Source organism: Hibiscus syriacus, unplaced genomic scaffold (assembly GCF_006381635.1).
Source record: "Hibiscus syriacus cultivar Baekdansim isolate YM2019G1 unplaced genomic scaffold, ASM638163v2 tig00112285_pilon, whole genome shotgun sequence".
NCBI classification, from domain to species: Eukaryota; Viridiplantae; Streptophyta; class Magnoliopsida; order Malvales; family Malvaceae; genus Hibiscus; species Hibiscus syriacus.
In genome coordinates this window covers 2,499,472-2,571,560 of record NW_024063293.1, presented here as the reverse complement: position 1 = coordinate 2,571,560, position 72,089 = coordinate 2,499,472, and the positions used below count along the sequence as shown (strand labels likewise).

At 34.3% G+C, this 72,089-nt stretch overlaps 3 protein-coding genes and 1 pseudogene across 5 annotated transcripts; 2 read left to right on the top strand and 2 right to left on the bottom strand.

Moving 5' to 3' along the window:
* The first annotated feature begins 4,567 nt into the window (after positions 1–4,567).
* Positions 4,568–7,011, top strand: LOC120177177 (rho GDP-dissociation inhibitor 1-like). The gene is made up of 5 exons (XM_039183399.1): positions 4,568–4,879; positions 5,598–5,661; positions 5,763–5,981; positions 6,328–6,452; positions 6,825–7,011. The coding sequence occupies exons 1-5, from the start codon at positions 4,646–4,648 to the stop codon at positions 6,891–6,893; spliced, it is 711 nt and encodes a 236-aa protein (XP_039039330.1). The 5' UTR covers positions 4,568–4,645; the 3' UTR covers positions 6,894–7,011.
* Positions 7,012–41,034: 34,023 nt separating this feature from the next.
* Positions 41,035–45,305, top strand: LOC120177304 (exocyst complex component EXO84B-like). Its single transcript, XM_039183497.1, has 6 exons — positions 41,035–41,356; positions 41,436–41,533; positions 41,670–42,712; positions 43,105–43,598; positions 44,086–44,265; positions 45,177–45,305. The coding sequence occupies exons 1-6, from the start codon at positions 41,198–41,200 to the stop codon at positions 45,303–45,305; spliced, it is 2,103 nt and encodes a 700-aa protein (XP_039039428.1). The 5' UTR covers positions 41,035–41,197.
* Positions 45,306–46,186: 881 nt separating this feature from the next.
* On the bottom strand, positions 46,187–50,721 carry LOC120177302 (annotated as a pseudogene).
* Positions 50,722–56,032: 5,311 nt separating this feature from the next.
* On the bottom strand, positions 56,033–62,015 carry LOC120177348 (protein PHOSPHATE STARVATION RESPONSE 1-like). 3 transcript variants are annotated; one of them, XM_039183528.1, is made up of 8 exons: positions 61,813–62,015; positions 59,378–60,096; positions 59,083–59,275; positions 58,917–58,993; positions 58,773–58,812; positions 58,061–58,118; positions 57,302–57,371; positions 56,033–56,723 (listed from the first exon to the last, which is right to left on the bottom strand). In XM_039183528.1, exons 2-8 carry the CDS (start codon positions 60,020–60,022, stop codon positions 56,385–56,387), a joined length of 1,422 nt encoding a protein of 473 aa, XP_039039459.1. In that variant the 5' UTR covers positions 60,023–60,096; positions 61,813–62,015; the 3' UTR covers positions 56,033–56,384. The 3 variants fall into 3 exon arrangements, with proteins under 3 accessions (XP_039039459.1, XP_039039457.1, XP_039039458.1); XM_039183526.1 differs by having other exon boundaries at positions 59,378–60,029; positions 61,813–62,014; XM_039183527.1 differs by having other exon boundaries at positions 59,378–60,024; positions 61,813–62,014.
* Between the last annotated feature and the right edge of the window lie 10,074 nt (positions 62,016–72,089).

Genomic DNA, 72,089 nt, shown 5'->3' with positions numbered 1-72,089 from the left:
CCGTGTGCCGCCGTGATTATCACCGCCGGCCACCGCATCCGGTGGCCGGAAAAAAATATTTTTATACTAATAGATAGATCGGACCGTCTTAAGGACGGTTCCGGTATTATTTCCTCCTAAAAAGCTCCCAATCGGAGCGAATCTACAAAAGTACCTTCGGTGTTTCGAAGGTTCCGGTGAGATCCGGTGACGGTTGGGGTTCTCTGATGACAGGGTAAGCTTATTTCCTCTCTTCTCTCTTTTTTCCTTGCTGCGTTGATGTTGACTGAGATCGTTGGTATATTTTAGTATATTTTTTCTCTGTTTTTTTTTTCCTCTTTATGTTCTCTCTTTTTTTCTGTTTCCGTCTCTGCCTCTGTCTCTTTTCTTTTTTTTTTCAGGTTGGGGTGGGGGCTTTTATAGCCACCACCGTTGTAGTCGTCGGACCGGTTCGAAGAATGCTCTTTGGTGAGTCACCGGATTCCCAGTGGTGACTCACCGTTTGGGGAAGACGTGTGCGGCTACGGAGGCGGCGAGAAAGTGTCGGCAGTGAAGGCTTCTGGAAGCAGCAGCGGCGGCGCTGGGACGTGTCCTTAGGGTATAGATACCCTAGGGTTTCCTCTGGCAAACTGTGGACCGTTGGATCAAACCAGATCCAACGGCTGGGATTGAAGATGGCGGCTGGTTTAGATTAAGGTTAGGAAACCCTAACTGGAAACCCAAATGTTTAGGGTTTCTGGTTTGATTTGGACCGGTTCTGGTTTGTTTGTAACTGGGTCGGTCCAGTTGTAATTGGTCTGTAATTATTTATTTATATATTTATTTAATATATATTAATAATAATAATAATGATAATAATAATAATAATAATAATAATAATAATAAAAATATGGATAAAAAATTAGTATCTTCAACTCTAATCAAGGCGGTTGAACTGCTTCCAGAATTATGGAAATTTGGTGATTCCCTACATGAAGCAATCTTGTCCTACCGGCGGGCGCTCCTCCATCAGTGGAATCTTGATGCGGAAATTACTGCAAGGATTCAGAAACAGTTTGCTATTTTTCTTCTGTATTGTGGAAGTGAAGCAAGCCCCACAAACCTCTTCAGCCAAATGGACAGGTCGTTTGTCCCTAGGAATAACATAGAGGAAGCTTACTCCTTTTAATGATACTATTAAGAAAGTTTCTTTGAAAAGAATCGGATGGGATCCATCAATTTTGGATCATCTGTCGTTTGCTCTCTCCATGTGTGGGGATTTGAAAGCTTTGGCTTACCAAATAGAAGAATTGCTTCCAGGGGTTATTAATCGCAAAGAAAGATACAAATATCTAGATCTCTGTTATTACGGAGCAGGAGAGGATTTGGATCCTTTGAATATATAGCGGAAATTGTTGCATGGCAGTGAGGATCCACGCTGTGTTCCAGCATTGTTAATGGAATCAAGAATTTGTGGGGGAAAGCCTAATATTGCAGAAGAAGGGATTAATTTTGCTCGTAGGGCCCTTGTAAGCCTGGATGACGAATGCATTGAGTTGGAAGGTACTTGTATCCTTTTATTGGGTGTGGCTCAATCGACACATTCAAAATCAGCTTCATCCGAATCTGAGAGGATTTCCAGAGAGTCTGAGGCCCTTCAGTCCTCGGAAAGTGCATGGAAAATTACGGGAATGAAAGACCAAAATATTCTTTATCATCTCAGCCTGTAAAATGCAGAGCGGAGAAAGTTGGAAGTTGCACTTTATCATGCAGAGCTTTTGCTAAAACTAGAAGGTGCTTCTAACATCAAGGGGTGGTGGTTGTTGGCTCGCATATTGTCAGCTCAAAAACGTTTTGTGGATGGTGAAACCGTTCTCAATGTTGCCTTTGATCAAATTGGAAAATTGGATCAGGGAGAATTATTGCGCACCAAAGCTAAGCTTCAAATTGCACAGGGACAATTCAAGAGCGCTATTGAGACATATAGTCAGCTTCTTGCAGTTGTTCAAGTGCAGAGTAAAAGTTTTGGTTTTGGCAAAAGGCTTCATAAGGTCCGTTGTTTAGTTCTTCCTATCGACCTATAATTTTATGATTTCAATCATTTTGGAGGAATTTGAAAAGGTACTCCTTCTAAGTTGGCTTCAGATGCATCGGTTGTTTAAATTAGATGGGTAGATAATTTAGAAGGTAGGTTTTCATAAATGATTGTCGGCGGTCGTTATTCTTAATGGTTCGTGTTTGTCTGTGTGACTTGCCAACACTTGGATCTGTGCATGATAAAAGATTGAGGCTTATTAAAGTTCGAATTTAGGGTGTTAGCCTTTTATAGCATGGATGAAGGAAACTATGGTTTGCCAGTTTTGAAAGTTATTACATCCTTTTAAACTGAACAGAAGCTCTCTGTCCTTAGAATATTGAAAAGCGTCTATAATGTTCTTTCTTCATGTCAAAAGTGGCTTATATTTTTCAATAATTGTTTACAGGATCGTTCGTCGAAAATTTTGAACTGGAGATATGGCATGATCTAGCTTATCTCTACATAAGCTTGTCACAATATCGAGATGCTGAGATTTGCCTTTCGAAATCGAAGACCATCAATTCCTACTCTGCTGTTAGAAATCATGCCACCGGTAAGTTCATTCTTGCCTTGGTCAGTGTTATTGTCACTATGCAGTCCTTGAATAAATGCCTCTAGCGGGTGATGTCATAGATGTATCAAAACTATTCTCATTTCACAAGACAATCCTTTTCTTGTATTTTCCAATTTTCAATCGAGGTAAAAAGCTTCTTCCGGGAAGAGTCAATGGTCGATTACCTAGTTGAATAAAACATCTTATTTTGCAGGTTTACTTTACGAGCTAAAGGCTTACTAAAAGAAGCCTTGAAGGCTTATAAGAATGCTTTGGACATGGACCCGAATCATGCTCCGAGCTTGATATCTGCAGCGGTTGTGATGAGACAAGTTGGCAGCCAATCCAGTGCAGTTGTGAAAAGTTTGCTGATCAATGCTCTCCGAGTTGATAGAATGAACCCGTCGGCATGGTATAATCTCGCTCTGCTTTACAATGAATACACTCCATCGTCACTATATGAAGCGACTGAATGCTTCAAGGCTGCTGGTGTTCTTGAAGACTCGGCGCCTGTTGAGCCATTCAGATAACATAGTACACCTCTGCCTGCCAATTTTCTGTAGATCATTCTGCACACTTGTCTTGACAATTGCATTGTTCCATGTTCACACACACACACACACACACACACATATATATATATATATATATATATATATATATATATATATATATATATATATATATATTACACAAACAGCAATATGATATAATTTTTTTCTTCACTCCCTGATTTGATCGAGTTATAGTTCCATTGCAGCACTTATTCTACTGAAGATATTGTAATTATCTTATTCACTGATCGCTCACTGTTATAATAATTATAATTATATTTGTCTTGTATGCATATTGTTTATGATCATTATAAATATATTTGTCTTGTATGCAAGATGTTGTTGGCGCTATTTTACTTTGCTAATGAATATATTATAGTTTTATTTTTTATTTTTTTTTTAAAATACTATTAAGAGATATGATTTCCCTTTAAAATAACTATTCCCTCAAAAGTTTATTTTCCTAAATAGATTCACGTGGATGTGGTGTGTAGGTTCACCTAAATTGATGGTTAAACCATCCAATAATGGTTTTGATCTTAAGGAGAAACTCATTCACAAGGTAGTTAGTATTTAATACATTTTAAACATGGTAAGTCATTAAATAAAAGTTACTAAATATAGTGTATTTACCCATTTTAAACTATTTTTTTGAAATAAGAATCTTATATTTTTTTTAGTCGTTTCTAGCATTAGTTAGGACAACATTAAATGTCGTATTGGAACAATATTAGGTATCATATTATAACAATCATATGTAAAATATAACGAGAAAATCCTAGAAGAAGCTCATTGTGCTAATGAGCAACAACATTGACAACGCAATGAATACATTGGATACATATGTGGGCATAAAGGGACAACAAACAATGTGTTTCATGCAAGTGAAAGTTTACCACAAACAAATCAAAATCAGGGTGTTGTAATCGACAAATCACAATGAACACATCGCCTTTTAATAATTGAAATATGTGTGTTCAATTCTACTATTAATTGGATATTAATTGTAATCATTTGTGTCTCAATCATATTCACATCATTTAACAATGTACGTCTGTCAACATTAAACTATATCCTTGTAATTTTTAATTAATTATTTTCATAATATAATAAAAATTAAATGATATGATGGATTAAATTTAATTAAATTGATGTTGTTTTTATTGTATAATTTTTTATTTTATACAATTGAGTCAATTAAGACAGGATGGGGAAAATTATAAACAAACAAAACTCAAAAGCTTGTAAGAAAGAAATTTAAGAATGTCTTAACGGATAGCGACGTATGTGCCCATGTACCAGATACGTTATCATCCGTTGCCCATTTTCTCTCTTTCTCACTTTGCTTTTTGAAAATCTAAAATCTTCTGATTTGAAAATATTTATTACCTTTTTTTTTTTTAAGAAAACATAAATTTCCCTTGTGAACCTAGAAAGGGTATTGTTTTTTTTTTTTTTGTATCAATTTTGATTCGAGTCCCTTCACTGTAGCTAGATAGAGAGATGGAGAGTGGGAAAAGAGCAGAAGCCGGGCCGTCAGCATGTGTTAGTGAGAAGCAAGAAAGAGAACAAAGGGAAGTGAACGAAAAACCATTGGCCGTTGAAGTTTGTGATGACCATGAAGAAGAAGAAGAAGAGGAAGATGATGATGACGATAAGGAAGTTGGTGCTACAACTTTGACTGGTTTTGTTCCTGGTCCTCTCCTTTCTCTCAAGGAACAGATTGAGAAAGACAAGGTCCTTTTTTGTTTCAAAAGATAGTCTGCTTCTTTTTCATTTCAATTTTTTTTGAGTTAAAACTCTTTCTTTGCCTTGAATTACTTGATGGGTACTTTCAAACTCTTGGAAAAAAGTTTGATTTTTTGTTTCTTCTCCCACCCCATTTTGGTGCTGTTTGGTTGAAAGGAAAATGAGGGAAAATGTATACTTTATCCATGCTAATAACATAATGCTTTCTGAACTTGATGTAGTTATAGGTTTTTCTATGTATACTTGCTCTAAGATACGACTTAGCCTCTTTTGATCTGGGATTGTTACATCTTGTAATCCAGCAAAGTTCATTTACTGAATTTTTCTTTCTATTGCTGTTTTCTTAGTTTCTGGGTTTTATATTTAGCAGTTGAAATGCTGATTTTCTCTGAGTTGAATTGGGAAAATTTAAGCTATGTAGTATTTCCGCAATCCTTGTCTTTGTTTGTCTTTTCATGTACTGGTGTTAATTTAATCTTCATTCAACAATGCTATATCGAAGTTTCATCACTGAATACACTTGTTCCTATACATATTGGGTATGATTATTATCTTCCGAGTACATGAAAAAACTGAAAAAAATTGAGAGAACTCTTGTCAGGCGAACCCATACTCGAACATCCATCCATAGTCGTATCTTGAAGGTTCATTTGTGCACTTTGTTGGTAATGAAACATATGGTTTCTTCTTGATTATACTCTTGCAGGATGATGACAGCTTAAGAAGATGGAAGGAGAAGCTTCTTGGCTGTGTTGAAGGAGACCTAAATGGTATCCGTTCTCTTCTTTTATGCAATCTTTCTCGATTTTTCTTGTTATGTTTATCAAGTTATTTTTATGTTAAATGTTCTTTATTTTTCTTGATTTGATAGGCATGGAACCTGAAGTAAAATTCCACTCCATGGGAATTATTTCTAACGACCTTGAGGAAGTTTCTCATCCATTGCCATTGGATTCAAATCGTGAAGGCCTTGTCCTGTTTACTCTCAAGGAAGGATCTCAGTATCAGCTTAAGTTAACATTCAGCGTTCTGCACAACATTGTTTCTGGCTTAACCTACTCCAACACCGTGTGGAAGGCGGGACTTAAAGGTAAAAGAACTCTTCTCTTTCTTTTCTTTTTCCATTGAAGCTGCATTAATTATGTTCCTAACATGGTAATCGCGGCCAACGTTGTATTATATGTCTGTACGACCTAAATTTTGACACCGGCCTTGGCAATTTGGCATCAGTGGGTGGTTCTCTATAGTCTGCTTTGATTGCTGTCTCATGGCGAGTCATACTCGTGTTGTACTCTGAAATTGTTTTCCTTTAGCAGAAGCATTAGAAAATGCTGAAGCTCTTGATAAGCTTTACTAGCAGGCATAAACTCTTCTGATTGTGCTTTTCATTGTGGGTGAGGGCCTATATTTTAATTTACGGCTTTTTTTTTTGTCAGTTGATCAAAACAAAGGAATGCTGGGTACTTTTGCTCCTCAACGAGAACCATATGTGCACATTTTGGATGAAGAGACTACACCGTCTGGGGTTCTGGCAAGGGGAATTTATTCCGCAAATCTTAAGGTATGTATGTATGTATGAATGGAAGGATGCATGCATGCCTGCACCCCGAAATTAATGACTAACTGCACGTATAAAGCAAGATCATGTTATTATGTTTAGCAACAGATTCTTTCTTAACACATTTCCTTCATATTGATCGTCAGTTACCTTAGTTGAATTTCGTGCGACATCGATAAATATATCTGGCTAAGGTTTTAATATTCAGAACTTGCAATATCCTTGTCTTTGAAAACCTTACTCGCAGGAACCGTTTCTCTCTGTCAAGTATGAAATAGTTGGCATTTGATTAAAGCTTCTGAAAGTGTAGCACTAGTATTGCATTTTGTTGTTTTGCATTAATGATTGTAAATAATTTTATATGCTTCGATGCAGTTTGAAGACGATGACCGAAGATGTCACATGGAACTCAAATACGCCTTTGAGATAAAGAAGAGCAGCTAGCTGAGTTTTTGTAGTGTTCTGTTTCTTGTTCTCTCCCTATAGTTTGTTTTTCTGGTTTATGAACTACATACATTGCTTGTGGGAGTTGTCAATTGGATAGCTATGTTGATTTTTGTGTCCCAACAATTCTACTAAAGTACTCAAAAAGTAGTCCCTGCAATTTTCCTTGCATTGCTCTTCTCGCTATCAAACCAAAAACTGCTGGGGGCACTTGTTGATCATTTGCTATTCAAACATAACATCTGTTGGTAATAAGTACTGCTGTAAAATAAACACTGATCGAAAAATAAATAAATAAATCACAAAAAATAAATAGATTATTATATCGTGGTAAAAATATTATTTTAGAAGTAATTTTGTCATGACTGACATGTTACCTGCATCAACTCTTATTCTTATTCTTCTTCTTCAACAAAATATTAATCAAATACAAAAATCCAAGCAATATATACATAAAATAGTGAGTAAAAAATTGTAGTTCATAAACCCATCGCCTTCTTCATATCGTCCAGACCCGATTCTTTCAGTTTTAGGTACTCTCTGCACTTCAATGGAAGATGAACCCTGTAACCCCAATTTCATTTATTGATTACATTGCAAGGAGGCTTGGTTCAAGGGGTCATTGTTGCTGGGAATTTCTTCGGAGATGTGACCAAATTTTGCTTTCTGTCATTTAAAGTTGGCACCAAAAACAAACCCCATTTTTTTCTTTTAGGAAATGATGAATTTTATCTTAAATTTTGTTGAATTCATTGGCAGATTTCAGGTTTTTGTGCTTCCTCCCTTCTGTAATGGCCACTGTTATAGTGCTGCATGTAATGGATATTGAACTAGAATTCTAAAACCAACTTTTAGACAACCTGGGAATTGATAAGGTACTTAATTTTCTTTGCGACTTTTAAATGGAGCAAATTTTATACCAGGATTTATAATCTCAATGTTTCAAACGGGACAAAGTGGATGATCCTGTAAGTTGATAATGGAATTAGCAAGAACAAGAGTTGAAGATAACCGATCAAACAAGGGCAGGTTCAACTCGATTCTGGGGAGCCCAAATGGTGTGATGGATTTGTTCTTTAATTCCGATAAATCGAACGATTGGTGGGCAGTTTCATCATCGACCCTGTCTTCTCCATCTGAGCTTGTCTCCAAGAAGATCAAGACTCATCAAGAGCAGTTCCTGGAAAGGCTAGGCCATGCTCCATCATATTTTCTCAGTAATTACCACTAATTTACATCTTCCATTTCTAATTTTATAATAATATTTTTGTTCTTTTGTTTATTTGTTTTTCATTGAGATGCAAATTAAATTGCTTCCCATCTCTGCTTTTTTTTTCCCCAACCAAAACATGTGTAGACACTAATATTTTCCTTTTTCTTTTATTATTATTATTAATAATATGTATTATTATTATTATTATTATTATTTATAAATTATTACAAAGCAGGCCGAAATCCGAATGCCCAAAGAGATACAAGCTCAACTCGGATCCAGCTAACCAAACCCTAAAACCAGATTAGGGTTTTTATCATTTCCAGCTTCAGCCGCCTCAGCTCACAGCCGTTGGATCTGACCTTGATCCAACGGCCCAGATGGTCCCAGCAAGAAACCCTAGGGTATTCCCTCCAGAGTACGATGGTCGACGGCTGCCAGAATTCCCTCCGACGAGGGAAGCTAGAGAGACGCGAGAGAGAATTCTCATCTCTCTCACTTAGAGAGAGAATGAGAAGAGGAAAATAAGAGGTTTGGCCCTTAAGGGGCCGGTTAAAAGGGTTTATATACCCTCTCCCAAACGACGCCGTTTTGGGGGAGGGGTGTTTGTGCAATTTAGGAAAAGGGTAAACCCTTTTGCAACCCTTAAAGTTTGTAAAATGTCATTTTAGTCACTGAAATCATTTTATGTGCTTTTTAATTTCGACTTTCAATTTTACTTTATTATATTTTAGTCACTGCACCGTAGTTATATATATTTAGGGTAAATATTATGATTAGTCCCTTATAATTTTATTAAATTTATTTTAATCCCGTGTTAATTATTATGGTTAAATTACACTGTTAATTATTATATTTCATAATATTTTGAATTAGAGCTTTTAATTTTAATATGTTACATTTTAATCACTAATTTTCATTTTTGACCATGAATTTTTAATATTTTGCAATTTAATATTATTTTTTTAATTTTTTTTTTATTTTGATCATTATTATTATTTTATTTAATATTATATTAATAATAAATTATCATATAGCATTAATTTTATTTTTAATATCCTATAATTTAAATATAGTATTTTATTTATTTATTTATTTATTTATTTTTATTCACTAATATTTACATGAAATACAATATTATAATATTATAATTTGATTAAATAATAATATTTATTTATTTTTAAATACTCAGAAAGAGCAGTCTTAATATAACTAGATGTCCTATTATGATATTTTAAAAATAAATAAATATCCTGCTTATAAATATATATATATATATATATATATATATATATATACTTAGTTTTATAATTTTTTAGGAAAAATTATTATATTTTTATTATTATTTATTTATTTACTAATATTAAAGAAAAGACAGTCTTAAAGCAACTAGATGTCATTTTCTGATATTTTTAAATAAATAAATGTCCTATTTACAAAACCCTAAATATATATATATTAATATTTTTTTCCTTAGAAATATCAGATTAAATTTGAAATAACACGATTGTAAATTAAATTCATATTCATATTCGAATTCTTAATTCTATTATTAGAGACAATTTATAATCGACAGGGACCAGTTTTTGGGCATTGTGGGGGGTGCTAATCCTTTCTCAAACGTAATCGACCACGAATCCCTTTTTATATTAAAAAGAACAAATTTTGGTTAAAACGCAAACCAGTTTATCTTTTAACTGATGTTTCTTAAAAACTCTTTAAAAGATGATTTTTAGGTATTCGACCTACCTGACCCAAAAGGTCGATGGAGACTCCCAAAACATTTCATAAAAAACCATTTATTCACATCACTTTTCCCACCAAGTAAAAATTCGTGCCTGGGCGAAAACCGGTTATGATAGCTTGGTGGCTCCGCTAGGGACCCTGGTCAACCTAAGTCGATTATATGTTGTCTCTATTGTTAGAAATTGAGAATTCAATTCTATTTAATTTATGATTTTTATTTCTTTCAATACTCTTGTATATTTAATTTATTTTTAGATATTAATTTCTTTGTGAAAATTTCTCCTCACACACAACACTTGCATTTGCATAACATAAGCTTTATAATCAAGCTTGTCCCTTTTAAGTGGGAGTGAAAGCGACATCTTCATGAGAATTTATTCTCTGTGTCAGACCTAGTAAGTAACTTTCAGGGTTTATATATCCTATGTCTTCGTGAGAATTTATTCTCCGTGTCAGGCATAGGGAAATGTGTCCCCTCGAATTGAACTCGATCTGCTTAAGTCTGTAATGGACTAGGATTGAGGGTTTGACAGCCCAAGGGGACATCAACAAGGATAATTCGAGTACATTTACTCTTAGAACCAAAAACCTTGCATATAATGAACCCTAGAAATTCTCCTGATCTAGACAATACTAAAACCCTGTCCATAGGTGTACACAAAGGAGAAATAAGATCTAGCTTTTAATTTATTTGATTTCATATTTTTTTCTAAACAAAGCATGGAACTAGAAATCATGCAGTTAGGTTAATTTTTCCAAACAAAGCATGAAACTAGAAAGCATGAGGTTAGGACTTATACCTTGATAGATAGGATCTATTCTTTCCATTAATTGGTACTAACCAATTTATTTTTCTTTTCTCATTTTTATTTTTCATACATTTTGTTTTGTTCTAACTTGTTTATATTGATTTTTTTTGCATTGCATGATCATGGCATAACCAAAAGGTGTTAACTTGAAAGACTGTTCATCAAATTGGAAAGAATTCATAAATGGACAAAAAGTTTTATGATCAAACAAAATATGACGCAACCATGGAATGGCATCCTGAGGAACTCCGAAGATAGAGGAGAGCTATGCATCCAAAGATCGTATGCCCATTGAAGAGAAATAGGAGATACGAGTAATAAGAGAGCAGATGTCCAAGATGATGGTTAGAATATCTGTTTTGGCCAAAAGAAAAGAGATTCCTACACAGAAAGAGAGAGAGCTCAATGAAGATAAATTTGCAATCTCAAATATGCAAGGGACTTCTGATCCTAACCAATTTGAGAAATTACAGACAATCATCATTCGTATTCAAAAACTATCTGGAGATACCAAAGAAATGGTGACAACTATAAAAGCTCCTATAGAGGAGAAGAAATCATGTAATATGAAATCGTCGAAGTTAGTTTCCTCCCGATGTCTAAAATTCAGGTTCAATCCCAGACAAAAGGTGATTCTCATTTTGATGTTATCCCTATCATATAAAGAGTTATGAGAAGCTACTTGAAGCACGAGAAGTGGCTCCATACTACATAAAACCGTTCCAACCTCCGTATCCGAATTGGTATGACATCAACGTTTTTTGTGAATATCATTCCGGAGCTCAAGGGCATACGATTGAGAATTGTCATGCCTTCAAACGACAAGTCCAAAGTCTTTTGGATCATGAAACCTTACAATTTATGACAAATGATTGACCTAGTTTGGTAATTGAAGGTCCTGCTAGATTAATACGTCATTTAAAGATTGAAAATGATAAATTGAGCACCAAAATGGAAACCATGCATGAAGATTTCCAGAAGGTCAGTCAAGCCTTTCAAAATATTGGCATAGGAAACACCCCAGAAGAGTGGATAACATGGGTCACCAAACTGAAAAAGAATTGCAACATACATGAAGGTCGAGCCAAGAAGGTTTATCATGATTCACGAGTTACAGAAGAAAGACACAATACATCTGTCTTTGAATTAGGAAAATGTCAAGCCAAAAATCAAATGTTGAATAGTGCTATGACCAATATAGAAGCATCATATCAGATCCATCAGCTTGAGATCGATACTGAATTAAAATCCACTATGTCCAAGAACAAGACATTGAAGAAATGTTTAGATGATTATGAAAATCTTGTACGAGAACTTCTTGAACATAATGATTCTCTCACAAGAAAAAATGAACAACATTGTCTACAATTTCGAGAATTGACACAGAAGATGAAGGAAAAAGACAATATCATGAAGGAAGCTACTGCTTAAGAACAATGTGGCTAAGCTGGTGGACTTAGCTGGCTTCACGAGAGAATTAAAGCAGATTGATAACTCCACACCTGAGCATGAGTGAAAGTTAATTTGGCTTTTAAGGAAATAGAGAAGATAGGAGTGAAAGTTATCCCCTACATGTAAAGTTTTGTTTGATGCACCGAAAGTTTTGTGTTCAATGAAATCTGTTCTAAGATGATCACTCTTGAGTAACACCTTTTCATACATGCATTTGCATTTTGCATCTTTGCATTTTTATTTTGCATTTGTATTTTTATGTTTTCTTTTGTATTGTACAATTTGCATTCTTATTGTTACATTCACATATTTACATTTGTATTTGCATTTTGCATCTTTGCATTTTTACGTTTATATTTACATTTTCATTTTGCATTTGCATATTTGTATATTTTTTGTTTCAAACTATTTTACATGCATTTAATAATGAAAACATGGGAATAATTCATGGAGAGTTCCCTGACAGAATTTTCGAAATCAAATTGGAGCTAACTTGGTCTTCCTAAAGAAGGATAATAGCCATGAATGAGATTTTAGCAAGGGTTGGTAGAATCGAGAAACTGCAAAGCAATTTATCGAGATACAACAAGATATGCATGATCAAGTAAAAAAGTTCCAGGATGATTCAAAGGAACTGACCAAACTGATGGACCTGAATATTGTGATCCATAGAGAGAAACCCTTAGAGGATCCCGTTGTAACATATTTAAATGGGTTTATGAATGTTAGTGGTATAGCCAATGCAATGGAAACAAATGACCAAGAACTTGTCAAGAAATGTGGAAATACAATAAGTCTCAAAAAATCGAGTATGATCCCAGAAAAGGCGACAAAGATCAAGTTGAAGCGAAGAATAGAAGAGGTTCAAAGGCCATTAAAGAAAGCTAGAAAAAGCAAAAAGAAAATGATACCTCTCATTCCAATTCCAATCTCATAATCAGATTGATTACCATTTCTCTTTGAAAATGACCTCATAACACCAATTCCTCCAAGGCCTAATACTTATTTGCGTCCAGATTGGTAGGGTGTCAAGAATTCACGCAAATATCATTATGGAGAGTTTAGCCACTCTACGTAAATTATAGGGTTATGAATTTAAAGATCCAAAACCTCATCGTATAAGGGTTCTATGTTTTGAAGATGGGAACCTAAGCTCCTCAAAAGCTCAAAACTGGTCAAGAAAGAGAAATTTTTGAATTACTGTCTGTCTCATGATGTTCAAGAGTCAAACATTCAAAGCAAACATTTTGGTCATTCACATGGTCTTCAAGAAAGCAAAATAAACAATTGTAAAGAGACAATGATGTCAAGGAAGAATCTACCTCGTTTTCCTTCAGTTTCATGCAGTGAGGTATATTACAAGTTGCTCCAAGACCAGATTATTACTCCATGTCGAGCTAAGCTTTTGTTGCTTCCATACCCGAGTTGGTATAATGAGAAACTCTCTTGTGACTATCATGCTGGAGCCCGAGGACACTCCATTGAGAATTGTGGTAACTTCAAACGACGGGTTCAAGACCTTTTGGTTCAGCGAATCATTGAAGTGGATGATCAGTCTGTTTTGGTCAAATAATTGGGAATCAAACCCCAAAATGGAGTTGGTAGTATTAAAACAAGTGAAGTACATGCCGCAGAGGAAGAGGAAAACAAAGTATTTGAGCCAAAGATAAAACGTTCAATTTTCATTACCTCTCTGATTATAAATGATAAAGAAGTAAAAGGAGAGGTAATTCGAGACTGGCCCCAGGTTTAAGAATGAATGAAAGATGTAACTCTGAAGAAACCTCAAACACCTGTATCAGATTTTGTGAAGACAAGTGAGGCAGTGGGCAATATAAGAGTCTGGAGAATACTACTCCAATTACAGCACAATTTGCATTCAGAATTAGGACAAAGCTGTCATCCTTAGTAAAAGTTGTTCTGGATCTAAAATGAGCTAAATCTCCAGTCAGAGGAGAAAAAGATGATAATGGAAATTGTTCAAGAAGAAGAAAAAAGTTGTGTTTCTGAAAGTTTACCCAAAGAAGTTGACACAAAAGAAATGATCAAGAAATGTGGGGCAAATAAGGATGAAAATCCTGGGCCAAGTACACACCCAACATTAGAGGAGTAAAGATGCATAAACAAGTGGAAGTGTTATCTACCAGTATAGTACCTTTCTATTTTCAGCATCCTGTCTTGTTTTTTGTTCCTTTCTCCGCCTTTTGTGCAATAAATAAATTTGTGTTGCTTTAAAGGTTATGAGCATTGAGTCAATTTTGCAATCTTGCAGTTCTTTGAATATCAATTGGATTAAAAAAAAACTTTAAATAATTAGAGTTATAATCTTTGACAAAATATCAAGATTGAAAACCAGAAAAACAAGGACCTTTGACCTTACCTCAGATGAAATATACCCAAAGACTATCCTATTACAAATATGAGATAGCCTTCTCCTATTGAAAGGAATTATAAAAAGGCTTGGTATTTATATAGGAGCGTACAACATGGGGCATCGTTGGGGTATTACATTACAAAACCGACTAGAGTTTTTCTATTGATGACGTTCGATGATGAACATAATTTTACAAATAGGTAAATATAGTTTAAGTCAGTTGCTTGGGAATTGAACTCTAACAAAGAGATTTTCTGAATTCCACCAAAACACCTAGACTATAACAAGTTCTTCTTAACAAGCTTAAGAAATTGGATTTGGATACCCTTTATATACACAATAAAGCTTGAGTTATCCCCTTAAAACAATAGGTTAATAGCCCCGACTTTATGGATAATATTCAGCTAGTCTGTTATGCTTGAATTATCCCCCTAAAGCAATTGGTTAATAGCCCTGGCTTTATGGATAATATTCAGCTAACTTATATATATATGCAATAAAACTATCCCTCTAGAGCAATTGGTTAATTGTCCCTGCTTATGGATAAGTTTCAATTAGCCTGATAAAGGTGATTATATTATTATATACAATAAAGCTGAATTCAGCTAGTCAAAATTAAATGTTTTAAGAGATAGACTAAGGATGCTAGAAACACCTGTTATAGTTAACTTCACACGAGCACTCAGAAATTTCATTTTTAGATCAATATTTTGCACTGTTTTTGTTAGACTTTACAAATTTCACAAATGGAATATTTCAGAGAATTGAAATAGAGGTATTCTAGATAATCTAGTAATTGGCAATCCTAGTTGCGTCATTTTGTACGTCCGGTTAAAATACCAAGTTCTTAAAGTGAGGAATGTGACAAAGTTCACAAAGAGCGAGAGAGGAGTGACATCTTAAATAGATGTAACCATAGAAAATAGGAAGGCCATCCTGAAACTAACCCATAAATCCTGATACTTGTCAAAGAACTATAATTCTCAAACATTAAAGAGTTGTTGATTCTTTTGATATTATTTGAATTCAAGCTTATGATTTAATTCTATTGTGAACATGTGATAAAGTAACATTTTACAAAATTCTTTCATTATTCGATAAAGAAATGAGGAAAAACATTTTCAAATAGGACAATCTCAAATGAAGAAGGTCCTTGAAGCAAGTTGTTGTTTATTCTACCTCTATTGAAGAAAAAGAATGAACGAGGCCAGAATGATAAAGCATTTCACTTTCTTGAAAGTAAGCGGTTCAAGAAGCCAGAAAGTCTGAAGAATTGAACTTGTAATGCCCTCTCTTGTGACATTATTAGCAATTCATCAAGAAAGATTATCACTTATCTCCTACCGAGGGCGATAAACATCACCAGACAAATTATTTTCCCCAGCCATCAATCCATGTTCTCTAGAAGATTACATCACAGAGATATAATTCCCATTAAGGTGTATTATGGGAATGAACAAGTCCCTTACTTGCACTCTGGTTATACTGTGATACTAGCTCAAGTCTTGATACATCATTGCTGCCTCTTCCATGCCGATCATTTTCTTTGTCAAGATTATATCCATTATGTCCTTCAGAAGATTGTTGAACTTAAATTTGGCATTGGAACAGATTTTACACTTGTATGTCTTTCATATTGGGTAACATTGGTTACAAGATTCTAAAAGTAAAGATAACCAGTTTTACCATCCACTAAACCTTTCCATGGTTCGAGAAGAGTGGGATATGGAGGTGTGTATCTTGAAGCAGCATAAGAGGCAGTCATGTAGCAGTTATTGCAAGAAAAGGCACCAACAAAAATCTTCTAGTTCATCCCGATGATGTTCATTCTTCCGATAAGGTTGTTACACTAGATGCCACAAACAAAAAGGTCAAATCCGCTAAATCTACTCATCAATTGCTCCAACTGATCACCATTCAGTTCTTGCACATATGCTTTCAAATATATGCTGAGCTGGTAAAACGGCAACCTCTGCACCACTGATCCCAGAGAAAAGAGACAAGACATTGATGTACCTGGGGAACATGTCTTAAGACTGAAAGATGATAAACCACTATGTCAACCTGGAATGGATTACCAGGTAATTTATACCACTCTGTCCGACTAGATCCCTCCAGATCTAAAACAATGGGCACCTCATTCAGAAGAGACACATATCCCAGACATTTCTGTCTGAATGATTGATTACTTCTTAAGTTTGTGACAATACGAATAGAATTCCTCAACTTACTTGATAACTGTTGTTTAGTGACACCAGAATAAGAGCATTCAAGATTAACAGATTTGTGCGTGGATAGAGCCACGAGTACCCTCAATGGGGCATTATCAAAATTGGACCTCATGGGATCATGAGATTCAAATCAAACAAACATCGAGAGTAAGCCTTAAAATTTAGAATGTTAGGGCATTTTGAAGGCCCAATTCAGACAGATCCATGTGGGATATCTCGAAGGCCCATTTTAAACAGAAATAGAATGTTGGGGCATCTGTGTAGGGTATTTTTAAGGCTCACGGCAATATGAATATTTGGGCAATCTTGGAGGCTCATCTCAGTAAGAAGAAAAATTGAGACATTTTGAATGCTTATTTCAAACAGAAATAATCCATGTTGGGCATTTTTTTTCACATCAACAAAAAGAAAATATTGAGGCATCCGAAAACCATTTCAGACAGATCCATTTGGGGCATTTTGAAGGCCTAAATTAGTATGAATATTTGGGCATATTTGAAAGCTCATTAGCAAGAAACAAATGATGGGGCATGCTGAAAGCCCATTTCAATCAGAATCAGGAATATTGACACATTTTAAATGTTTGCATCAGTAAATGATGGGGCATGCTAAAAGCCCATTTCAATCAGAAATTGAAATATTAACTCATTTTGAACGTTTGTATTAGCAAATGTTGGGTCATGCTGAAGACTATCATCTTATGGAAAAATCATTGCTCTGAGCAAATATTTCCAATGAGACAGAAATGTATGAAGAATGAAAATGGTGAAGCAGTGACAGTCAAGCTGACTATACATAATTGCTTCGTTCATCAGGCAGTTGCATTAGGGTCCTGGTGTTGAACAAATATTTACTCAACAAGTATGGTTTCAAATACCCAATCTTCTTAACTATGTGTCACACAGCGTGTTGTTTGTTAAGCTACATCACGATTGCATGGATAAAGATGGTCCCCAGGCAGACCATTCGATCCAGGGTTCAATTCCTTAAGATCTCGGCTTTGAATTTGTTTTTTTTGTTAGTGATGATTAGAAATATTTCTTTGAGATTTCTAACAGTTAGTTTCAATCATACTGTTGGGGTTACGAAGCTGTTTTTCACAACAATTTTGCCTACTTGATGACATTGAAGAGAAAGGCTCGAGATTATGTATATTACCCTTATTCCCATTGTTACTAGGGTTATCATTGCCAGTTTGGGTGAACTGAGTTTTCATCTATTTGGTTTATCATGTGCGTTTCATCTACAGCAGCAAGAATCCCAGGGACCTCTTTCCGTACATGGCTCCTATAGCGGATGTGTTTCTACTTTCTACAACACTCATTATGGAAGAAAACGTGATCAGTATCACACTTGCCCTTGCTAGAGATGATATCAAAATCAATTAGTATCTCTTATTCGATTCGGCACTAGTATATTTTGTGAATTTGACCAACGTTTTGGTCATGAAACACACCAGCATCCTATTTGTATTCCCACTGATTTTGGTTCTCAAGTGCTCTTGTGACATCATACAAAAGCTTTGAACACTATGCAAATAGCTTCATGGCAAACATCTGTGTAGAAGCCACATGAAATGATGAATGTGTTGTCAAATGTATTACGAACATCTGTACAGAAGACACAGGAAATGATGAATGTGTTGTCAAATGTTTTACAAACATCTATGCATAAACCACATGAAATGATGAATGTGTTGTCAAATGTTTTACGAACATCTGAGCAGAAGCAACAGGAAATGATGAATGTGTTGCCAGATATTTTATGAACCAGTGATTATGGTGCTGAACCAATGTTGCAATCATATGGTATTTCCATTTATGGACCCAAGATGAATTTTGACTTCTTCAATCCCAAGGTTAGAAGTGAGATATGATGAAGATTTCTTTCCACAGAAGGGAAATTGAAATTTTGTCAAATGTTTTACGAACATCTTAGCAGAAACCACGTGAAATGATGAATGTGTTGTCAAATGTTTTACAAATCAGTTATGATGTTGAACCAATGCTGCGATCATATGGTGTTTCCATTTTTGATTCAAGATGAAGCCTGTCATCTTCAACCCCAAGGTTAGAAGTGAGATATGATGAAGATTTCTTTCTACAGAAGTGAATCAAACTAAGATTGAACAATATATTGTTGTTAAACATCTCGACATGATATGGTCCAAGTTGCCTTATTCGAGATTTGATTAGATGGGGAGACATGAAAGGAATTAGGATAAATCCTCCTTGTGATGTGTTCAAGAGTCAAATCAGAATAGACTCTACTTTCTTAATTAATCCCTACTGAGTTAGGTATCTACATCTACACTCTTTAAAGATGATAGATTCACTCTCCAAAAATGATAGATTCTTTTTTCAAAGATGAAAGATTTATTGGATTTCTACACAAGTACAGATGAAGAAAGTCGGTGTTATCAAAGACAAAATGGGGCATCCAGGTCATAATTCTGATTACGACAAGAGTTCCATAAATGAAACATTTCTTCTGAGACTTAAATGAAGCAAAGAGAAAAAATATGCAGATTGATCAGATGATTCTTCAGAAATATAACATAAGTTGCTACACCATTCTAAAGGTAACCCTGGAAATAAATGAGTGAAGGAAGATCGAGTTCGCCACTTTGAATTCAAATAAAGATTGCATCAACATTCATGCATTCATAAGAACATCATTTGCACAATAGACAATTCATTACATCGATACATTTGATTGCATTCAAACATGAAAATTTACAGATCTTCGTATGAAAAAGAAGATTCATGATGAACAATACCTTACAAGAAGAAGGTAGAATTCAAAACCTCAATGCAGGAATTACGCAAACATCTGAAGAACAGATGGACGCAATCCACATAAGAAGTATTTTGGGGCATGTTACCCAATCAACAAGTTATTTTTAAAAAATAATGAGAAAACGATTTCCAAAGTTTCTCATTTAATCTTTTCTAAAAATGAAATTGTTGAATAGTAAGAAAACGATTTCCAAAGTTTCTTACTTAATAAACTATTTCCCACATCTGTAAGTCCTACAGTGCATAATGTTTTCAAAAAGCCTTCGGGAGCTTTTTGATGTTTTCAAAACCTTCGGGTCATCTGTAAGCCTTCAGTGCATGATGTTTTCAAAGCATTCGGGTCATCTGTAAGCCCTTCAGTGCATGATGTTTCAAAGCATTCGGGTCATCTGTAAGCCCTTCAGTGCATGATGTTTTCAAAGCCTTCGGGTCATATGTAAGCCCTTCAGTGCATGATGTTTTCAAAGCCTTCGGGTCATCTGTAAGCCCTTCAGTGCATGATGTTTTTAAAGCCTTCAGGTCATCTTTAAGCCCTTCAGTGCATGATGTTTTCAAAGCCTTCGGGTCATCTGTAAGCCCTTCAGTGCATGATGTTTTCAAAGCCTTCGGGTCATATGTAATCCCTTCAGTGCATGATGTTTTCAAAGCCTTCGGGTCATCTGTAAGTCCTTCAGTGCATGATGTTTTCAAAACCTTCGGGTTATTTGTAAGCCCTTCAGTGCATGATGTTTTCAAAGCCTTCGGGTCATCTATAAACCCTTCAGTGCATGATGTTTTCAAAACCTTCGGGTCATCTGTAAGCCCTTCAGTGCATGATGTTTTCAAAGCCTCCGGGTCATCTGTAAGACCTACAGTGCAAGATGATAAGACCTTTGGGCAAAATGTTTTCAACATTTCCATCGTACTCAAAAGAAGCCAAATGAAAAATAATATTGTCTTTTTCGTCTTTGCTCTATTCTTGTTAACACAAGAATGAGCAAAGAAGGAAAGCTGTAGACACTAATTTTCCCCTTTTTCTTTTATTATTATTAATAATATGTATTATTATTATTATTATAATTATTGTCGTAACCTGTTTTTGCCCGGGCACGAAATTTTTACTTGGCGGCAAAAATAAATGATTTTGTTTTAAAAAAATTTTGGGAGTCGCCATTGACTTCTTTGAGTTAGGTAGGTCAAATACCTAAAAACAATCTTTTAAAATAGTTTTCAAGATAACACAATTTAAAAGATAAATTGATATGCGTGTAACAAAAAATTCATGCTTTTTAGAAATAAAAAGGGGTTCACGGTCATTTACATTTAGGGGATGATTAGTACTCCTATAATGCCCAAAATTAGTACTCATTAATTATAAATTGTCTCTATTATTGGAAATTTAAGAATTAAACAATATATTTAATTTTAATTACTATTTCAAATTTATTAGTATAACTTTTAAGAAAATGTATTAATTTTTATTATTTTATAAATAAGATATTTATTTATTTTTAAAATACCAGAATAGTTGCTTTAAGATGTCTTTTTCTTAATATTTTAAAAATAAATAAATATTAAAACATTTTTCTAAAAAAAGATTAATATATATTTATAAAGATATGATATTTATTATTTAAAAATATTAGAACTGGACATCCAGTTGTGTTAAAACTGCCATTTCGTTATATTGAAAAATAAATAAATATTAAAACATAATTAAGATAATTTATATATATTTTTAGCATATTTATTATTCTTTAAAATACCAAATAGAACATCTAGTTGTTTTAAGACTGCACTTTTTTTAATATTTTAAAAATAAATATTATTATTTTATAAAATTAATAAATAATATATTAATAATAAAATAATATAATAATTAAAATATTAAACATATTAAAATATATTTAAACAATAACTAAAATAATTAAACTATAGTAAAAAAAGTGGTAAAACTTGTATCTAATAAATGAAAGTATTAAACTTAATGATTAATTTATAACATATATTACCTAATTAATTATTAAAATTAATTACCTAATTTATAATTAATTTAGGGACTAAATAAATATATAAAATTCAGACATCAAATTAAATTAAATTAAAACATGCTATTCGGGATTAAAATATTAATTATTAAAATTAGAGGACTAAATTTGTTATTTACCTAAAATATATATTATTTTATGTTAGTGACTAAATTATAAGAAACTAAAATTAAGAAACCGAATTGAAAGATTCAACAATAGATTTCAGTGACTAAAATATAATATTTTAAACTTCGAATGGCTGCGGAAAGGTTTTAGCCATGCGAGAAATTACAGAAACACCCTCACTAAAACGACGCGTTTTGGTGAGGGTATATATACCCTTAAACCAACCCTCTTGGGCCATCTTTCTTCATATTTCATTTCCTCTCTCTCTCTAAAAGAGAGAGATAAAGTTCTCTCTGTCATCTCTCTAAAATAAGAGAGACCTCCGGCCATCAGCCGTGCTCCGGCACCGACCACCACCACCGGCCACTACTTACGGTGGCCGGAACTCCCAAAAGCGGTGGCTAAAACTCCCAAATTACCCTAGAACGTAGGTTTTGACCTCCTAAGGCTGAATACAACCTTTGTTTTCCTTAAATCCCCTTAGATTTTCGTAGATCTAGGCAAACCGAAGCTTTTACCTCGGTTGAAACAACGACTCCAACGACGATTGGGCTCTCCTCGGTGGTAAGTCCTTCGTTCTCGCTCTATTTTCTTTCAGTTTTTGGTCTCTGTTGCTGTGTGGTTATGTTTGCTTGTTTTTGGTTCGTGCTTTGTTGGTCCTTGTTACCTCTGTACTTCGTCATTTTTTTCTCTCCGTTCTTCCCCGTTTTTTATTTCACAGATTCAATGGCCTTTGTAGGTCACTATAGTACCCACATCGGACCGGGAATAGCATCTTCGTTGAGTCATCGAACCTATGGTGGTGACTCACCTTAGGGCCATAACGTGGATGATCTCCTGTTGAAACGGCAGGGTGTAGAGAGGCAGCTGGCGTTGGCGAGATGGTTGCAGCAAGGGAGACGACGTAGCCCTAGGGTGATGATACCCTAGGGTTTTATCTGGCTCATTGGTGGCCGTTGGATCTCTCCAGATCCAACGGTGAGGAGTAACTGGCTGGGGTATAAGATGAAACCATAGTTGGGTTTAAGGTTCTACTATTAGGCTAGAACTGGGCTATGGGATTGGGTCTAAACCATATTGGGTTTTGGGTCACTGTTGTAATTGAGCTCCGATTTTGGGCCTGTAATATGTAATAATAATATTATTATTAATAATAAAATATAATAATATTATTATTATAACAATTATAATAATAATAAAAATAAAACATGCCAAAAATTTAGTGTCTACAGCTGCCCCTCTTTGTACATTCTTGTGTTAACAAGAATAGGACAAAGACGAAAAAACAATAAATTTTTGTTCAGTTGACTTCTCTTGATTAAGATGGAAATGTTGAACAAGTTCTTCTTATTGTGAACTCTTCCATTTTTCCACTGAGGATGATAATATATCTTCTTCTGTGATGTAATTTAGCAAAAAAGTTGAACAAATTTTCTTATTATGAACTTCTTCTTTTTCAGATGATTTCTCATTATGAACTTCCTCTGAAAATGTTGATCCTCAAGAGAGGTTCTTCTTTCATTTAACTCCATAGGTGATGAATTAAGCTAAGGTCAAACAAGCTCTTCTCATTATGAACTTCTTCTCCTTCTTCAGATGAGTTCTTCTCATTATGAACTCTACCTGGCAATGTTGATCCATCGAGTGATGAATTCGAGCAAAAGGTTGAACAAGTTCTTCTCATTATGAACTTCTTCTCCTTCTTCATATGAGTTCTTCTCATTATGAACTCTACCTGGCAATGCTAATCCATCTAGTGATGAATTTGAGAAAAAGGTTGAACAAGTTCTTCTTATTATGAACTTCTTCTTCCTTCTTCAGATGAGTTCTTCTCATTATGAACTCTACCAGGCAATGATGATCGATCGAGTGATGAATTCGAGCAAAAGGTTGAACAAGTTCTTCTCATTATGAACTTCTTCTTCTTCAGATGAGTTCTTCTCATTATGAAGTCTAACTGGCAATGCTAATCCATCGAGTGATGAATTTGAGCAAAAGGTTGAACAAGTTCTTCTCATTATGAACTTTTTCTTTCTTCTTCAGATGAGTTCTTCTCATTACGAACTCTACCTGGCAATGTTGATCCATCGAGTGATGGATTTAAATCTTTTCTAATCTTTGAAATTCCTGTTAAATATTCAAATTGATAAAATGAATGAAAATGCCCCTATTTTTGTAAATGCCTAAATATGAAGCATGAATGTTGAATGTATTTTTTACTTCAAAGTGACAAACTTGGTCTTCCTTCACTTGGTCAAAATGTCATTTCAAGCTGGCATTTCTGATTTGGAAGAGAAATCTTTGTGTCTTCTTTGTTTCATGAAAGTCTCAGAAAAAATATTTCATTTGTGGAACTCTTATCGTAGTCAGAACTATGACCTTGATGCCTCATTTTGTCTTTGATAAAATCGTCTTATTCATCTGAACTTGTGTAAAAATCCAATAAAACTTTCATCTTCGAAAAGAGAATCTATCATCTTTGAAGAGATAATCTATCATCTTTGAGGAATGTAGATATGCCAAACTTAGTAGATTAAGCAAGAGAGTAGTATTTGTTCTGATTTGACTCTTGAAATACATCACAAGGAAGATTTATCCTAATTCCTTTCATGTCTCCACATCTAATTAGATATCGAACAAGGCAACTTGGACTATGTCATGTCGAGATGCTTAACACAACCTGACATTTGACCTTAGTGATCCACTAGTTTCTTGTTGTTAAAATTTATGCTTCCCTTATGTGGAAAGAAATCTTCATCATCTCACTTCTGACCTTGGGGTTGAAGAAGACAACTTTATCTTGCATCAATAAATGGAAACCATATGATCACAACATTGGTTCAGCACCATAATCGTTGGTTCGTTAAACACTTGACAACACATTCATCCTTTCCTGTGGCTTCTGTTCAGATGTTCGAAACATTTGACAACACATCATTTCCTATGTTTTTTGCATAGATTTCTGGTCAGGGAAGCTTTTATAGTGTTCAGAACTTTTGTACGATGTCACAAGACCACTTGAGAACAAAACTCGGTTGGAATGCAAGTGATATGTTGGCATTACCAAAAAGTTGGTCAAATTCATGAGATATGCTAGTGATGAATTGAATAAGAGATAACAACTAATCTTGATATCATCTCTGGCAAAGGTGATATTGATAACGGCTTCTTCCATAATGAGTGTTGTAGGAAGTAAAACATATCCGCTATAAGAGCCATGTACAGAAAGAGGTTCATGGAATTCTTGCTGATGTAAATGAAACGCACATGATAAAACCAAATAGATGAAAACTCATTTCACCCTGACTGGCAATGGTAACCTTGCTGAGTAGATATTTGTTAAACAATAAGACCCTGATGCAACTGCCTGATGAACCTCATTGGAAATATTTGCTCAATTCAATCATCTTTAACACATGATGATGTAGACCCTCAGCATACCCTAGTATTTGCTGATACAAGTGTTCAAAATACATCAATATTCCTTATTCTCATTAAAATGGGCTTTCAGCATGCCCCAACATTTGCTTCTTGTTGGTGTGAGCTTTCAAAATGCCCAAATATTCATACTGATGTGGGCCTTCAGAATGCCCCACATGAATCATTTATGTCTGAAATGGGTTTTCGAGATGCCCCAACATTTTGCTTCTGATTCACTCTCAATGTCTGTTTGACTTGAATACTATGATCCCCACAAGGTCCAATTTTGACAATGCACTGTTGTGGGTACTTGTGGCTTTATCCGTGCCTCAAATCTGTTTATCTTGAATACTCTCATTCTGATATCACTAAACAACATCTGTCAAATAACTTGAGGAATTCTCTTCATGTTGTCACAAACTTAAAATGTCTGAGATATGTGCCTCTTCTGAATGAGGTGTCCATTTTTGGATCTGGAGGGATCTAGTCGGACAGAGTGATATAAATCGCTCGGTAATTCATTCCAAGCCGACACAGTGAACCTTGTTTTCAGTGAAGGCTATTTATAGAATATATTTTTTTCTGATTATGAAGCGATCTTTCAGGATGATTTCCCATATATTGATAGTTCTTCTGATATCAAGGAAATCCTGAATTCTGATTCTGATGAGGAGAATAAACTGTTATACTTGACGAAAAGGGTACTCAGAGGCTGAGGCTTCAATAGCATGGAAAGATGTGGTCTGGATTCATCAATTGCAGAGTTGACAGATTTTATATGTGATGATCAAATGGCTAAGGCTGCGGACGCGCTTCTTCTGATAGAAGATAGGAAGCCATTATGCAATGACCCTAATTACAAGCAAAGGTGAAACTCGGGCTATGATTTTTTGAAAAAGAAGAAGTAGAGGAAGCTTGAAAAGAAGCTTCTTAATGAAGACGATCATGCAGTTCATCTTCCAAATCTAATGATTGGTTTAGGGGTTTCTATCAAACCAGATCAGATAACTCAAAGAACACTTCCAGAATATGCTATTGGGTCTCCTTATTTCTACTACGAGAATGTGGCACTTGCTCCAGTTAGTGTTTGGACCAAAATGTCATGGTACTTATACGATATAGACCCAAATTTGTAGATTCGAAGTGGTTTTGTACTGCTGCACGGAAAAGGAGCTATATTCATAATCTGCCAATTGAGAACGGATTTCCTCTTATTTCGCTTCCTCCACGCACTATACATGATGCTTTTTCATTGACAAAGAAAATGGTGGCCTTCCTAGGATCCAAGAACAAAGTTGAACTGTTTACAAACATGTACAGGAAATGCCAAATTGACATAAAGGATCCGTAAGGCTCTTGAAGCTTATGACGATGAGCTACCTTCGAGTGTCCAGAAGTATGTTCTTGATGAGTGCTGAAAATGGAATCTGGTATGGGTTGGAAGGAATAAAGTTGTTCCACTTGAACCTGATGAGGTGGAAATACTTCTAGGTTTCCCTAAAAACCATATACGAGGAGGATTTGCTAGAGACATGTTCCCCGGTGGTATCAATGTCCTGTCTCTTTTCTCTGGGATCAGTGATGCAGAGATTTCATTCTACTGTTTTGGCATACCTTTGAAAATAGATGCGTAAGAACTGAATGATGATCGGTTAGAGCAATTAATGAGTAGATTTGGCGAATTCGACCTTGTTGGTGGTGGTATTCAGTGTAACAATCTAACTGGAAGAAATAAACATCATCTGGATAAACTAGAGGATTTTTGTTGGTGCATTTTCTTGCAATGACTGCTACAGTGACTGTCTCTTCTGCTGCTCCAAGATACTCACTGATATATCCCACTCTTCTCGAACCCTGGAAAGGTTTGGTTGATAGTAAAACTAATTATCTCTACTTTTGGAATCCTGTAACCAATGTTACCCAATATGAAAGGCATACAAGTGTAGAATCTGTTCCAATGTCTTATTCTGTGTCATAAGTCCTTAATTTCAAGTTCAATAATCTTCTGAATGACATAATGGATATAATCCTGACAAAGAAAATGATCGTCATGGAAGAGGCCACAATGATATATCAAGACTTGTGCCAGCATCTCGGTATAACCAGAGTGTAGATAGTGAACTTGTTCATTCCCATAATATACCTTAATGGCACTTATAACTCTGTAATGTAATATTCTAGGGGACATGGATTAGTGGCTGGGGAAAATAATTTGTCTGTTGATGTTTATCGCCTTCAGCATGAAATAAGTGATAATTTCTTCATGGATTGTTAATAATGTCACAGGAGATCTTTAGAAGTTCAATTCTCCAGACTTTCTGGCTTCTTGGACCACATGCTTTCAAGAATGCTTCATTATTCTGGCCTGGCTTATTCTTTTTCTTCAATAGAGGTAGAATAGGCAACAATTTGCTTTAAGGACCTTCCTCATTTGAGATTATCTCGTTTGAAAATGTTTTTCCTCATTTCTTTATTGAAGAATGAAAGAATTTTGTAAAATGTTGCCTATTACAGGTTCATAATAGAATCAAATCATAAGCATGAATTCAAAGAATATTAAAAGAATCAACAACTTTTTAATGTTTAAGAATTATAGCTCTTTGACAAATATCAAAATTTGGGTTGGTTGATGGCTTTCCTATTTTTCTATGGTTACATCTATTTAAGATGACACTCTTCTCTCGCTCTTTGTGAACTTTGTCACATTCCTCACTTTAAGGACTTGGTAATTTAACCGGATGCGTACAAAATGACATAATCTAGCATAACAGTTACTAGACCTTCTAGAATACTTCCATTTCAATTCTCTGAAATCCTTGATAAAACAATGTGAAAACATCGATCTAATAATGAAATTTCTGAGTGATTGTGTGAAGTTGACTATAACAGGTGTTTTATAACTCCCTTAGTCCATTCCTTAATACATTTGCCACTTTGGCTAGCTGAGTTCAGCTTTATTGTATATAATAATATAATCACCTTTATCAGGCTAGTTGAAACTTATCCATAAAGCCGATGCGATTAACCAATTGCTCTAGAGGGACAGTTTTATTTCATAATATAATAGGTTAGCTGAATATTATCCATAAAGCCGGGGCAATTAACCAATTGCTTTAAAGGGACAACTCAAGCATAACAAACTAGCTGAATATTATCCATAAAGCCAGGGCTATTAACCAATTGCTTTAGGGGGATAACTCAAGCTTTATTATATATAATAGTATAACATGGGTATCCAAATTTTAAGCTGTTAAGAAAACCTGTTATAGTCTAGGTGGTTTGGTGGAATTCAAAATCTCATTATCAAATGACTTTAGACTAGATTTTCAAAGTTCATCATCGAACATCATCAATAGAAAGTAATCTAGTCAGCTTTGCAATGTTACAAAATGCCCCACATTGTACACCTTTATATGTAAACACCAAGCCTTTTTATAATTCCTTTCAATAGGGAATGATATCTCATTTGTGGAAAGGGTAGTGTTTGGGTATATTTTCTAAGGTAAGATCAAGGGTCTTTGTTTTTCTGGTTTTCAATCTGATATTTTGTCAAAGATTATAACTCTAATCATTAAGAGCTTTTTAATCCAGTTGATATTCAAATAACTACAAAATTACAAAATTAATTCAATGCTCATAACCTTAAAAGAAACAAATTTATTTATTGCACAAAAGGCGGAGAAAGGAACAAAAAAACAAGCTTAAACAGGATGCTGAAAATATAAAGATACTACAGTGGTAGATAACAACTTCCACTTATTTATTTAGCCTACCCCATCATTCCAGTAATGTTGGGTGTGTAATTGGCCCAAGATTTTTCCTCATTTACCCCTCATTTCTTGATTTCTTTTGTGTCAACTCATTTGGGTAAGCCTTCAGATACACAACTCTTACTTCATTCTGAGCAGTCTCCATCATCATCTTTTTCTTCTCTGGCTGGAAATTGAGCTCATTTTTAGATTCAGAACAACTTTTACTAAGGATGATAGCCTTGTCCTGATTCTGAACACATATTACGGCTGTAATTAGAGTAGTATTCACCAGACTCTTTGTATCCAGACCATTTGTATTGCCCACTGCCTTACTGATCCTTAGAAAATCTGATATAGGTGTTTGAGGTTTCTTCAGAGTTACTCTTTCCCATTCATTCTTAAACCTGTAGGTCAGTCTCGAATTACCTCTCCTTTTACTTCTTTATCATTTATAATCAGAGAGGTATTGAAAATTGAACGTTTTATCTTTGGCTCAAGTACTTTGTTTTTCTCGTTCTCTGCGGCATGTACTTCACTTGTTTTGATACTATCTCTACTTTAGGGTTTGATTCCCAATTTGACCAAAATAGACTGACTAACATCCACTTCGATGATTCCCTGAACCAAAAGGTATTGAACCACTCGTTTGAAGTTACCACAATCTTAATGGAGTGCCCTCGTGCTCCAGCATGATAGTCACATAAGACTTTCTCATTATACTATCTCGGGTAAGGAGGCAATAAAGGCTTAGCCTGACATGGGGCAATAAATTGGTCTTTGAGTAACTCAGGATATAACTTGATGTATGAAATTGAAGGAAACTTGGATAGAATTTCCCTTGACATCACTGTCTCCTTATAATTATTTACTTTGCTCTCTTGAAGACCTTGTGACTGATGATCAAAATGTTTACTTTGAATGTTGATCTTGACCATTATGAGACAGACAGTAATTTGAATATTTCTCTTTTTCGACCAGTTCTGAGTTTTTTAGGAGCTTAGGTTTCCCATCTTCAAAACATAACAATCTCTTTGTTATAAGATCTTGGACTTTTAATTTCAAAGTTATACAATTTTCTGCAGAGTGACTGAAATCTCCAGAATGATAATTGCATAATTCTTTAACATTTTGCCAACTTGGATGCCAAGAAAAGCTCTAGGAGTAATGGGTGTTATGAGATCATTTTCAAAGAGAAAAGGTACCAAGTCTGAATATGAGATTGGAATTGGAATGAGAGGTATCACTTTATTTTTGCCTTTCTTAGCTTTCTTTAATGGTTTTTGAACCTCTTCTATACTTCACTTCAGCTTGATCTCTGTCGTTTTTTCTGGGAGCTTTATTGGATTTCCACATCTCTTGACAAGTTCTTGGTCATTTGTTTCTATTGCATCAGCTATATCATTCATAATCCCATTCAAATCTTTCACAACAAGATCCTCTAAGGGTTTCTCTCCATGGATTACAATATTCACCAGGTACATCAATTTGGTCAGTGGTTTCTTTGAATCATCCTGGAACTTTTTTACTTGATCAGTCATCTCTTGTTGTGTCTTGATAAATTTCTCTTGCAGTTTCTCGATTCTAGCAACCCTTGCTAAAATCTCATTCATGGCTATTATCCTTCTTTAGGAAGACCAAGTTAGTTCTATTTTGATTTCAAAAATTCTGTCATGGGATTCTCCACGAATTATTCCACGTTGTCATGATTAAATGCATGTAAAATAGTTTGAAATAAAATAATAATGCAAAAATGAAAATATAAATACAAACGTAAAAATGAAAAAAATGCAAAATGAAAATTTAAATATGTGAATATAACAATAAAAATGCAAATTGTGCAATACAAAAGCAAACATAAAAGTATAAATGAAAATGCAAAGATGCAAAATGCAAATGCATGTATGAAAAGGTGTTACTCAAGAGTGATCATCTTAGAACAGATTTCATTGAACACAAAAGTTTTCGTGCGTCAAACAAAACTTTTACATGTAGGGGACAACTTTTGGTCCTAACTTCAACAAAACTTTACATATAGGGGATAACTTTCCCTCCTAACTTCTATAAAGCTAAGTTAGTTTCCATTCATGCTCAACAGTTGAATTATCAGTCTGCTTCAATTCCTTGTAAAGTCAGCTTGGTCTATCAGCTTATGGGCCATATTGCTTGTCTGGATTGCAGTTTCTTCCATGACATTCTCTTTTTCCTTCATCTTCTGTGTCAAATCGGAGTTGCTCATTTTCCCTTGTAAGAAAACCTTTATGTACAAGAGTTCTTGGATACAATCTTCATATATGTTGCAGTTCTTTTTCAGTTTAGTGACCCCTGTTATCCACTCTTCTGGAGTGTTTCCTATGCCAGCTTTTTGAAAGGCTTGACTGATCTTTTGGAAATCTTCATGCATGGTTTCCACATTTGTGCTCAATTTCTTGCTTTGATCCTTCAAATAACATACTTGAGCTTCATAAAAACCTCATCTACTCTACGTGTCCTGACTTATACTCTTACCGTAGACTGCTTTTGGTATCAATCTGGCAGGATCTTTGTGTAATACTTTTGGTATTAATATAACAGGATCTTTGCGTGCAAAACTTGCTTCTATCATCGGGGTTTCCTCATAATGTCTTTCCTTGGCCGCATCATATTTGTTCGATCATAAAACTTTTTGTCCATTTATTAAGTCTTTCCAATTTGATGAACATACTTTCAAGTCAACACCTCTTGGTTATGCCATAATCATGCAATGCAAACAAAAGAAATCAATATAAACAAGTTAGAGCAAAATAACATGCATGGGAAAAAATAAAATTGTTAGTACCAACTAATGGAAAGAAAAAAATCCTATCTATCAAGGTATAACTCCTAACCTCATGCTTTCTAGTTCCATGTTTTGTTTGGAAAAATTATGAAATCAAATAAATTAAAAGCTAGAGCTTATGTCTCCTTTGTGTACACCTATTTTGGACAAAATTTTGACATGGTTTCAGATCGAGAGAGTTTCTAGGATTTATTATATGCAGGGTTTCAGTTCTAGGAGTAAAGGTACTCGAACTGTCCTTGTTGGTGCCCCCTTAGGCTGCCAAACCCTCAATCCTAGTCCATTACAGACTTAAGCGGATTAAGTTCAATTCGAGGGGACACATTTCCCTATGCCTGACACGGAGAATAAATTCTCACGAAGACATAGAGCATATGAACCTCGAAAAGCTACTTGCTAGGTCTGACACGGAGAATAAATTCTCACGAAGACGTCGCTTTCACTCCCACTTAAAAGGGACAAGCTTGATTATAAAGCTTATGTTATGCAATGTATACGTGTTGTGTATGAGGAGAAATATTCAAACCTCTGACAAACAAATAAATAATGAAATTTAATACTTGAAAATAAAATAAAAATTAATAAAAAAATAAAAAATTATATACATATAAATATTATGAAAATAATAAGTATATATAAATTTTTTGAAAAGAACAAATTATAAATTAAATATATGAATTTTAATTTCTAATTAATAGAGACAATTTATAATTAATTTTAAAGCTTGACTAGGTCCCCAGCGAAGTCGCCAAGCTGTCGTAACCGGTTTTTGCCCGGGCACGAAATTTTTACTTGGCGGGAAAAATAAATGATTTTGATTTAAAAAATATTTTGGGATTTGTCATTGACCTCTTTGGGTTAGGTAGGTCAAATACCTAAAAACAATCTTTTAAAATAGTTTTCAAGAAAACATAATTTAAAAGATAAACTGATATGTGTATAACCAAAAATTCATGCTTTTTAGGGAAAAAAAGGGTCGTGGTCGTTTATTTAGGGAATGATTATCACCTCTATAATGCCCAAAATTGGTACTCATTAATTATAAATTGTCTCTATTATTGGAAATTTAAGAATTCAACAATATATTTAATTTATAATCTTACTATTTCAAATTTATTAGTATAACTTTTAAGAAAATGTATTAATTTTTATTATTTTATAAATAAGATATCTATTTATTTTTAAAATACCAAAATAGGACATCTAGTTGCTTTAAGACTGTCATTTTCTTAATATTTTAAAAAAATAAATATTAAAACATTTTTCTAAAAAAATAGATTAATATATATTATTTATAAAGATAGGATATTTATTTATTTAAAAATATTAGAACTGAACATCCAGTTGTGTTAAAACTGCCCTTTCTTAATATTGAAAAATAAATAAATATTAAAACATAATTAATAATATATATATTATATATATATATATATATATATATATTTAGCATAATATTTATTATTCTTTAAAATACCAGAATAGGAAATCTAGTTGTTTTAAGACTGCCCTTTTCTTAATATTTTAAAAATAAATAAATATTATTATTTTATAAAATTAATCAAATAATATATATTAATAAAAATAAAATAACAATAATAATTAAACATATTAAAATATATTTAAACAATAACTAAAATAATTAAACTATTGTAAAAAAAGTGGTAAAACTTGTATCTAATAAATGAAAGTATTAAACTTAATGATTAATTTATAACATATTATTACCTAATTAATTATTTAAAATTAATTATTACCTAATTTATAATTAATTATTTAAAATTTCAGGGGTTAAACATGCTATTTTACCTTATTAATTTAGGGACTAAAATAAATATATATAAAATTCAGACATCAAATTAAATTAAATTAAAACATGCTATTCGGGATTAAAATATTAATTATTAAAATTAGAGGACTAAATTTGTTATTTAGCTAAAATATATATTATTTTATGTTAGTGACTAAATTATAAGAAACTAAAATTAAGAAATCGAATTAAAGGATTCAACAATAGATTTCAGTGACTAAAATAGAATATTATAAACTTCGAATAGTTACGGAAAGGGTTTAGCCATGCGAGAAATTATAGAAATACTCACCAAAATGGCGTCGTTTTGGTGAGGGTATATATACCCTTAAATCGGCCCTCTTGGGTCATTTTTCTTCATATTTCATTTCCTCTCTCTCTCTAAAAGAGAGAGATGAAGTTCTCTCTATCATCTCTCTTAAACGGAGAGAGACCTCCAGCCGACAGCCGTGCTCTGGCATCGACCACCACCGCCGGCCACCGCTTACGGTGGCCAGAACTCCCAAATTACCCTAGAACGTAGGTTTTGACCTCCTAAGGCCGAATACAACCTCTATTTTCCTTAAATCCCCTTAGATTTCGTAGATCTAGGAAAACCGAAGCTTTTACCTCTGTTGAAACAACGTCTCTGGCGACGATTGGGCTCTCCTAGGTGGTAAGTTCTTCGTTCTCGCTCTGTTTTCTTTCGGTTTTTTGTCTCTGTTGCTGTCGTGTGGTTATGTTTGCTTGTTTCTGGTTCGTGCTTTGTTGGTCTCTGTTACCTCTGTTCTTCGTACTTTTTTTTCTCTCCGTTCTTCCCTTTTTTTTATTTCGCAGATTCAATGGCTTTTGTAGGAAACTATGGTACCCACATCGGACCGGGTAATAGAGCATCTTCGGTGAGTCATCGCACCTATGCTGGTGACTCACCTTAGGGCCATAACGTGGATGATCTCCTGTTGAAACGGTGGGTGTAGAGCGGCAGCTGGCGTTGGCGAGATGGTGGCAGTAAGGGAGACGGTGACATGACCCTAGGGTGGTGATACCCTAGGGTTTCATTTGGCTCATTGGTGGAGTAGCTGGCGGCTGGGGCATAAGATGAAACCCTAGTTGGGTTTAAGGTTCTGCTATTGGGCCAGAACTGGGCTCTGGGATTGGGTCTGGATCATATTGGGTTTTTGGGTCACTGTTGTAATTAGGCTCTAATTTTGGGCCTGTAATATATAATAATATTTAATAATAATAATTATTATTATTATTATTATTATATATTAACAATTATAATAATAATAATAAAATAAAATAAAACAGGCCAAAAATTTAGTGTCTATAATAATAATAATAATTATTATTATTATTTTATAAATTATTACAAAGCATGCCCAAACCTTAAAACCATATTAGGTTTTCTATCATTTCCAACTTCAGCCGCCTCAGCTCACAGCCGTTGGATCTGGCCTTGATCCAACGGCCCAGATAGTCCCAGCAGGAAACCCTAGGGTATTATCACCTTAGGGCCAACGTCGCCGCCTCCTTTGTTGCCACCACCTCGCCGCCTTAGAAAGCTATTGCCACGCCTCGTCGAAGATTCTAGCAGCTGCCACGATGCCTTCCACACGTTAAGCTCTATGATGAGTCACCACCATAGCTATGTGACTCACCGAAGAGCCCCTTTTGGACTGGTCCGAGCAGAACACCGGTGAAGGCTATAAAGCCATCACCAAACCTATGAGAGAGAAAAAAAAGGCCACGACGGCAACCAACAGAGAGAACAACGGCAAGAACACGAACCCACAACAAGCACTAAACCAAAATAGAAAGAAAAGAAAAAGAGAGAGAGCTTACCGAGGAGACCACACGGTGATCGGAGATGCTACGTGTCGATGAAACATTCTAAATACCCAAAGGTATTTCTCTAGATCTACTTTGATCAGGAGTTTTTAGGGGAAACTAAGGTCGGATTCGGCCCGGGGAGGTTCAGGGCTTTATTTTGGGGTATTTATATAAAATCCAACCACCGTATATGGTGGCCGCCGACGGCAATCGCCACCGGAGTACGATGGCCGGCGGCTGCCAGAATTCCCTACGACGAGGGAAGCTAGAGAGAAGCGAGAGAGAATTCTCATCTCTCTCACTTAGAGAGAGAATGAGAAGTGGAAAATAAGAGGTTTGGCCCTTAAGGGCCTAGTTAAAATGGTTTATATACCCTCTCCCAAGCGATGTCGTTTTGGGGGAGGAGTGCCTGTGCAATTTAGGAAAAGGGTAAACCCTTTTCACAACCCTTAAAGTTTGTAAACTGTAATTTTAGTCACTGAAATCATTTTATGTGCCTTTTAATTTCGACTTTCAATTTTACTTTATTATATTTTAGTCACTACACCGTAGTTATATATATTTAAGGTAAATATTATGATTAGTCCCTTATAATTTTATTAAATCCAGTGTTAATTATTATGGTTAAATTACACTGTTAATTATTATATTTCATAATATTTTGAATTAGAGCTTTTAATTTTAATATGTTACATTTTAATCACTAATTTTCATTTTTTACCATGAATTTTTAATATTTTGCAATTTAATATTATTGTTTTTAATTTCTTTTATTTTGATCATTATTATTATTTTATTTTATATTATATTAATAATAAAATATCATATAGCATTAATTTTATTTTTATTATTCTATACTTTAAATATAGTATTTTATTTATTTATTTATTTTTATTCACTAATATTTACATGAAATACAATATTATAATTTTATAATTTGATTAAATAATAATATTTATTTATTTTTTAAATACTCAGAAAGAGCAGTCTTAATATAACTAGATGTCTTATTCTGATATTTTAAAAATAAATAAATATCCTGCTTATAAATATATATATATATATTTACTTAGTTTTTATAATTTTTTAGGAAAATTATTATATTCTTATTAATATTTACTTATTTATTAATATTAAAGAAAGGGCAGTCTTAAAGCAACTAGATGTCATTTTCTGATTTTTTTAGATAAATAAATGTCCTATTTACAAAACCCTAAATATATATATATATATAATATTTTTCCTTAGAAATATCATATTAAATTTGAAATAACACGATTGTAAATTAAATTCATATTCGAATTCTTAAATTCTATTATTAGAGACAATTTATAATCAAAAGAGACCAATTTTTGGCGTTGTAGGGGTGCTAATCCTTCCTCAAACGTAATCGACCACGAATCCCTTTTTATTATTAAAAAGAACGAATTTTTGGTTAAAACACAGACCATTTTATTTTTTAACTGATGTTTTCTTAAAAACTCTTTTAAAAGATGATTTTTAGGTATCCGACCTACCTGACCCAAAAGGCCGATGGAGACTCCCAAAACATTTCATAAAAAACCATTTATTCACATCACTTTTCCCACCAAGTAAAATTTCGTGCCCGGGCGAAAACCGGTTACGACAACATGATTTGAGACAAATCTTAGTTTCTGAAACTCGAATGTCTCTTTAGGGAGTGATTAGTTGGTGAGAAAATTTACAAGTAGAGATGGCTCGCATTTATTCGGAAGATGATTTTTGTATTTGATTAATTTTTTGTTGAAGAAGAAGAGAAGATGATGATGAGTTGACGGAGGTAACGTCCACGTCAGCCCTAACTAATGAAAGGTAACGACAGTGACATTACTGAGAACGAACTAAAAGTTCGATGACTATATTATAAGTTTTAAAAGTTGGCTGACCAAAATACAAACGCCCTAAAAGTTTGGGAACTATTTATATACTTTACCCTGAAAAATACGAAGCTATGTTAAAAATTTGACTCTTTGGTTTAATTGATTCGTTAGAAATACAAAATTACTGATGTTCATCCTATAGGTATTCATCGTTCAGATTGCTCCTTGCTCTAAGTAGGGTCTCTACTTTTGTGATCTTCAAATGGAAACTCCTATCACTAGAGATTCACCAATCTAAAAAATGATTTCTTTTCCTTCGCATGTTATTTTTGTTGCATCGATGCACATGTTAAGGGATGCATCGATACACTGTGGAATGTACCGATGCACTTCAATGGGAAATGGAATAAATCTTTCTTTCAAACTAAGAATTGATAGATTATAGTATATCAATTGGATACTGATAAGTATTAATACATGATTGTGTAGACATCGGTCGAAAGCAAAGTTCGGATAGGCCGTCAGAGTAAGATACGCAAGAAAGAGAAAGAGCTTGGTAGTGTTATTGGTGATCAGGTGAGTACATGATATGAAGTGTAGTTATGTTAAGGAATTATGACTTGCGAGAAGTCTAATTCTGATATTAGGTAATATGAGTACCCAGATGTTAGCATGTAGTGATATGATGATCAGAGAAATTCGAGTCTATGCATATGTTTAAATGTAATTACATCTTTATGTTTGTGATCTAGGTGAATATGCCTTGTTGCATTACATGTTATGAGATATGTATTGTATGATAGTGAGATATGTATTGTATGATAGTGATCTATGAGATATTGATAATAAGTCATAAGATTTCATACATATGTAATATAAGTTAAAAGATAAGAAATAATATGTTATATGCATATGAGAAAAAGATATATGTGAACTATATGAAATGAGATAAAGAACTATGTGATGTGACCATGTTTGAAAAGGATGAATAATGTGAATTTCATGGAAAAATGCTACGTGAAAGTAAACTATGTGACTATGTGATCATATGAAATATGATAGAGAACTATGTGATATGAATATGTGAATGTGTAATGAGGTAAAAGATAATGCCCTTTTCATATAGAAATAGGGTTTTGTTGTTGTTGTTGACGTGTTATGAGAACTATAGGTATAGTTGGCATGCCAAGATTCGAGGGTCTACGCGGTCCTTCGGGATATATGTGTTATATGTGGTTCTTCGGTACATCTACGTGGTCTTTCGGGACAAATTCTACGCGTCCCTAGTGGGAATTATACGAGCTGTGGTGACAGCATAGTGCACAACATCTATATACTGACATACCTTAAGTTATCAGTAGTGTGCATGGGCTAACCAAAAAGGATAACAATAAAATGTGAGTTGTAATGAGAAATGTGTTACATGTTTTATATGAGGATATATGTGAATGTGTGTATGTGTTACAGGAAAGAATGTGTGTTATGGGTTATGGCATTTGTGTGTACATGAATATATGTTAATATATATATATATATATATATATATATATATATATATATATATATATGAATGAATATCAATTAGTCATATGATGATGTAAGAACATGTTATAAGATATAGAATATGAAAATAAGAGATCACATGAACAAGACATAAGAGATAGAAAGGATAATCATATAAGAGTGTGAGAAAATATAAATGATGACATGTATGTGTGTATGTAATTGTTACATGAAAAAATATGTATACAAGTATGACGTTGTATTACATGATATGTACATGCATTTGATAATTTACATATGTATTTATATGTCTCACTAAGTCTATGACTTAGTGTGTGAGTGTTTCACACGTAGGTTCAGGAAAGCAGGAAGATAAGCTAAGAGGAGCAAGACAGGTTAGTTTCTCCTTACTGAAGGTCATATCAGAACATAAATGAATAACATGTATTTTGTTATATAGAATCTAGTTGGCATGTAGTTAAAAGATTTGTATTAGATACACTCTGATCAGTTTTGCAAAACCATATGTTTTATATCATAGAAAGTAAATGGTTTTATTAGAAATATCAAACTGAATCTTGGGTATTTTGTAAAAGTAAATGTTTTGAGAAGTCAATGTGACACCTCAGACTCGTATCCGGGTCGGGTACGGGTTGGGGGTGTTACAACAAAATTCACTATTTATGTGAATAGTAACCTCGTAGAAAAACTGACAAAATTCGCCATCAAAAGCTCTGATACCAGTTGTTGGGAAATAAACGAGTAATTTCCCTATAACCAGATTAGTGAGAATGCGAAATAAAAGCGGAAACATATTACCCGAAATTGATAACGGAGTTCAGCCAATTTTACATACGTCTCCGGACTGCTGCAAATTTTTTTACTAAAGAGAGAAAATTTATAGGTGTTTACAAAACACTCATAACTCACAAGAAAACTCTCTAAACTCTTTAGTATTGGGAGAAAGAGATGATTTAGGATGATTTTGAAGCTAAATAGGTTAAGGTATTTATAGTTGAAGCTTAAGGATTAATCTTGTAAATACCCTAAAGTACATGGACTAAATTACAATTATTCTTTATAATTTTTCAACAATTTAGTGCTACCTAATTTTGGTTTTGCCGCCGACTGCCAAAATTGAAAATCAAATTTACAACAAATTAGGACTTTGAACTGCACCAAAATTTGCAGCAAATTGTTCAAAACAAGTTGAGTGGCTAGAAAGCGAAGACTCTTTCCGTCGCAGGGTGTACTCTAGCCAAATCGGTTATTTCAGCGATCCCTTCTTGTACAATGCAAACTACTGTGCTGCCGAAGAAAATCTGTTCGGAGTTGGAACGCTTAATTCGATCGTTTGTTTAGGGTAAGAATTCAGGTGGTGGAGGCATATCGTTTGTTCGATGGGATAATATGTGTCAGCCGATTTGAGTATGGGGGCTTGGGATTCAGGAAATTAGAATCTCTCAATGAAGCGTTTATTATGAAATTAGCCTTTAATCTAATCAATCAAAAGGAAACTCTGTGGGTTCGGTTCTTGCGCGCGAAGTACAAATACGGGGATGGTGCTCACTATAAATGCCATTGATCCTGAATCAGCCTATGAAGTACGGGTAAAGCTGAATTCAGAAGCCATTGATCCTGTGTGGAAGGCTATTAATCACTATAAAGGCCTTCAACGAATTAACATATTCCTTTGGTTGTTGAGCTGGGGGATATTAGGACAAATGCTGAAAGATCAAAGCGGAACTTCACAAATAACGGAAATTGCCCTTGTTGCAATAACGACCTAGAAAGTGTGGACCACTTATTTCGTAAGTGCTCGATGATTATGCCTATGTGGGCATCGCTGATTAAAGATGAAAAGCTTGAAGAATTCTTGTCCATGGAGATCAAGAAATGGATTCATGTTAATCTGACGAAGGTTAATTACTTCGCCAAGGAAGGTAAAGAGTGGGATATTTTGTTCAGGGCAATTCTTTGGAACATTTGGGCGAGACGCGAGGTGGGATCTGCTGTGTGGAAAGCTCCACCGATTGGTTGGATCAAGGTGAATACTGACGGATCCAGGAAAGTTAAATAAAAGAATACCATATACGATGAAATGAGTGATCAGCGGAGAACTTAATTAAATAATAAATAAAAATAATATTAATAAAATATTAACTAATTTTTTATGAATATTAATAAAATAAATCATGATATAAAAAATCATTTAATATTCAAAGTTGAATAATTAAAATAGAATTTTATAAAGTTGAATGGTTAAATAAAAAACAGAAATAAAGTCAAATCTGAGTGATAGAATGCCTTCTTTTTATTGTTGAAAACGACGTATTAGATTTGCGTTTAAAATTAAGAGTTCAATTAGCAGTTTGAGGCCGGTTTATATACTGGGCGCCAAAAAACAACAGAGAAAAAGATAGTGGCATACAATGCTTAAAGCGGTGAAGAATTCGAAGCTGATTCTTCCGCGTCTATCGACGGCAATGGCCACAAAACGACGTCACAAAGCTCCAAGCTGCATACTTCTACCAGTCTTCGAGACGGCTTCTATCTTCTTCACGCCATTTAGAATTGAAATCGTAAACCAATTTCCATGGAACCCTCTTCAACCACTACCACCAGATCCCGGTTCAGAGACCAAAACCGGCAGCCGATGGAGGAAGCTTCCGATTCTGAAACCACCTCTGGCGGCATGTCCTCCGTCTCCAGCGACCTCGACGATGAGAACGAGCTCCAGTCCATGACCGCAAAGGTAAAAGCATAAATTTTAGTTCTTGCTTTTTTTGTTGATTAATTTCTGAATATTTAGGTGAGTTTTTATTTGATTTTAGGGAATTAATCATCTTTGCTCAGAGCTTCTTGAGCTAAAGGCGGAATCAGACGAAGATTTCCACAGAAATATTTTTTCAAATTATTCATCCTTTGTTAGGTAATATTCTTCAATATATTTTTTTCATTTTTCTTTTGGTTTCAACTACAGTGTCAAATGTCAAGCTTAATTATTTATTGATTTAAAGTTGAATCTATTCTACTTTTTAAAGTTTGATTTAATTGTTTTCATGCAGAATATTTGATAAAGTAAAGTGCATGAAAAATGAATTGACACAGTTAAAGGGACTTGTTTTAACACAAAAGAAGCTTGTGAAAGACCTTATGGATGGAATTCATTTAAAAGTTTTATCAGAGGAGATAATTGATTCAATTCTTCAAGAATCTGAATTTGCTGAACCAGCTCCACCTAGGGAGTTAGCAGTTCATATCGATAGTATTTCTGAAACATTGGATGTTCTCATGTTCGAAAATAGGATAGATGAAGCAATAGCTATTTTACAAAGGGAGGATGAAAATTTGCAAAGGATGCAATTTGAAGACAACTCTCCTGAAGATTTGTTACTGTTGTATAATTCTGCAATTTATGAGAAAAAGGCAATGCTTACTTTACAGTTAACACTTTCGGCTGAAAACCCGAGAATATCCGCTGCTGAACTTCAAAAGGTGTTAATTGGGATCTGTAGACTTGGTGACACTCATCTTGCAACTCAATTGTTGCTTAAGTATTACCATTCACGTCTTGCAACTGGAAGGCATAATCTTCAGTGTTCACAATCGTTTTTAGATGGTTTCTATGTTAAGAGGCTTGCAAAGTTTGTGTTTTCTATGATTTCTCAAGCAGCAAGTAGCTTTATGATGCTATATGGAGAAACTTCTCCCCGTGCTTCAGAACTTAGTCAATGGGCTCGGGAAGTAACCAAACTGTTCCTTGATTCATTTAATAAATATGTCAAGTCCAGTTCTGATGTAACCGAAGGGTTATCAAAAGCTGTGGAAGCCATGCAGTTTTCATTGTCTTGTTGTTCCTTGTTAAAATCTCAGAGGCTATTCCTTAAGCCATACTTGATCAAGCATATTCGTTCTTGTATGGAAGAGGTTCTACTGATACACAGAGACCATTTTAAGAAAGTTATCAGTATGTTCACAGCAACTGATGACTGGGTTTTGGGTAGATATCTTATCTCGGGAATTTTAAGTGAAGGCAATTATGTGGTTGCTGGGCAACATCCAGAATACTGTCTGCTCACTAACAGTGGCCGGAAGTTCATAACTCTGAACATCCAGAATACTGTCTGCTCACTAACAGTGGCCGGAAGTTCATAACTCTGTTGCAGGTTTGCTTTATCTCTTTTTTAGGTTGTAAGTCCTAAGAGTAAGTTTTTATGCCTATTATGTATGGTTCTTTACAGGCAAGTTGAATTTTTCTGCAAATATTTAACATAAACCAGCCAAGTAACCATGAGCTTGTGTTCTTCCCCCATCTCTTATCTAGGGCCGAACCAACCATGGCTTCATTTTTAAAACCACCTCTTTAACATATTAATTTACTGCAATAAATTTCATTGCTTGGACAATGATACCTATAAATCTATCTACCTTCCTGCCTTCATCTTTTTCTTTTACTAACCAATATGTGTGATTGAATTTTACTCGTACACTTTTCCCATTTTCAGGCTATCATAGCAGATGTCACCCCATTGCTTGCCATTCAAATGGAAGGTTCTATCCTTAATGGACTCATGAATCTCTTCACAGAGTATATAGCCATCCTTGAGAAAGCTATTACCTTCGAAACACATGTTTTTGAAAAAGGTTCAAGAAGAACTTTAGCAGAGTCATTGCCGCAACAACTCTCTGTGCTGGCTAATTTATCAACACTGCAACTTTTCTTCTTCAAGATTGTTAGAAGTTTCTTAAGGGGACCTGGTTACCTGCATTCTGAGCTAAGGAAGAAAAATTCAATTGATTTTCTACAAAAGGAACTTGATGGTTGTATACTGTTCATTCAAGAGGCTGCTGCTAAGCTCAAAGCTCGTTTCTTCCAGCAATTTATAAATAGAATGACGTCCTCTGAAACCAGCACTAAACTTATGCTACAAACTTGCAATGATAGCCCACAATCTAGCAAATTTCAAGGTGCAATGCCCTCTGTTGCTTTTCAGGTAACTATGCTTCTTCTTAATAAGATGTGACAAACATGAATTTATATGTTTTATGAAACTGGTATAATCCCTTTGAGAGCATCGTATAATTATTTCTCGTCTCATGCCAAAATGTTGGTATAAAGGTCCTCTTCACATGGAAAAGAATTGAAAGGAGGAGAAACATTACTGTATAACCACAGACAGAAGTGCATAACCACATTCTGCCTTCTCGGTACTTGTTTCAGGTTCCAACTTTGTTCTAGACTTCTGATGGTACCGTCGCAATTATGATGGTACAGATATTTGTTGGATTTGGGCTGTTCTTATTTTTTTTGGCATCGTCCATTCCCAAAGATGGCGAAAATGATTCAAAAACTTGTGAAAAGAGAGAAGTAAAAACAAAAATTTGAATGCAATAGATGTTACTTTTCTCCAATGAGACCATTTAGGACTCGGTTTCTAGTTTGTTTCCTATTGTTTTCATTTTGGTTTACTATATAAACAGGTTCTATTTTTTGAACTAAGAAGAGTTGATAAAATTGACGAAGACAATGTCTTTGAAGAGGATTGGTTGATGGAGCTATTAAGGGATTTGATAGAGGCTATATTCTCTTGGGTGGTAAACAACAAGGAGATTTGGAGAAATAGGAATTCACCTGTCCAGCTTTCTGACATAATCAGTCAGGTATTTTCATTCTAGTGCCGGAAATTCCTTGAAATGAACTTTGTTACACCACCATCTGCATCAGTTTCTATTGTTTATACAGATTATTTTTTTATTGTAGTATGAGACACAACATTTTTGGCACCTTTACCTAGTGACAAACATTTGGTTCATTTATCTCACCAATCTACAGTACGCAAAGAATAGTTAACCTTCAAATTACTCATGTTTCCTTCTTCAATTTGTTGGATATATTAAAAGGTATCTTTTTCTGCTAATTGAACATAAAAACCCATTTCCTCTTGAAACCTCAGGTTTTGAACACTCCTACTACCATTTGCCTATGTGGCTCGAAATCTTCCATTTTCTTGAAATATCCATGTCCAACATCCGTATTTAGTGCATATATGAGTATGGGTGTTGTGATATGATCTCCAAATACATGAAAAAAACTTCGAAAACATTGAAAATACCTGTGTTAGACAGTAGACACATACATGCAACCGAAACCCATATCCAAGTTCAAGTAATATAGAGATGCACTACATAGTTTTATATCCTACCCTCAACGACAAAAGATATTATTGAGTGTAGATATTTAACGAATTAAATTTTCAAGTTATGGATCAGTCATAGAATCCTGAATAAGTTATACTTATTGAGATTTTGAGACTTGTAAGAACATGTGTCTATTCGGTAAATGAATAACTAAAATTAACAGTCTTGTGGCATACAGCCCAAGCTGGTAAACATGGTTTAATTTCTTTGTAACATTTTTTTAGTTTCTTACCTGCCTTAGGACCGCATCTATCCAGGCACAAGATAAATATTTTGGAGAGCCTTGAATAGTTTTCATGTAGACAACTTCATTATATTTTTAAAATATGCACCATTACTAGCTGATTGACCTGCCAAATCTTGTTGCTAAATAGTTTGTCTTAGACGTGCATTTTCTGGAGGAAATCGTGAAGTATGGAGGATACTTCTTCAATAAACCCTTGGTTCTCGAAAGCCTCGTGGATACAGCATTTACTTCTGCTGGCCTTGATCCTAAGAGGTGATATTTCAAGCCATTGTAGAATATCATATGCTAGAAATATTAGGATTTTTTTATCCACATAGTCCAATCTACTGATTTATCCCATGCTTAAAAGAGCCTCCAATGTGAACATCTTTATATAGTTTCCTTTTCCTGAAATCTAGGCATTAATTATTCATTAATAGGCTTCCGATCTTGTCATATAATTAAAAAAATCAAAATCATATATACGAAGAGATCTCATGCATTACCATCCAGTCGAAATCAATGTTTGATCAATATAAACAAGTTTATTTTATATATTTTAGGGTGAAAAATAAATAAATAAATATTATCTATTATTGTATTTGCAATAATATTATTTTTTATTTATATTTTTATCATATGTTTTTATTTATATTTTTATATGATTATAAGGTAATATATATATATAATCATTAATAAATTACACACCTTGCAACTACTCAAATCTAACATTTCTAAAAAAACAACACTTTATTTAACTATGAAAACGACTTAATGATTTTTTTTAATCAGATATTTAATATCATATTTATATTAATAATAGCTTCAGTACGATATTTATAAATATTGTTAAAATATTATAATAATATATAAAATTAAAAAATTAAATATCAGATTAAATATTTTAAAAACATAAATATTAAAATAAATATTTTAGAAATATAAACATCACAATAAACATTTTAAAATATAAATATTATATAAAATGTTTTTAAATTATAAATATAGCATTTAATATTTTATTAAAATAAATATATCACATTAATTAAATAAAAATATAAATATTACTTTATTTACAAAGAGAGCGAGATAAGATCTAAATTATTTAATTTTAATAGAAGATAATGTTTAAAAAATTTGCTTTTTATACTTTTTTAATTAATAGTAACAAAGTGGCGTGGGGGATAATATCAATATAATAACGATCAAGTTAGGATTCAACAACCTTGCAGTGCCGAAATCCGAGAGTCTCGGCTCGCATCCTTCCTCGAGCAGAGAGTTGTTCAAAGATATGTCTCCGTGTATAATCGGAGAAGAGCAATCGTGATGCAAGTAAGCAACTGCATGAGCCAATCCTTGCACAATTTTCACTCTTGTATCCCATTCTAGCTCCACTCCATTTTGTGCTTCATACAATACGCTTCCCGGGCTACCTCTTTTCACATACTCATACACCGAGTATATGCCACTTCCTCTAGCGCAATACCGTGCAACTTTATGATATTACGATGCCCAACTTCGGTTAACATTTGGATCTCATTCTGAAACTCTTGTAATTTGTCAGCTGAATATCGGCGGAGTCTGCAAAATTGAGTTTTTTAACTGCAACTACTTGGCCTGAGGGCAATTCTGCTCTGTAAACACTTCCAAATCCCCCTTTACCAATCAAGTACTTTTCATTAAACCCCTCAGTGGCTCTTTCAATGTCACCAGGTGTAAATTTTCCTCTTCCCCAAATGCTAGACTCAGAAAACTCGGTCGTTTTTCTAACTTTAATCTCTTCCTCAAGCGTTTGGTTTTGTCGACGGCAAAGCACAATCACTCCAGCAACAATCAGCGCTGGAGTTAGTATGCCACAGATGGGAACAAGGATAGCTATAAGAAGAACCCTCCTGTTGTTGGACTTTTTGTTTATGGGACTTAAACTGCAAGGTGTTAATCCATCGACATCTCCACACAAACCTGGATTTCCAGCAAAAGCATTTCCAGAAGCTTTTTCGAATACACCGTCGCTCGGAATTGGTCCTGTTGACTCATTGTACGAGAAATCGAATTTTTGGAGACTAATCATAGAGGACAATGAATTTGGGATTCTGCCAGAGATATCATTGTGTGAAACGTTTATGTTCTCCAATGATACAAGCTTGCTTAAATCTTGAGGTATTGAGCCTCAGAGGGAATTGCTGCTGAGATCCAGCAAAATATGCAAAGCAGATAAGCTGCCAAGCTCACTTGAAATTTCACCAGATAAGTTGTTGTGACTCAAGTTCAAGCTCAATAGTTTCTCGCAGTTGTCAAGTTCCACTGGTATTTCGCCTATCAATTGGTTTCCCGAAAGATCAATGAACTGTAACCTTACCAAGTTGCCAACAAACCGAGGGAGGTTACCTGTGAGATGGTTCTGCCTCAAATTAAGGTTGAACAACAAGCTCAGATTTCCCAGTTCCAATGGAATATTTCCACTCAAGTCATTAGCCCCAAGGTCTAAAACTCGCAACTGACTCAACTTCCCGACCTCAGCAGGGATTCTACCAGAAATAATGTTTCTATCCACTTTTAGATTGGTGAGGTTTTGACATCCACCCCACCCAGGCGAGATTTCACCAGTGAATTGATTGTCGCTAAGAGAAATATAGTCAAGCTCAGGATGAACTCTGAATGCATTGGTGATGTTACACGTAAATCGGTTCCCATCAAACCGGACTCTTCTTAACATTGTACAGTTCCTCAAGCAGGCTGGCAACGACCCGGTGAAGTTGTTTCCATTGGCTGTGAAGTTTCAAAGAGCAAAACCAGCACACAGTTCGGGAGGTAATTCCCCAAAAAAAAGCTGTTGTTGGATAAGCTCACATATCTAAGCACAGGACTATTCTTCCCGAAATCCTGAGGAATTGTACCTCAGAAATTATTGGTGAACACCGAGAATTCTTCGAAGTTGATTGTTGAATCAAAATAGATTAAAAACTCTAATTAATCGAGAAGAAGAAAAACTCTCTTTAGAATATTCTCACAAAATTGTAAAAGGGAAGAACTCTTAACAAAGCTTTCAAATGCTTATAATTAAGCTTTGATTGTTGGATGAAAAAACTCAAATACAAGTAGGGTATTTATAAATTACAAGAAACAATCTAAATCACCCATTAAAATAATCACTAAATAATCTAAACCATTGAAATTAAAACATGAGAAAAATACTTAATTTTCACCTAACTAAATTGATGTAAGCAATGACATCAAATTAATTTAGTTGTGAACTTATTTAGGCTAATATTGAATTTTCAACACTCCCCCTCAATGTTAGCTTCCATTCTTTGAATCACGTCATGTTGAAGACGGAAATGTTCAAACTTTCCAACACTCAAGCTTTTTGTAAACAAGTCAGCAATTTGCTCATCTGTCTTGATTTGTCTCATCTCAATCTTTTCTTGCAAAACTTTTTTCCCTAACAAAGTGGTAATGTTTCCACATGTTTAGTTCTTGCATGAAAAACAGGATTCTCTGCCAGCCAAATTGTCGATTGGTTGTCACAATATAAAGGAATTGCATAATCTACTGGTTGATGTAGATTATTCATCAATTGAATCAACCATGTACTCTCTTGAGCTGCAATTGCTGCTGCTCGATACTCAGCTTCAGTGGTTGACAATGATACCGTTGGTTGTCTCTTGCTACACCAAGAAATTGTTCCGGAGCCAAGCTTAAACACATACCCAGTTGTTGATCTCCTGGTGTCATGATCTCCTGCATAATCAGCATCACAATAACCAACTAACTTGTAGTCTTCACCTTTCTTGTACAAAAGATCATAGTCAATTGTACTCTTCACATATCTCAGTATTCGTCGAATTGCTTCCAAGTGAGGCTTCTTTGGATTTTGCATATACCGACTCATCACACCAACTGCATAAGAAATGTCAGGTCGGGTCAAGGTTAAGTAGATCAGACTACCTACCAATTGTCGATACATTACCAACACTCAAGCTTTTTGTAAACAAGTCAGCAATTTGCTCATCTGTCTTGATTTGTCTCATCTCAATCTTTTCTTGCAAAACTTTTTCCCTAACAAAGTGGTAATGTATTTCCACATGTTTAGTTCTTGCATGAAAAACAGGATTCTCTGCCAGCCAAATTGTCGATTGGTTGTCACAATATAAAGGAATTGCATAATCTACTGGTTGATGTAGATTATTCATCAATTGAATCAACCATGTACTCTCTTGAGCTGCAATTGCTGCTGCTCGATACTCAGCTTCAGTGGTTGACAATGATACCATTGGTTGTCTCTTGCTACACCAAGAAATTGTTCCGGAGCCAAGCTTAAACACATACCCAGTTGTTGATCTCCTGGTGTCATGATCTCCTGCATAATCAGCATCACAATAACCAACTAACTTGTAGTCTTCACCTTTCTTGTACAAAAGATCATAGTCAATTGTACTCTTCACATATCTCAGTATTCGTCGAATTGCTTCCAAGTGAGGCTTCTTTGGATTTTGCATATACCGACTCATCACACCAACTGCATAAGAAATGTCAGGTCGGGTCAAGGTTAAGTAGATCAGACTACCTACCAATTGTCGATACATTGTTGCATCTTCCAAATATTTTCCTTCATGTGCACACATTTTGACATTTGGTTCTATTGGCTTTGAAGTTAACTTGCATTCGAGCATTCCAAACCTCTTCAACAAATCTTTAGCATATTTCTGTTGACACGGAAATATTCCTTCATGTGTGCGATCAACTTCGAGACCAAGGAAGTGCTTAAGTTGTCCAAGTTCCTTCATCTGGAAACGAACTAATAAATTCTCCTTCGTCTAAAGAATTTATGCCTCATCATCACCGGTTATGATTAAGGCATCCATGTACACTAGCACGATAGCTAGCTTACCTTCATTGACTTTGACGAACAAGCTAGAATATGTAGGTGTTACTTAATAGCCACTTTTCGTTAGAAATTCAGCAATCTTACCATACCACGCCCTAGGTGCTTGTTTCAATCCGTAGAGTGCTTTTTGCAACTTACACACATATTCAAGATTATCTTGACTCTGAAAACCCATTGGTTGGGTCATGTAGATCTCTCGATCTAGCTCTCCATGAAGAAAAGCATTCTTCACATTCATCTACCATAAATTCCAGTCTTTGTTGGTTGCAAGTGCAAGTAGGACTCGTACGGTTGTAAGTTTCGCCACTGGACTAAATGTTTCATCATAGTCTAGTTCATACTATTGAGAGAAACCACGAGCTACCAATCGTGCCTTGTACCTCTTGATTGACCCATCTGGACGACACTTTATCTTGTAAACCCATTTGCAAGATATGGGTTTCACATCTTTTATCTTTGGCACAAGATCCCAAGTTTGATTTTGTTGAAGTGCATCGATCTCTTCTTTCATAGCTATCATCCACTCAGAACTCTGCGATGCTTCTTCGAACATCTCAGGCTCTGTTGCTTCTTCAATTATGGTTGCATTGGCATATTTGGGATTTGGCCTTCGTATTCTTGTTGACCTTCGGAGTTGAGATGTTGGAATTAATTCTTCTATTTCGCTAGGCCCACCTTCTTCATTTGGTTGTTGATACACGCCAGTTTGCCAAGGATTCTGAGTCACTCTTTCTTCGATATCATCGCCATTTGGATCTCCTGATTCATCTGAGCTTGTTTGTAGTTGAACAGTATACTCCACCATCTTTTGTTGCAACTTGTCTCCAAATTCTCTCGAGTCTGGCAACACCTCCTTCTCTAAGGACCACCAAGAAGATGCTTCATCAAATACCACATTTCGTGATGTGTAGCATCTACCACTCATTGGATCACAACATTTCCACCCCTTTCTCTGACTGTCGTATCCCACAAAGATACATCTAACAGCTTTCTTGTCAAACTTGCTCCGCAAATGATCAGGAACAAACACATAACATACACAGTCAAATACTCGAAAGTAGCTAACTGTAGGTTTCATGTTCCATAGTTTCTCAAAGGGTGAAACAAATTCTAACCTTGGTTGAGGAAGTCTGTTGATCACAAAGGTTGCAGTCCTCATTGCTTCATCCCAAAACCTTCCAGGTATGTTCTTTGCATGCAGCATACTTCGACAAATTTCTGCAAGATGTCGGTTTTTTCTTTTCGCTATACCATTCTGTTGTGGCGTGTTGGCACAAGTGTACTGATGACGTATTCGGCATTCCCTTAGGTATTGAGAGAACTCGTTTGATTTATATTCTCCTCTGTTGTTTGTGCGCAAGCAACATATCTTCTTTCCCACTTCTATTTCAGTCGAGTCTCTGAACTCTTTAAACTTTGAGAATGCGTCAGATTTTTCTTTCATAAAGAAAACCCACACATACCTTGAGAAGTCATCAATAAATGTTACCATATACCGTATACAGCTAATTGACTGTTGTTTAACCGGTCCGAACACATAAGAGTGAACCAACTCCAACGGTTCTTTTGCATTAAACTTTGACTCGTCATATGGTAATTGGTGTGCTTTACCATATTGGCATCCCGCACAGACTGTGTCTGTTCTCACGTGTAGTTGAGGAATCCCCTTAAGCATCGACTTCTTCACCATCACACTTGGCTTGGAATAGCTAACGTGACCTAACCACATGTGTCATAGATATGATGTCTCATTTTTTCTTGTCATGTCTACATATGCAGACTCTGCTGACATCATGTAGATTGACTCCAAACGTCGTCCCTCCATTGTTGGTGTTTCTGAGATTTTGACGTCACGATAAACCTTCACGTCTTGGGGACCAAATAAGACATAATGGCCTGATGATGTTAATTGAGCCACGGATAGCAAATTTTTCTTCATTCCTGGGACATGGTAAACATCTTGAAGTTGCACCTGGTTAGAATTATATCGAGTCGTAACTATCGTCTTACCGATGTGAGTTATCGGTAACCTTGAATTGTCAGTTGTCACCACCACACGACCTCCATTGTACTTAGACAGGTTTTGCAACTTCTGTTTGTCACCCGTCATATGATTTGAGCATCCTGGATCTACGATCCAATCATTCTTGTAGTCAATTCGTTCTGGTGTTGTTACCCTGAGAGCTAATTCTTCTTCCTCCGTAACAAATAACGCTTCAGCATCCCAACCATCTTCACTATTCTACTTCGAACTGGAAGTAGTAGTATTACTTTCAACATGCTTTTTCTTGGTCCAACAGTCTTTTGCCATGTGGCCCATCTTCCCGCAGTTGTAACACTTGCCATCAAACTTTCTATTATTACCTCGATTCTTAGAAGCTCCCCCTGAATGGGGGCCTCCCTTTCCTTTGTAATTTTTCGCCTTGTCACCATCCTTTTTAGATCCACTGCCAGTATATCACTGAAAAGTGCCTCTGCTTTTACTGGTGTAGAGCGCTTCCTCTTCACCCTTCAGTGAGACTCCTCCCTTCAGTGAGACTCCTCCCATTTGCTTGGCCATGGCTTCTTGACCTGCAAACAAATTTTCAAACTCAACAAGCGATGGTCGTGTCGGCCATCCCTGTACAGCGACAATAAACCCTCTATATTCGGGTCTCAAACCATGGACAATTATTCTTTTTATCCTGGCTTCCCTAATAGAAACTGTCGGATCTAATTCTAAAATTTCGCGGCATATCGACTTCACTTTTGTGAAAGTATTGTGCAACCGCCATGTCGCGTTGCGCCATTGATAGAAGTTCATTCTCGAGAAGTTGCAATTTTGTATCGTTCCTCTTCGAAAAGAGTGTAACAAAAGTGTCTCGTGCTTCCTTTGGTGTTTTAGCATCCCGGATGTGCTCCAACATTTCTTCTTCAATTGTGGTATTTAAAGCAAACATTGCTTTGTCTGCTTTAATTTTCCACTTTCACAAGATGCCATTGACATCTTCTGCTGCCGGTTGTGTAACTTCACCACCACCGACAACCTCCCAAAGGTCTTGACCTAGTAAGTATGACTCCATACATGTTGCCCACGTGTTGTAGTTTTTGTTATTGAGCTTCTTGACTCCTCCAACTACTTGAAGATCACCCATCTTAACGGCAAGGCTTTGACTACACCGAACAAGCTTGAGTAACAAACGTGCAGAGTACTAAATTACTCTAAACACAAAGAAGCTCCGCAAGGTTTGTACAAACCCTAACAATAATCTCAAGAAATATTTTTTGATGTGGAAGATTAGTTAAAACTGCAACCACAGAGCATACTCGAAATTTCAAGAGACCTTAAAAAAGTGGCTCGGATACCAATTGTTGAATCAAAATAGAGTAAAAACTCTAATTGATCGAGAAGAAGAAAAACTCTCTTTAGAATAATCTCACAAAATTGCAAAAGGAAGAACTCTTAAGAAAGCTTTCAAATGCTTATAATTAAGCTTTGATTGTTAGATGATAAAACTCAAATACAAGTAGGGTATTTATAGGTTACAAGAAACAATCTAAACCAGCCATTAAAATAATCACTAAATAATCTAAAAAGCCAATGTGTTACAACTGAGAAATGGAACCGGTGAAGTTGAATTGAGAAATGGAACCGGACATGTCAGAATTGGAAAGGTTGATTTGGGAGACAGTTGCAGTGGCATCATCGCAGGTGATGGAAGTCCAGTTGCAGAGGTTGTTGAGATTCGACAGCGACCATGAGTCGAGCTAAGGTGGTGAAGAAGCCAATGTGTTCTTCCGTCTGATGAGTACCTCCGCTTGTGTTCTTGTTGAACAGCTGATCTTCAATGTCAGTAAAGACAGCCAAACAACGTTAATGAGAACGAGACAGGGGTCTGGAAAATCTGACATGCTTTGTTTGTTAAAGAATTTACACATTTAAGGTGGGTTTGGAAAAAATATTTTTTTTTTCTATTAACAAATTTAATTTAATTTAATAATTTTTTTTTCAAAATAATAAATGTACAATAACTTCTCTATAGAGCCATATCCATCTTTTAGAAATGATAAGCTCAATTTTTCTTCACTTTATCATGTAACATCCTAAATTGGCTCACAGATTTTGAGATCTAAAATGTTTTATTGGACCACTAAGATATCGTCAAAATTTTAACTTTTTAAAAAATCGAATTCTATATAATCAATTTTTTAAAAAAAATTGTTTAAATGGTCTATATGATCATCGAACGAACGGGAATACTTGAAATTTTTTCTTTAATTGAATTAAACTTTTATTTTCATGATATTAATCGAATCGAAATTTGTTGAGAAATTTTTATAATTCTTTTAGTTAGATTAATTTAAACTTACTAGAGATATTTTTTATTTGGTTTAAAATTTAATTAAGTCTCGATAATTTAATGGGTCTAATATGGTTAAAAAAGAATTGAGTCTTAATTTCTAATGGAGTTTAGTTTAAAATACATATTTTATATCTTTATAATATATAATATTTAATATTTTTGTTAATTCGGTTAATTGACTGATTTCAAATAGTATTAACCATTAACTGAATTTTAGGGGGGGAATTAATCGTTCCTCGAATTGAACTAAATCGATGATCTACCAAATTAACTGAATTAATTCAATTCTATCGTATAATATTTAATACCTTTTAGGACATCTACACTAGGTAGTATTAAACAAAATAGTTATGGAGTTATACAAAAAATTGAAGCTCCGAATAGAACATAATATAAAATCAAAATCAAAATCAAATTAATAATATAGTTTATAAACCAACATACTAGTAAGGTCCTATGAATGCATATGTTCATTAATGAAAATTAGTTTTCTTTTCAAAAGATGAAGTTAGAATTCTTTCGTCAATAATGTTCATCTAAAACGATCACAATCTATTAACTTAGATGAAAGAATCCGAATCGTGCAATTCATAAAGATATACATGCAATACAAATATAAGCTCAATAACACACTTCTAGGCATAAACATGTGTTATCTCTACTTACAAAACTTCATGGAACTTTTTTCCAAAACCTTGAGATAAAATGAAGATCTCTAGCCGGTACAATTGAACTCGACACATCATACAGTCTCCCTATCTTGACAATATACAGTTAAGCCAACTTTTCTAATTTGAAGTTATACGCATCGGTAGAAAATGAGTTATTTTAGTTAATTAGTCTACAGTCACAAAATCGCATGGTTACGTCGAGTTATTGGTAACTCTGTTATAAAATCCATTGTGACCCTATCTCATTTTCACTATGAAATTTGAATCGATTGAAGAAGATTGAAAGACATTTGATGTTCAGTCTTGACTTACTAATGTGCTAAATACTTTGCCACAAATTATGGTATCTATTTATATTCGACCACTGATATAGCTGTATAAGCTCTTGATGTATCTTATTACTTTTAGGATGAACCGCAAACGAACTACTGTGAGCTTTCTAAAAGAATTTTACTCGAATCAACTTTTAAAATATACTATGTCACCACTTTTCAACTCGAAACCAGTTTCTCATTTAATTTATGGCCTTCTTTTACTTCTCGTACCAACCAAGACAGGCTTCACTCGAAGTTCGACTAATAATTCACCATCCTCCCATAGGCTTAATCTTGCAAACATTGCTCTCAAGTTTGACATTGGTTTTCGTCTCAAGGCATCTACTACAACATTCTCTTTTTCGAGATAGTAATTGATAACACGATTATAATCCTTGAGCAACTCCATTTACCTACATTGTTTGAAATCCTTAAGCAACTCAATCTACCTACATTGTTGCAAATTCAATTCCTTTTATGTGAGAAGATACTTTAATCTCCTTCGTGTGGCCAACTTTCAATGTTGACTCCTGATTTGTTACATGCAGCTGGTTTGATATTACTGAGTCTAATATCTGAATGCTAATATACGCTGGTTACACGCAGCTGGTTTGATATTACTGAATATAGTATCTCAATGTCAATATACGCCGGAAATGTCAAAGGGTCAATGTCATTTGCCATATTACACACTCGAACAGGGCAATGGTATTCATTTTCCCTTTACTCATAAGTTAATACTAAAAACCACTACATATGGACTACGGTACATTGAAGCCATGTACAGATCTCGGAATGAGAATTTTATTCACTTCTTCCAACAAGTTCATGGCCACTAAATTCCCTAAAAAAATTGAGTTCCTTCCCTGTCTTAACTAGTGCACTCTGTGCAACCGGTATTTATATAATGCACCTGCATTTTCACCGAGGTTGAAGTCTGGAAAATCAAACTCAACTATTTTATACGCGGTTTGTTCATAAGACGGCAGTGCTTAGCAGCTTAAGCAAATTGTCCACAAGGACTTAACATGGCGGAAGAGGACCTTAAAACTCCAAAAGCTCTAACCTTATCTAAACTTGGCTTATCCTGCGTTCATCCATGAAATAATTATGGTAGTCAGTTTAAAGCTACCATATAACTTATTCTTCAATTCTTGGGCGCTTTGAGGTTTGCTGTGAACTCGAATCAGAAATACGGGTTTCAGCTTTCTCTAGATCAACTGTTTCAGGTGTCTTATGCTCTCCATAGATTTCTTGTGGACTTCTCTCTGTGCCTGTTCTGGAATTCCTGTGATCCAGCTGGGAGGATTCCAGTTTACTTTTTGTAGGAGACTCATTGGTAGCATCTGAAGGAGCAGGTGGGTTCTCCGGATTAGGAGATGATCCCTTCAGCTTGTCTAAACCTGACTTTTGCTTCTCAAACATCATCTGAAGATACCTCCCTTGTTCTTCTATTTGCAACTGCAAATTTCTTTGAATCTGTACAGAAAAGGAGAAACAAAAGATATTAATGTTACTCCAATAGACCCCTCAGAAAAAATTAGAAACATCAATTAGTGAAGGGTTCATTCAGAACTTTGACTATAATGGTGTGCAACTTCACAAGGCAAAGATGGACTACATAGTAAATAAATCCACCACTTAAGCCCATGTCTCTTCAACCTTAAGAAAGAAAAAGCTAGTATCTAAGTAAATATGATTTAGATAGCTGGCCTTCATCCTAAAAATAATAGTTTTTACAGAATACAACGGCGACATCACATACGATAACTCAGCAATAAAATCCATGCGCAAATACCCAGCAGATCAACCCCCCCCCCCCACTTCCTCGAAATCTCATGGCAATAAAATCAGTTTTTCAAGGTTCAAAATCTAAAGCCATCAATCTGAATGAGAGCACAACGGAAACATAATTTCTACTTGTCTAAAGGGGAGAAAGATCCTCCATTCTCTACTTCCATTGCAAATTTGAAGGTAGATTCATTTAATTCAATTTTCTTCAAGTACACAATGTGCTGCTTTTATGTCCCAAAATCCTTCCCAGCACAGATTCATACCTCAAGCTGTTCATGCAACCGCTTCTGAACTTCCATCTGTAAACGCAAAGCTTCAGTGATCCCCATGCCCCTGTTCCAGTTCAGAATAAAAAATGGACTTAATACGACTTAATACGATGAACGGTAAACAAAACAAATCAACTGACTGAAGCTGCATTAGACCTTGATTATATGATATGTTCATTATGGATTCCATTTGGAGTTTTCTATAATCAACTCTTTGCAAAATGCAATAAATAGGAAAAGAAATGTTAAATTTGCAGCTTCATCTCCCTATCTAATAGATTACCAAGGAAAATCCATGGAAAACATTTTCGTTTTAGAAGCATATTACAAACTTTGACAAAACTTGAACATGACCAAAGATTTGAATACACAATCCAACATCAGTTTAAGGTAACTAAAGAATGAACTAATGAGATGCATCAACCATCCTTTCATGGTTGATTGGTTTCACACCAGCATTTCCGATATGTTGAGTATAGCAGACAGCGTAGTACAGTTCATACAAATTTGTCACTAACCATTTTCTTAAAAGGTGATATTTCCCAGCTAGAAATAGCAGCATCCCACTCATTTTTAACAAAAGAGGTCACAAATAATTATCAAGTATGCTACTCAAACTTTATTAAAGAACACAAAGTATAAAAGCAGATGCTCAATGTCCCTGATTCAATTCCTTAACCCAGAAATAATAAATAAATAAATAGCATAGAGTATTAATTAGAAATAAATGGCAAACCATTAGAAATTACTTACGCTTTCAAATCCAGAGATGAGATTTCTTCCATAGAAGTTAACTTCTTCTCTGAGGATCCTGCAAGCAATTGTCATTATGTCAGCTAAATTATACAGAGCCACCCTGCAATCACACGGCTGAGAAATTTTGGGGATCCAATATACATGATAGTCACTTAAATATTTATGATCCAATGACCAAAGTGAAATGATAAAGTATCTTTTGAGAAATTAGTAGTAGAGTTGGTATAGACATGTGCTTCAGACAGAATGTTATACTTGTAATTTTGTAAATAATTCATCTATATAAAGGTTAATGGATCCGAAGGGATACACAAGCAAATCTATATTTTCTTTTGATTCTAATCTTAACAGTATCCATGCCAACTACAAAGATAACCAGTTCCATGAATAAATCAAGAAGGGGCAAAGTTTGCGAATGGAAAAAAAAAACATATTTGAGCAGACAGCTAAGAGATCCTGGAACCAGCTTAACCAAACAGAGTCCACTTCATTAATGAGAAAAAGATCCTCTCTCAAGTCTCAACAACCCTTCATCCATCCATTCACTTACACTGCTATAATTTCTAATATATCAGTATGGGATGGGAGATTGCTGAGTGCAAAGTAGACATGCATCGTAAATTTTCACTGGAAAGCTAATGGTTCTGGAACACAAATAAGTAACACACATAAGGAAAAGGAAAAAACATAAAGGGAGATTAACATATACCTTCTGATGGCTCTGGTCTGTATCTAGCTGTCCTGTATTTCTGCAGTGAAGAGAATGACATCTCCAGTTAAAGGGTAATCTAACCAAAGTCTTTGTGCACACATTTAAAATATATATTTGAATAAAAAAAATTGGTGTATGCACCTGCAAGTGACTTTTAACATGATATATAGTCAAGCCTTCAACTTTCATAAGCTTCAACACACCCTTTGGAGTAGCTCCTGTAAGTTGAAAATACCAAACAAATTAAGACATAACATAAGCCTAATGACTTTTGGCAATAGTTTCATGAGGAATGAAAGTAGCACACTTTCACTGCCTCCCAATTGGTTCACAGCTTCAACAAAGGCTTCATGAAGTTCTGGTGTCCACCGCATTCGTGGTTTTGCCGGGGCATTATTTGCAGAAGGGTTTACAACACTATGACTTTCTACAGATGGAGAAGGAAGCTGTTGATTCTGTGTAAGTACGGTTGTGCATGGTTTTTCCACTTGATATGCCATCTGAAGCAGCAAGAAGGAAAAATAAATCAAAGATAAACAATGCCAAAAGGATTAAGTTTATCTGGATAAGCTTTATCTTCCATAGTCTGAAAGCATCCACACCTTTGGTTCCAGATTCATAACGTTGTCAACAAGAAGTTCATTCCAATTGGAAGCCAATGCATCATCACCAGTGATAAGATGGTCCGCCCATTCCTGCCAATCATTGTGTTTGCCGAAGTTCTCAGGTCTCATAATACCACTACAGCTACTGTTTTCTAGTTGACTGCTCAGGACAGGGGTGCTTACAGGAAAATCAAGAAAATCAGGATCTGTACACCAAGAACCACTATTTTCTTTGTTACAGTGACTTGGAATTGTAGATTGAGGCAACAGTGAACTTGAAGATTGTGATAATGGCAATGCTGCAGTATTAGTCGGTGACTGAGATATGAAAGGAGAATTTCTTGAATGCTTTTCCCTTGGTAATGCTGATGAGTAATGAATATCATTTGAAAATCCAGACGATGATGAAAATATGTGACCAACCACCCCATTATTGGCAGGAAGACGAGTTGTATGGGCCAAAGGCCTAGTCATCAGTTCTCTTTCTTCATGTGCTTGTTGAGTATTGGGGAACTTTTGATATGTCTCTTCCAGATGTGTTGAAAGGGCAGGTAAAGATGATGAAAATCCTCCAGATACCCCATGGTTACTAAGCTGGCTTGCACCTGATCTCTGAATGGATAAAGCAGGTCGTGCCTCCATAGCTGTGCTTAATTAAAAAAAGATGGTGTGATTGGTTTGGTCAATCAATATTAGCTTAATTGGCAGAGTTCACACTGTTTCAAACAAATCAAGGAGCCACAAAAAGCATCATTGTTAGTTGTTACTGCTTGCAAAAGCCCAAAAGGCGAGATCATAACTTTTCACATCAGTGAATATCATCTAATAAATAAAAAGCTATTGTTGTATATGGAAAAACATCAACGCCAGAAATCTCCAGGGAAATATTGGTATGAAACTTAAGATGAACAGGGAAATAAGAAGAAACAAGTGCTAACATGAATTGTTAGAGATTATGTTCAACAACACAACAATGTGCTTAAGTGGATTCCAACTCAGGAATTCCCAACAAATGACTTAAGTTCAATAAATATAAAACAAAATTGATGCAGAACAAGATCATGCTTGTTATACAACTGAATAACCTAGAAATTTATGATATGTATTTTAGATTCTCAATGTAACTTATAGTATTTAGGAAACTATAAGGGCATTTAAGGTTAAATGTGGCATTTCATATCAACTTCGGTGTTTAGGAAGTAGCTTGTGTGGACGAATGTTCTTTCAGTTTCTAGTAACTTTTAGTTATTGACATATCATGAATTGGGCATTTGACCTCAAGTGTGAAGATTTTCATTCCCTAGTTTCTCTATTCCACTCTCCTATTCCTCTATCTTTCCATTCTATTTCCTCTCCGTTTTCCTTAAAATTTCTCTATTATCTACTCTTCAAGTCTTCTTTCCCTTACTTGTAAAGAAGAAATTGACAGGTATGCACAGAGTAAGCAAAAATAATATAATCTCAAAACGCACAGAAAGACACGTTAGAGCAGAATCAAGTTTACCACAAATCTAGAAAAGTGGGTAAACAAAGGAACAAAACATCAGTCTATTACTCATAAGATTTTTGTAAAGTGAAAATTACAGGCTTTTCCATCCTTGAAGCAAAATACAGTGAGAATATATATAACCTGCTCCCTGACATAATGATGACAGAATCTATATGAAAAGTGAAAACTGCACAAGACTGTTACCCAGATAGCCCTTGACAATAAATGTGATGCAATATTATACTCTCTATTGACTGTTCCCTTCATCACCAAGAAAGCTCAAACTAACTTCATTACTCCAACGAGCACTATTTTCCCCTTTGGATGTCTCTAACCTTCATATGCTTCAAACTAATAATATGTCAACATAAATGGCATTTCAAGAAAAAAAGTTATACAATTACAACCCTCCTTATCTACAATAGTCTATCAATCCCAGCAACCTCTTTATCCATATTATATATACACATTACACACACACACACACACACACACAGATCCTAAGCATTAAATACCTATAATTAACTCAACCAAGCCAGCAATTCATATTTCAAGGACCATTCAATTTTAATCAAAAACTAGATTTTTAACACACACACACAAAAAAACTAAAGCTTTCGCACATAATCATCATATATGAAATTCCAGCAAAAAAAAAAGATGATAAGAGACAAAAATAGAACATCAGAAAATTCCAAAAAAAAAGTTGAAAATGTAAATTTCACCCCAAAAAATAAGTACTCATAAATCCCAACATGCAAAACATCAAAGGAATGACTCAATATGCCCCAAAAATCATAGCCAATCCAGCTCAACTACAACCTTTAACAACTTCAACAAGCACCCAAATTAACAGAAACTTCATTAAATAAAAAAACCAGAACTTTTTACCTAAAAAAAACGAATTGAGCGGAAACAAGCAAATGGGTAAATCGATTCTTACCTAAAACCTTGATAGAAACCTTACGGGATCGAAACCCACCAAAAAGAATCGAATCCAAAACTTGGGTCACTGAAAGAAAGATAGATTGTGGTGGGAATTATTCTAGAATCCATAAGCGGGTGTTTTCCTCAAAGTTCCGTCACCGGCGTAGGCCAAACAAGGAAGTGATAGGTGACGAAGTTCCATTTTGCCTCGTCTATTGGCCCTTACTGCCTCTGCAGCTAATAAGAAACAAAAAAACCGTTCGTGGCGCGTGTAACTCAACCTCGCCAGGGGAATGGTTGAAAAGAGGCAGGAATTGGGTGCGAGGACCACAAGATTGTTTACGTAAACCGTCCTGATGGATGGCTGGGAAAGACATTTGATGGGCGGCACGTGGGCGTTAATTGTGTTCGTGGTCGTTCTCAGTGGCAAAAGTTTGGTGCCCTCCACATTTTATTATTCCTTTTAAATCAGATAAATAAAAGACTTTTCAAAATATTTTAGGTAAATTCTGCATTTTGTAACTAAACTATCAGTTTTAATCCGTTTTAGTACCTAAATTTTTAATTTTTTTAAAATCATACCTAAAATTTAGTTTTCTTTCATTTTAGTACCCCATTCAAAATTTAACTTTAGGTTTTAATTTTTTTTTGAAAATTTAGGTACTAAAATGAACCAAAACTGATATTTTAAGTACTAAATGCGTTAAGTATTTAACATAGAGGTACTAAAATGAAACAAGAACTAAACATCAGGCATGATTTTAAAAAAATGAAAGTTTAAGTACTAAAACAGATTAAAACTGATAGTTTAGATATTAAATGCATAGTTTACCCAAATATTTTTTTATAAAGAAAACGGATTTTTATAGCTATTTGAGAAACCAAATTGGGAGAATTTACTGTGTCTAGTTAATTGAACTGAAATACCAAGATTTTTTTTTGGCTAAATAATGTAGGTGGAATTTTTTTTAAAAAATGCAAATGTTTGAAAATTTATTTGAGATTATGTTTATTTATTATAATGTACGTGGAATTGAGGGATGAGGTGACGGGTTTCATATAAATTTTTTTATTTGATATAATAAGTTTTATCTTTTAATAAATTTGATAGAAATCATCACTTTCACAGAAATTTTACTTAAATAATAGCATAAAAATATTTTTTTTTCAAAAGTGCACTTAAATATAGCTAACTATTAAAATGACAGTTATTATTATTTTTTTATTAGTTTAAAATAATTATAAGATAACATCCGTTTTAAAAAAAATTATAATGAATGTAAACACATCATACGATGCACTTGTTTGTTTGTATCTTTAATTCCAAAGAATAATATTTTTCTTTTAACTATAATCACTTAATGGTCATGACTTATTATTATTATTATTATTATTATTTAGAATAAAAACACATTTAATTAAATATTTTTATTCTGTGTGACAGTCTTAAATGAAAAATTATAAATTAATAATTATATAAAATTACAAATATAATAAAGAACTTAATTAAATATGTTTATGTTGTTGTTTGCTTCTTAAAATTTAAGTCTAATTGTATTTAATCTCTAACTTTCCTTACTATATCCAAAATTTTCGGTGTTGCTTTTTTTTTACTTCAACAAAAAAATTGTGAAGAGTTGTTGTCTCTATGAATGCTTCCTTTCGCGTAATTGGTTGCAAATGTGTTGTATCTTCAGTTTTGTCCTCACAATAGAATTTTCAATAACACCAACTACAATTTCTTCTAAACTATGAACTTCTTAACATGTACCGTTTTCATCCGGATAATCCTATAAACAATTGAAATCATCATCACATTGTACATGAACATAATTCGATTAGTTAATATAATGTATATGGCTTAAACACGAAGAATAATGTTTATTATTAATCTTGTTATAGTTATATTATCGTGTGAATGAATATTATGATCTTGTAGATGGTCATAAAATAGGTATCTTGAACCATAAGAAATTATCCTCGTAAGTTTTCATACTGTAATTTAGATATTTTTTTCTATTGCTTATTAATAATATATATTCGTTCCTTAAAATTTTAAAAGCTTTCATCGAAATTTTTTATAAATTTCTACTCTATCATAAATCGTGTCTTCTTCTCTGACTATACTGACCACAATGTTCGTCGATGCCAAAAATAAGCAGGTGTAAAGTAAAAAATATATGAACATATAAATATGATCAAATTCCAATAGGTAACCTTATCATAATCTTCATAGTTTGCAAAGAAGAGAGACTGCTATTTTGCAGTATGCTATACATTTGAGTTTTGAAATATATACACACACATACATGATCTGAAGGTACTACCATCTCAGATTCCTATAGTAGTTAATTAGTAAAAAGAAAATAAAAGAAATGGAAAATCCTACTGTCTTTACACATCAAATTGCCACCCCCGAACTTAGTTGGAAGAGAAGAGGCAAAGAGTTTCATAAGGGGTCGAAGTTGAGAGAATAGCTGTGCAAGTCATAACTGAACCGCATGCTTCTTCTTTGCTGCGTCCACTTGGACTTCACCTTCCAAACAAAGTGTTTCAACCCACAAGTTGGCCTTCTCTTTCGTACACTCAGAGACTCATGGTTTCCCACTTCCTTTTCCCACTTCAACATCTGAATTATCTTCAAGATTTGCATTGTTTCTAAATTTTTTTCCCCCCCCCCCCAGTACTTGCAGCAATGATAAGTTATATGTATATATAGTTTCGAACAGAGCATGAAACGGTGAGCTTTTTCATGCATCTATTCTATTCCTACAAGAGAAGAGATCACCAAATGTTCTTCCACTTTGATTTGTCATCATTCCTATGTCAAAAAGGGCTGGTGATGTGAATGTGATGCATGTTACCAGCACTATTGTTGGTCATTTCTGATATGTTTATAGGTTTGTGGATGGTGAACTTTCCAGGAAGCATCTATAATTAAAGTAAGGCAGGCAAAAAGAGAGGTGTAAATTGAAAAGTTAAGGCCTTTCATACCTAATTCTGACTCTTCTAGTGCCGAAGGGAAGGGAAAAGGAGTGCCTTCATTATCAAAAGCTTGGGTATCACTTTATCTGCTGAGCGATCCCCACAAAGATCCTGGAAATATCTTAGACCAGGCCTATCTGAAAAAACAGATAATTATCAAAATCAACGATCTGAAATACAATACAGAAAAAAAAAACTCTCATTGTGATTAAAAGAGGGGAATACTGAAATCTTTGAGTGGACTTATAGACTTCAAAACATGTAGCAGTGCATTAAAAGTTGTTAGAAATTTGGGAGTGGAAAATAACCAAAACGATATCGACTGAAAATAACATATGTACGAAAAAAAATATTTAATGTGGTTTAGATTACTTACCTCCACGGGTGAGATGAACAACAATCTACTATAAATCGGATTCACACTCATAGCAACATCACTTGAGCTATCACTCCACACAACAGGAGCTTCAGTACATTCAAACCCCCATATCACCAAGCAAAGCTTGTAACCAAAATAGCTCAGACACCACGTCGGCTATCCCACGAATACTCAGCCTCAGTAGTTGACCGAGAAACAGATCATTGCTTCTTTGAACACCAAGAAACCAAATTATCACCTATGTACACACAATAGCCGGACACTGAGCATCTATCATCGCAATTACTCGCCCAATCAACATCCGAAAAAAGCACACAACGCAAGAGAAACTCTCAGAGGCACAAAACAAAAGACCATAATTCAACGTACCACTCAAATATCGTAATATACGTTTAACGGCTAACCAATGAAGTTCACACGGTTGATGCATGAACTAAGCAACACACCCAACATTAAAGGAGATGTCGGGCCTGGTATGCCTAAGATACAACAATCCACCCACTGCACTTCGATAAACTTGAGGATCATCAAGTGGTTGGCCACTATCACAAGATAGTTTGGGAGAACATATCATTGGCAGACTTCGCATCACCCATATCAGCACGTTCCAACAGCTCACGGATATATTTGCATTGATTCAAGAACAAGGTTCCCTCACTACGCTCAACTTCAAGACCAAAAAAGAAACTTAGCTCACCAAGATCTTTTAGAGAGAATTCTTTGCCAATAACACGAACCGCGACTTCAATTAATTCATCTGAATTCTCAGTGATAACAATGTCGTCAACGTAAACAAGAATGTAAACACATTTACCATCACCTTGTTTAACAAATAAAGATACATCTGCACGGGTACCAACAAAACCGATACTCAACAGAAAATTCGAAGCTTAGAGTACAATTACGAGGAGCTTGTTTTAACCCATAGAGCGTTTTTCCAACTACACACCAAGAGCTCACCGCCATCTGAATTTTGCTCAAATCCTAGTGGTTGAATCATGAACACATCCTCAACCAATTCGCTATTAAGAAACACATTATTAACACCCACTTGTCGAAGCTTCCAATTGTTATGCACCGCCAATGACACTGAACCATAGTACTAAATTGAGGCCGCAACGCAGTGTAACGCCCGCATTGTAACGTTTTTTTAAGGTTATCGCGACGCAATATCATAGCAACGCGATAAGGGAACCGCATCACGATTGTTGCTGTAAAAATTCATTACGTAACACCGCAACACGCTATAAATTGCGCCACAACACCGTAACAAACTTTAAATTATCTTAAATATAAAATTACATAGATGAATTGTTCTAATTTAATTCTTAAAACTGGATTATAAATATATATCATTAATGATATTGTGATAGTTACGTTTAAAATTAGTTACTTAAATTTGAATTAATTAAAATTTTCTCACGTCTAAAATTAAAGTGATTAATTTTAAATTAAATTTTAATATTAACATTAAGTATCATAATTATATATTTATTTATTATTATATAAATTTTTTATAAGAGAGGAATTCACTTTATAATATTATAATAGTATATGTATTTTATCTATTTACTATGAAACTATAAAATTTTATCTAATATATAATATAAAGAATAAATAAATAATATTATAAATAAAATAAAATATATATATTCCTTGACAAAATAAATAAATAATATTATAAATAAAATAAAGTTCAGCTACAATTTGTAACATCCAAAACTAGGGTTAGTGACTAAATTGTAAAAATTCGGAATTTAGTTATTAAAGTAGAATAGTTCAATAGTTCAATGATTTAATTAGGAATATTTTCGGAAAGTTGTTAGTAATTATTCAAGGAATTAAAGGGCAAAATGGTCAATTGGCATTAAAGATATTTTTATCCCCTTTAATAGGAGATAAAAACGTGGGGAGATAAAAACATTTTATCTTCTTCTTCCTTTCTTCTTCCTCCTCCCCGTGGAAGCTAGGTAAATGTGAGTTTTCTATTTTGTTGATTATTTGTTGAATTAAAGGTTGGGTTTTGATAATTAGATGATAACTAAGCTTAAGGAAAGCTTAAGTTATCTTAAAATCAAAAGATAAAGGAGTTATGACAGATTAAAGAAAATGGGTTTTTAAGTGAAATTTTGAATAAGAAGGTTTAAATGAATTTGGAGGATGAATTTGATTTGTCATCTATGAGAATAAGAAGTTAAAAGTGTTAGAATTAAGTTTGGATAACATGGAAAATTTGGTATGATTATTGATTTCTATATGGAGAATAGAATTTTGAGGTTTAAGATGAAATAAATGGATATAAATGAGTTTAAGCATGTATATGTAAGTTAGGAGTATGAAAGGGAATTAAACATGAAGAATTTAAGTTGATATAGTGAATTTTCGTGCATGACCAGTAATTTCTGGGCTTGAACGAAAAATTCCAGATTATGCAGGGGGTACAGATTCCCCCTAGAGGTATCAATTCCCCCCTAAAGAAAAAAAATTGAATTTTGGTTCATTAAACCGGCTTAAGTTATTAACATCAAATTTAAGGTTTAGGCTTCTGATAATTTTTTTGAAATGTTATATTTATGTAGATATTGAACCTAAACAAGTTCCGGAATAATCAAACGATTAGGATTAAATCAAAGCAAGGCTAAGGTGAGTGCAATTTAATTTGTGCTTATAGAATGAACATTGGCTTGCGATGAGCCAGTGACGGAGTTATTTTGGTAAGAAGTAACTCTTAAAATGTTATTGTATGTGACATGATCTATATGATTACATGAATATGTATATGTGATATATATATATGTGCTTGCATAAGAACATGAGAAATAAAATAAGTTATGTGATAAGGATATAGAAAACGAAATGAATGATATGAAATGTGTGTATGTTTGATTATGTGAGTGGATATGTTCTTGTAAGTACTAAATGACTTATGTAAATAAATGAAAAGGTGAGATAAAATAAGTAGTATTTACTTATAAGGTAATAGGAAATTATGTGAACCCATGCAAAGTGATACGAGCTATATGACATATGAATATGAAATCATATGATAAGTGATATGAATTATACAAAAATAAACTACATGATGATATGCACATGTGATATGAGATATATGTTGACACATACATATGGTATGTGACAGAAGAGAAAGAAATATGTGATCATATGAAATGTGATAAAGAGTTATGTGAAAGAACAAGTGATATGAAATGTATAAATGATAATGCCCATGTTATATAATATGAGAGCTAGTGGTATAGTTGGCATGCCAAGAGTCGAGGGTTACCTATGTTCTAAGGAACATATGGACATTTTACCTAGGTTCTTCGGGATCTATGGACAGTTGCCGAGGTTCTTTATGACCTCTGGATAGGTCCTTCGGGACAAATTTCATATGCCACTTAGTGGGACTTATACGAGCTGTGGTGACAGCAATAGTGCACAACTTCAATGTACTCGAATACCTTGAGTTCTCAATAATGTACATGAGCCTATAAAAGATATTAAAAGTATCTGCATTTTTATATGATATCGTGTTATTATTGTTTACACTGAATTCTTTGTGTACATGAGCTAATAAAGAGATAATGATCACTACAATATATGTTACGTATATGCTTTTGGTGATATGAAATGTTTCATAGGAAATTATATGATGTTATATAGTACACAGAAAAGATAAGTACAAGATCATGATAATGATGGTATAGATGCATGTATGCATTTTGTTATATGAAATGTTATAATAAAGAGATGTGTATGCCTCACTAAATCAACGACTTAGCGTGTGATTGTTTCACGCGTAGGTTTCGAGAAGAGGAAGAATGATAAAAGTTAAGCAAGACATGTCAGTTTCTCTTTTCCAAAGATCAGATCAGAAAAGAAATTAATAGTATGTATTTTGTAATAATTATAGTGGTTGGCATGTAAATAAAGTTTTGAATATGATATGTTCTAAATGATTAGTAAAATCATATGATGGAATGTATACATGTAAATGGTAGTTTTATACAGATGAAAACTTAAATTTTTATGAATTTATATGTATTTTACGAAAGTACTGTAGCAGTACTGTAGTAGGGAATCGGTACCCTGTAGCATGGGAATCGATTCCCCTCAAACAATCTGGAAAAAATTTTAACATTCGGCACTGTTCATACGGTACTATTCACTGTTCATATCATATTTTACTGTTCATAAAACGTATATTTTCTTAAATTGGTTATAACAGACTCGTATTCGGGTCGGATACGGGTTGGGGTGTTACACAAATGATATGAAATTAGTGAATAATCTCATGGTTCTCATTATTACCAACCAAATTCATATTCTCCACCTTAACTTGAACAAAATCCAAGTTATGGATTTTTTTTGCCATCATTTATCATACAACATGTTTTCTACCAATGATGCATCTTATGATGCACATAATGTGATGTCTTCTTGACATGGAATAAGAAGGAATCAAAACCAAGACAATGACGAGGATGAAAATACTTTATATCTGCTACATCATTCATTTTGGTGTGAACGGTAAGATATAGAATTTTTATATTTGTAGTTATATATTTTTTATTTCTAAATTATGTAAAATGAACATTTTTATGTTACAATATGAAAAATTTGATATGATTTTAGTGATATTGTTTATATTTTATTCATTAACATTATAATTGTTATTACTCATTATTCAGTATGATAGCACTTCTATGGTTTATATTTGTTTTTAATAAATATTTATCTATGAAATTAAATATTTATTTTCAAAATAAAATATTAAAAGAGTATATTAATATTAGTATATTAAAAGATAATTGTAAAATATATAAATATAATATATTAGACGTATTGTGATTTTTGAGAAAGAGATCACGCCCGCGACAACCGCAACACGTTACGTAATATCCAGGAGATACTGTGGATGACACTGATACTATGCTTCGCATCCGCAAAAAATCCGCAACCTCAATTTGATATTATGCTTCCAATTTTTATGTACAGCAAATGACACTGAACGCAACATCGGGTCTTGTATGACAAACATACAAGAGAGCTACAACTATACTTTGATATTCACGAGCTTCGGTTAATAAATCACCTGCTTTTTAATCAAGTTTTGACGATCCCATCATTGGTGTAGCAATTGGCAAGGCGTTCATCATATTTATTCTTTCCAGCTACTCAAGAATGTATTTCCTTTGAGTAAGAACAAGATCATTTTCACTCCTTTTAACCTCAATGCCTAGGAAAAAGTTCAACTCTCCCAGATCCTTGAGCGAGAAGTCAGTTTGCAAGAGCTGAATCACCTTCTCAACACCTTCACTAGATTCTCCCGTAACAACTATGTCATCAACATAGACTAAAACGTATGTATAACACCCATTCACATTTTTCACAAAGAGAGACACATCTACTCTTGATTTAACAAACTCTATTCGAACAAGACTTGCTTTAAGTTTGTCATGCCTATTCATAGGTGCCTGACGAAACCATACAATGCCTTGTGAAGCTTGCAAACCGCAGGAGAACCATCTGCAGCACACTTCTCAAACCCTGGAGATTGTTGTAAAAACACATCTTCGGATGGATCTTTGTTCAAGAATGCGTCGTTTAAATCTATTTGACATAAAGGCCAGTTCTTAGCAACCGCAAGGGAAAGAACTATATTCTACGTTGCAAACTTCACAACGGGACTAAAGGTATCTTTAAAATCATGTCCAGGAACATGTGAGTAGCCTTTCGTGACCAGCCTAGCTTTATGCCTTTGAACAGATCCATCGGGGTTCTTTTTTACCTTAAATAGCCACCTGCAACCAACAACAGATCGCCTCTCAGGAAGTCGATCAAGGGACCACGTTTTGTTTGCTTGTAAGGCATCAAATTCAGCATGCACCGCTACCTTCCAACTAGACGATTATAACGCCTCTCGCACATTTGTAGGAACCGTATCATCAAAAAAACTTGTCTATGATTTTGGCTTAAAAATGCTACACTTACTCCATGTCAACATGGAATGTCTATTCAAAATAGTGTCATTATCTACACGTTGATCGCTGGGCACTACTTGTATGTCAGTTACGCTATGGACATTTTCATCAAAGTTGCCACGAACGGAAGTATCTACCTCATTTAAGTTATCATGTGCACTACAAGAAAATTTTAAATTACCGATGAAAAATTTCCGATGGATTTAAAATCTATCACAATTTATCGATGAAAATAAATGATTCCGTCACAAAATTATGACAATATTGTAATTTTCGACCAAATTAATTTTTCCGTCAGAAAGACTATTCATTTAAATAAAAAAAATATTAATTTAATTTATGACGGGACAATGATTCCGTCGGAAATTTTGTTCAATTTTAATTAAAATATACCAATTTAATTTGTGATGAAATAATCATTCCGTCGGAAATTAAAAATATCAATTTAATTTATGACGGGACAATGATTCCATCAAAAGTTTTGTTCAACTTTAATTAAAATATACCAATCTAATTTGTGAAAGAATAACCATTCTGTCGGAAATAAAAAAATAACTACATTTAAATATACAAGTACCTATTTCTCTTTTCAACCCCACATAATTATATGTAATTAAACCCATTAAATGTTAGATACCCGTTTCTTCTCAATTGTATTCCCCCCATTTTCTGTGTATTCCCCCATTCTTTCTCACCATCACTCTTCCAAATTTTCTCTGCATGCAGGACGCCAACAAAGCCTCTTCTAAATTTTCTCTACAGGACTACACCAACAAAGCAACACCAGAATCTTAGTTGAAGGTAAATGTGCTAGTATTTCTTTTTTTATTTCTATTATATATTTCTTAGATTATTTTTCCTACATTTTTTTTGTGTGCAGAATTTTAATATTTTATGGTGAATGAGTTTTGAAGGTGTAAATTGATTCATGTAAGTATTTTCTAT

Bases quoted from the DNA above. Each gene is read 5' to 3' on its own strand.
- LOC120177348 (XM_039183528.1), bottom strand. From the start codon at position 60,022: ATGGAGGCACGACCTGCTTTATCCATTCAGAGATCAGGTGCAAGCCAG. The intron at 58,994-59,082 runs GTGTGCTACTTT...TTCAACTTACAG, and splicing joins CCAATTGGGAGGCAGTGAAA to GAGCTACTCCAAAGGGTGTG. The intron at 57,372-58,060 runs GTAAGTAATTTC...GAACTGGAACAG, and splicing joins TCATCTCTGGATTTGAAAGC to GGGCATGGGGATCACTGAAG.
- LOC120177304 (XM_039183497.1), top strand. From the start codon at position 41,198: ATGGAACCCTCTTCAACCACTACCACCAGATCCCGGTTCAGAGACCAA. The intron at 42,713-43,104 runs ACATCCAGAATA...ACTTTTCCCATT, and splicing joins CCGGAAGTTCATAACTCTGA to TTCAGGCTATCATAGCAGAT. The intron at 43,599-44,085 runs GTAACTATGCTT...CTATATAAACAG, and splicing joins TGCCCTCTGTTGCTTTTCAG to GTTCTATTTTTTGAACTAAG.
- LOC120177177 (XM_039183399.1), top strand. From the start codon at position 4,646: ATGGAGAGTGGGAAAAGAGCAGAAGCCGGGCCGTCAGCATGTGTTAGT. The intron at 4,880-5,597 runs GTCCTTTTTTGT...ATACTCTTGCAG, and splicing joins AACAGATTGAGAAAGACAAG to GATGATGACAGCTTAAGAAG. The intron at 6,453-6,824 runs GTATGTATGTAT...GCTTCGATGCAG, and splicing joins TTTATTCCGCAAATCTTAAG to TTTGAAGACGATGACCGAAG.